Source organism: Akebia trifoliata, chromosome 2 (genome assembly GCF_017979445.1).
Source record: "Akebia trifoliata isolate Shusen 1 chromosome 2, ASM1797944v1, whole genome shotgun sequence".
Classification (NCBI taxonomy): domain Eukaryota; kingdom Viridiplantae; phylum Streptophyta; class Magnoliopsida; order Ranunculales; family Lardizabalaceae; genus Akebia; species Akebia trifoliata.
In genome coordinates this window covers 3,045,223-3,116,734 of record NC_141376.1, presented here as the reverse complement: position 1 = coordinate 3,116,734, position 71,512 = coordinate 3,045,223, and the positions used below count along the sequence as shown (strand labels likewise).

General features: G+C 34.2%; 8 protein-coding genes, 1 long non-coding RNA gene and 3 pseudogenes across 10 annotated transcripts; 7 read left to right on the top strand and 5 right to left on the bottom strand.

Annotated features, from left to right (window-relative positions):
• Nucleotides 1-12,236: 12,236 nt before the first annotated feature.
• LOC147408811 (protein SMALL AUXIN UP-REGULATED RNA 12-like) lies at nucleotides 12,237-12,964 on the bottom strand. The gene has a single exon (XM_086422039.1). The coding sequence runs from the start codon at nucleotides 12,837-12,839 to the stop codon at nucleotides 12,522-12,524; it is 318 nt and encodes a 105-aa protein (XP_086278165.1). The 5' UTR covers nucleotides 12,840-12,964; the 3' UTR covers nucleotides 12,237-12,521.
• Nucleotides 12,965-19,097: 6,133 nt separating this feature from the next.
• On the bottom strand, nucleotides 19,098-20,724 carry LOC147408810 (putative pentatricopeptide repeat-containing protein At1g03510). The gene has a single exon (XM_086422031.1). The coding sequence runs from the start codon at nucleotides 20,573-20,575 to the stop codon at nucleotides 19,148-19,150; it is 1,428 nt and encodes a 475-aa protein (XP_086278157.1). The 5' UTR covers nucleotides 20,576-20,724; the 3' UTR covers nucleotides 19,098-19,147.
• Nucleotides 20,725-23,274: 2,550 nt separating this feature from the next.
• On the top strand, nucleotides 23,275-24,013 carry LOC147408809 (auxin-responsive protein SAUR21-like). The gene has a single exon (XM_086422051.1). It carries the CDS (start codon nucleotides 23,401-23,403, stop codon nucleotides 23,713-23,715), a length of 315 nt encoding a protein of 104 aa, XP_086278177.1. The 5' UTR covers nucleotides 23,275-23,400; the 3' UTR covers nucleotides 23,716-24,013.
• A 959-nt stretch (nucleotides 24,014-24,972) lies between these two features.
• Nucleotides 24,973-25,443, bottom strand: LOC147408808 (auxin-responsive protein SAUR24 pseudogene; annotated as a pseudogene).
• A 1,685-nt stretch (nucleotides 25,444-27,128) lies between these two features.
• Nucleotides 27,129-27,389, top strand: LOC147408807 (auxin-induced protein 15A-like). The gene has a single exon (XM_086417098.1). The coding sequence runs from the start codon at nucleotides 27,129-27,131 to the stop codon at nucleotides 27,387-27,389; it is 261 nt and encodes an 86-aa protein (XP_086273224.1).
• Nucleotides 27,390-31,310: 3,921 nt separating this feature from the next.
• Nucleotides 31,311-32,070, top strand: LOC147408806 (auxin-responsive protein SAUR21 pseudogene; annotated as a pseudogene).
• Nucleotides 32,071-34,646: 2,576 nt separating this feature from the next.
• On the top strand, nucleotides 34,647-35,232 carry LOC147408805 (auxin-responsive protein SAUR22-like). Its single transcript, XM_086422022.1, has one exon. It carries the CDS (start codon nucleotides 34,780-34,782, stop codon nucleotides 35,059-35,061), a length of 282 nt encoding a protein of 93 aa, XP_086278148.1. The 5' UTR covers nucleotides 34,647-34,779; the 3' UTR covers nucleotides 35,062-35,232.
• A 2,039-nt stretch (nucleotides 35,233-37,271) lies between these two features.
• On the bottom strand, nucleotides 37,272-37,941 carry LOC147408804 (auxin-responsive protein SAUR21-like). The gene has a single exon (XM_086421998.1). The coding sequence runs from the start codon at nucleotides 37,840-37,842 to the stop codon at nucleotides 37,528-37,530; it is 315 nt and encodes a 104-aa protein (XP_086278124.1). The 5' UTR covers nucleotides 37,843-37,941; the 3' UTR covers nucleotides 37,272-37,527.
• A 1,856-nt stretch (nucleotides 37,942-39,797) lies between these two features.
• Nucleotides 39,798-40,476, top strand: LOC147408803 (auxin-responsive protein SAUR24 pseudogene; annotated as a pseudogene).
• Nucleotides 40,477-42,579: 2,103 nt separating this feature from the next.
• Nucleotides 42,580-46,084, bottom strand: LOC147408802 (ATP sulfurylase 2-like). Of its 2 annotated transcripts, XM_086421989.1 has the most exons (6): nucleotides 45,385-45,554; nucleotides 44,609-44,693; nucleotides 44,288-44,519; nucleotides 43,939-44,199; nucleotides 43,626-43,712; nucleotides 42,580-42,980 (listed from the first exon to the last, which is right to left on the bottom strand). In XM_086421989.1, the coding sequence occupies exons 1-6, from the start codon at nucleotides 45,410-45,412 to the stop codon at nucleotides 42,843-42,845; spliced, it is 831 nt and encodes a 276-aa protein (XP_086278115.1). In that variant the 5' UTR covers nucleotides 45,413-45,554; the 3' UTR covers nucleotides 42,580-42,842. The 2 variants fall into 2 exon arrangements, with proteins under 2 accessions (XP_086278115.1, XP_086278109.1); XM_086421983.1 differs by having other exon boundaries at nucleotides 44,288-44,693; nucleotides 45,385-46,084.
• Nucleotides 46,085-49,122: 3,038 nt separating this feature from the next.
• Nucleotides 49,123-52,248, top strand: LOC147408801 (uncharacterized). The gene is made up of 2 exons (XR_015171648.1): nucleotides 49,123-51,398; nucleotides 51,783-52,248. It is a non-coding gene; the product is annotated as an uncharacterized LOC147408801 (long non-coding RNA).
• Nucleotides 52,249-64,525: 12,277 nt separating this feature from the next.
• Nucleotides 64,526-67,294, top strand: LOC147408800 (cytokinin riboside 5'-monophosphate phosphoribohydrolase LOG3-like). The gene is made up of 7 exons (XM_086421981.1): nucleotides 64,526-64,829; nucleotides 65,398-65,495; nucleotides 65,626-65,656; nucleotides 65,786-65,885; nucleotides 66,069-66,139; nucleotides 66,240-66,383; nucleotides 66,925-67,294. The coding sequence occupies exons 1-7, from the start codon at nucleotides 64,701-64,703 to the stop codon at nucleotides 67,009-67,011; spliced, it is 660 nt and encodes a 219-aa protein (XP_086278107.1). The 5' UTR covers nucleotides 64,526-64,700; the 3' UTR covers nucleotides 67,012-67,294.
• Nucleotides 67,295-71,512: the final 4,218 nt, after the last annotated feature.

Below are 71,512 nucleotides of genomic sequence, written 5' to 3'. Positions count from 1 at the left end.
CAATGGGTGAAACGCATTTCACTATGCTCCAATGGGTGTTTTTCTTGATTTATGAAGAGTCATCACTCTTCAAAAACCCAAAAAATGGTGTATCTTTTCACCCTATAACCATTAGATTGGATCTAGAGAGATCCAAGCCACCCAATTATAACTATTGAGACAAATGGTCATAATGACTATTTGAAGAGTCACTTTATTTTTATAAAAAGAGATCTGTAGACATACAGTTATATACACAATTTTCTAATCTTTCTCCAGAATATAGAATTCTTAATTAATTTTTCCTATTTCAATTTTTTGATATTTATTCAATTGAATTATCAAGGTATTTTTCTATTTTTGCAAGAAGACAAATTATGATCAAGAGATTGAGTTCGTTGTATCCTGAAAACGTCTCGCTGAAAATTCTTTTGCAAACTGAAGTTTTATTTGAGTTGAGAACGAATAACGTTTTAAATAAAATGATCTCATGCCTCGAATTTAACATCTCTTATTTTGTTATATTTTACTTTTATTGTCAAATTCAATAACTTTCATTTAAATTAATTTTCCAACAAAAGTGTTATTCGAATGTTAGAGAAAAAAATTCTATAAAGTAAGGTTCTCTTGGAGTTGTAAGAATTTCAAAGTAATTTTTGTAATAAAAATACAACAATTACATCCGTCGGGTAAATCTCTCTGAAAAATTAGTTAGTGGGTCCACATGTAGATATCTAACCATCGCAACTTGCAAGATTCCAATTTGATCGAAAGAAGCTTCTTTCGTAAATATTTGTATATTTTTTCATGACAGGCACTGCCCAGTACAGATTTGTACCATTTAAAGAATATGACACTTTTGTCCCTAGTACTGGCACATTCTTCTATGCATTTTAAAACCACAGAAAATATATATATATCATCTTACCCGTAAAAATAGTAAGGATATTTTGGGGAATAGGGAAAGAAAAGATTGTATTTAGTTCGAAAAGGACCCGTATCTTTTTGTATTTTCGAAACAAGGACTACTTTCATGGACGACTAGTCCTCCTCGCTAAGTTGATATTTTTGTCCACTCGTCATTAAATACTTTACGTTTTTCTAGGCCACACGTGATCCACTAAGCTATATCGTATACAAATGGATAATTTAAAGATACCCCCTCCACATTTTCATCAAAATTAGAGATACACGCCTGTATTTTTAAAGTGATTACATGCAACCTTAGATATTGTATGGGAGAGTAGGAGACTAGTGTAAAATGATCAAAATGCCCATATGTTCAACCTCTGGACCCTTATTTTTCAGCATAAAATCTGTCATTTTCAAAGATTTTAACCATCTTATTTTTACTGAGAAAAAAAAAAAAAATCAAGCTCTTCAACCTTTAAGTTGTTTCTTTCCTAAAATATAGGTCACCTTCAAAGCTTTTAACCTAAAGTCTTTGTTTTCGTCCTAAAAAATTCATTATTTTCATGTTTTTTATCTTTTGAATTTTTTTTTTCGTGCAAATCTGTAATTTTCAAAGTTTTAAATCAAAACCCTCTTTTTTTTTTTTAAACTCCATCATCTTAATGTTCTTCAAACGCAAAGAAATTATTTTTAACCGAATCATCATTTTCAACTTCACCTAAACATAAAAAAATCCTTGTTTTCTTACCTAAAATCAGTCATCATCTTCTATTTCCCCTGCAAAATCCTATCTTGTTCTTGAGATTTGTAGATTGGAGTGGGTTTAAGTTTTACTTTGAAGATGAGAGTAAAAAAAAATTATCCATGAGGTTGAATATCAAATCTTTGTGCTTCTCCAAAATTCATATCTTGCTATTGAGGTTGAAGTTGAAGAATAAAAATCGTAAGTTTGAAGGCTAAGAGTCATTTATCCTAATGTTGGTTGGTTTTGGAGAGAAAATCAAGGGATTTTCTACCAAAGGTTGAAGATAAGAATATTTAGGTGATTTAATTCACTTTCTTAGAGAAGACCTAGGCATGGTTTTAAAATTCGTTTTGGTGTCTCATCTCATCCATGAAAGAGACCAAGTCGTCTCGAATGAGATATCCTATTTATTTGAATTGTCTTGGACGGGATTTTTTTTTATTTTAAAAAAAGACTTAGAATTAAAATAAACCATGTCTTTGAGATGAATTGTTAACTCATTTCGTTGGTGGACCATATCGAGACAACTGGGATGAGATTTTAAAACCATAGACCAAGGTGAAAGGAGCATATTATCTATTTGAAAACACAGGGGTATTTCTAATATTAACCAAAATACTAAAGGGCATAGGCATATCTAAACTCTCTTGTACAAATAGGTGTTTTTAAATCGGATTTAAGTAGTAGTCCAAACCTTATCCCACCATAATTTGTAATAAAATTGGTTCATTCAATGAACTATTATTTTTTGTTAGTGTTTTCTTTTTACGAAAAAATGTTATTAGAAAAGAGTTTACATATTTTTTTAATTTTGTATATGTCGATTCAATTAAATTGAACCAACGTCCAACTGGGGTTCGACCAATTTGACAAATATTTGGCCCAGTCGTGGCTCTGGTTTAAAAATGTTGATTTACATTAACTTATATTTGTACTTGAGACTTTAGAGTTGTGCCTCAAAATATATTTTTAAGAAAATGATATTAAAAAGTAGATTTCTTGGCGTTTGATTTTGCATATAAGAAAATTATATGTAAAGTTGAGAGAAGATGTGTTATAATTTTATGTTATAACCCACGTCATGACCCTTTGTGTTCTACTCCAACCCTTTGAATTGGTCGAACCCGTAGTTTGGCCAAGATAGGTTCAGGCCGGATCCAAGTGCCATATAAAATTAATTATAATTTTTTAATCCAACTTGTGAATACATATTGATAAGATTTTAGATGATCTAATTGTGTGCTGGTAATTAAAAAAGAATAAACCATTCTAATATTATCAAAGTCTTTTGAGAGACTTAAAAAAGTTTACTTCTTTTACTAAAAAAATTGAAAAGGTAAAAAGATTCTTTAAGTTAATTTAAAAAAAAATGAAATATCCTATAGGGATTTGTTTATCACTGTGTTTCACACATGCATTGATGTGGTGGCTATAGATGTGTTTCCTTTGAGATACAAGTGAAAAGCATCTATGATTATGTGCAAACCTCCTCATTAGTACAGTGTGAAACGAAATGAAAAACAAAGTCCCCCAAGCATGACCCTAAAAAATATTTTTAAATAGTAAAAAAGTCTAAACATTTAACAAGTAAAAAAAAAAAAAAATTATTTTCTACTTTCTAAAAAATATTTATATCAAAGTTACTTTCGTGATGTTACGAATGTCATAATGTCTTGAAATTTTACGAGGATATGGTCAACCATTCATAATTTGATTGGATCATCTAACTTATCCATCTAGGCACCACAAATAAAAGTAAGAATAGGGTTGGTTCTCTCTATATATTTTAAGAGGGGCGGGCTGAGACAGCTTGTTAAACCCTAGACCCAAACTATATTATATGGGCTCACAAATGATCACCTCGACCCTAATTTGTTGATTCAAGGACACTACTTGAAAATTGAAAATTTTGACAGAAAAAATTGACGGGCCAAGGCTTACGAATTTTAGAAATTGAATTTTGACGGTCTAGGACTGTCAAAATTCTTGATGTCCCCAAATTTGATAGCTTAGAACTGTCGAATTTCTCTCATCTTTCATTAATTTGATAAATTCGACCCAAAAAAAAAAAAGTTGATAATGAAAAATTCGACCTCTTCGTTCGTTGAATTTTATGAAATTTGATGACCCATGACTATTAAATTTGGGCTTTTTTCACATTGTGGGAAAGCCCTTGCCCAGCTATGACCCAAAAATCTCACAAATATTTCATGGTTGAAAATCATGACTTGTTCAAAGGGATAAATCTAAGAATTAAGTGGTTGTATAGATAAAGATATATGTTGTTCACCCACACTAAACTAAATACAAATTTTATCTAATGTTAAAGAATTATTCAAAATATGATAAATTTATCATTTTCTGAATGAAAATGCATATTACACATTTTTTTTCCCACGTGTCCTTTAAATCTTTCAAAGTCTCTAAAACCCTAATTTTAATACTACATGACCAAATTGCTCCTACATAAAAATAAATGCTAACTACCCCATTAAATATGTCGAGTTTTAGTTTGAATTCAAAAACATATTCAACACATATTTATCATTCTTTTGACATCCTCCTTTTTTATATAAATATTTTTTTCATATACAAATTATTCAACTAGTGTTCCAAACAAATTCTTGGAGAAAATTTAAGTTGATAAATTATTATTATTATTATTTGCTTTATGAAAACAGCAATGTATTTAGAAAAAAATTATTGAATCTTTAATTATCTTTAATATTATGAAGATGGTCATACGTCCAATTTCACACATTATTATTTTTACAAAATTAGTTATACATTGTATGGTCATATTCAAAGCAAGGGCAAAAAGGTATATATTATCAAATCGTTTGATTTTTATTTATTTTTGTGTAAAAAGTAAAGAAATACAATTACAAAAGTGGATACATAATTAACCACCTTTTTTATTGGTGTTTGAAACCATTTTCATAAATACTAAAAACATGATTGATTCAGTAATACTTCTCTTATTTTTTTACTTGTTTTGATGGAATTCGGTTGTGGTAGGTTTTTCTAGGTGTTCTGTGGCGAGTAGAGCATCCAATTTCAAAGGTTGAAAATGATGAAAGAGAATATTGAAGCCGACATTTAGTCAGAGATACACCAGTTCCTTTATCTATTTGAACCCAACATGTCTACCCTACAACACAGCCCACCCCCCAACACACGAATGACCGAGCTCGTCTATCACCCGTCTCAAATTAATGAGAGAGAAATTAAAACAATACCAACAAAACAAAGAGACTACATCAAACAATCAAACAAGGTGGTGGAAAATGGAAATAAATGACATCATTCATGCAAAATAATAATAATAATAATAATAATAATTTAACAACTTGTTCCATCTTCATCCAAAGTCTTGAATTTATTTTTCAACCTTTATTTTAAAATTAATTTTCAAAGATGGGTGTGATAAAGATCCTAGAGGTGATGATTTCTTTATCACACTAAAAGATCATTATTGTGGGTTTAAAATATTGAAAATAATCTTTAAAATTATTTAATTAATTGAGATAAGCCTTTGATGATGATGATTCAAATAGTATTATGGGTTGGATTTATTGAATTAAAGGTCCTTGTTTATTTTCGAAGATCAAGTTTTAAATTGAGAAACCATCAATTATATCTATTATATGAGTTATAATCATTTTCTAAAGAAGTGAAACTCTACCACTAATTGTTGCCGATTTACGCATAACATTAATTATTTTTTTTATTATTTAATATATAAATATATCTATTAAAATAAATATATAAAAAAAAAATCTCCCAATCTCATCCTACACAACTCACATTCTCTCTTAAAATGATATTTTTGAAAATGCATTTATCACAATGAAAGCTCTGTTGATTGCCATTGAAAATGATTTTGCCTTCCTTTGTCGGGTCCCACTAACGTGATTGATGGGTATGGAAAGGGTGGAGTGGGGAAAGGACAATGTTCTTTATGACTTTGAAAACAGCTTTACAATATTTTTATCAAAACATATATTTTGACTATTAAAATATTTTTTTAAGAAATAAACAGGTTTTAGTGAAATGGTCAATCAAAGAATTTTTTATTTTGTAAAATTTATTTTGATTAAAAATTAACTTTTTCAAGTACCAAAATGGCAAGCAAAACATACCCATGGATTGTTGCCAAACTGGAACCTTTTTATTTATCGATTAAATTTGGTGGTGTTATTGGATAAGCCTATTTTACTATCAAATACACAATTTTTTAATATTGTGAAACATATTTTGATTAAAATTTGACTTTTTGAAATGTGGAAATGGTGATCCAAATGCCCCATGAAATTAAGCAAACACAAACTTATTTTTTCATTGACTACATTTTAGCGTATTCATTTTATTTTGTAACGGGGATGTGTAGATGTAATTTGATTATGGGAGTCGGATGAGCCAGAAAGTATGGAACCAAGGCGTATGAGTCCCTCCTTTGAGCAAGTGTAACGCCTATACATCACACGCACCGGGTAAGTGAGGGAGTACCCTTACGGGTTGTCCTAAAGAAATATTTTTCATACTGAGTAGCGAATACACAATCTATGATATTGACAATTGTAGACTTTACCAACTAAGTTTATCAATACCCTTAAAAAAAACTTGAAATTATTATCTAACAAATCCTTTAAAAAATAATAATAATGAGATCAATGATTCCAATAAGAATGAATTTCGATTGTAGATCTATCGTATCAACTATTGACAACTATGACACATGAAGGTTTTTTTCTTTTAGTGAAAAAACTTATATAATATAGACTTATAATATTATTATTTCTAAGATAATTTATATAATAAAATAAAATGGAATGATTCATTACTTTTATCTCTTATATATATTTATAAAAAAAAATAATAAAAATTAATCTTGTTAAGAATTTTGAGGATAACCTTAAATTTTATTATCCCCCCACCGTCACGGGCAAACTCTAGTTTTGTAATATGTCATGATGGATTGATTTATTATGCCAAAGAAACAAATCAAATCGTTTATTTTAGTTACCTTGATTTACGTACTTGGGTGTAGAAGTCAGCATCACTTGTAGAAGTTATTTTGTTTGTGATTTTTTATTTTAAAATGCCATATAGAATTGTTAGACACTTAAAGGACCTTAATAACTGTGTACTCACATGGGTACAGGTTTAGTACTGTTATATGCGGTCATTACGGAGCTTAATCGTGTTAACAGCTCTATGATGGAAGACCATTGAAGACTGACACATAAACCACCTACTAATTTACGTTAGTTGACATCATTCCATATAGGACTTATTGGTCGTTGTGAGTACCTATGTGGTACATATTGGCCCACCATCTAATATTTTAGTTTGCTAAAAATATAGGTGGGGACTACACAATCTTAATCCAAGGATGACCCTTTTTAGTTGCTTATTTGAAAGGTTTTGGACGATGCAGACTTAACTCGGTAAGATTTCTGATTGACTCGTGCTACAAATCTCATATGTAGTTGCCAAGTCAGCTTGAAATTCAATTGAGTTGTCGAAAGTTCTTGAGATTTTCGTTATGTTCAAGTGGTATTGAGAACAAATTGATAATCTCATGGAAATATTTGTAGCTTCTCAGGAGTTTGAAAATCTTAGGTGCAAATTATGCTTTATTTCCTTCTTGAATGTTGTGTAGGGCAAATCAATCTATTGATTTTTTGATAAAATGTATTTTAAATCTATCAAATATAATTCAGTAGTAACATATATATTTTATGTTCATTTTAAAGTTGAAAATTGACTATAATCCTGTTTTAATTAAAAGAAATATTCAAGTTGAAGGTTCTAAACAACATAAAACATGACTTTGAATATGAACAGAATGGAACAAATGAACATGATTCATTAAATCAATATCCCAACTTTTGGGATAAGACTTTATTCTTCTTATTATTTGATGAAGGGATTTGCATTACTCGAGATCTCATGATATGTTGTAATATTTCATTAGATTTTAACACAAGATAAGACCCATCAACCTTAAAGTTTACTTATCAACATGGAGACATTTTTCACTTTTCTGACGATATTGTTTTGATTTGCGGAGCCTGATAGTATTAATCACTTTTTTGTGTTTTTGTGTGTGATTTGTGTTTTGTTTTGATTCACTTCTTGGTTTTGATTGTTTCATTTTTTTTTTCAATAGATATTTCTTCTGAACTAGTTGTTTTCATGATTCCTTGATTCTAAATATTTTTATATAATTTTGTTTAAAGAGTCGTGATTTTCTAATTCGAAAATTTTCATTCGATTTGTACTCGATTGACTTGCTAAGGGCACAAAACCATAGATCTTTTATTCGAGATACACAAGGAAATGATCAATGGTTCTGTGCCATTTGCTATATCAATCGAGTGAAAAATTTTGAGTTAAAAAATCATTAGCGTTATTTAAAGAGTCTTGATAATATGACTCACCAGGTGGCATACTCAATCGACTCCTTAATGTGAATAAATTTGGGAATCGTAGATTTGTATGCATCGGGATACATGATTCCCAAATTTATCCACGTTAGGGAGTCGATTGAGTATGCGGGATACATGATTCCCTGGAGATGCACTTTTTATGGGGAGTGTAATTGTGTATCCCGAGACTTATAATCTATGATTCTCGAATTTATCATGTCAGGGAGTCAATTGAGTATGTCACCTAATGAGTCATATTATCACAACTCTTTTTTAAATTAGTATTTGCTTTAAGAGTTAAGACTTGCCTAACTGAGTTCTGAGTCACCGTCTAAAAAAAACTGAGTCTAGACATTGGAATCGAATCAAGTATTTGGGAATTAAAACACTGCTAAATTGAGTGAAGTTGATGTAACATTTGAAACCGTTTGATGGATTGAGAGAAATTCATGGAAGAGTAAAACTGACCAAAGCATGGATCTCCCATAGAATTAACAGAGAAGAAACATTGATGGGACATGGAAGACTAAAAGAAGCAAAAGTAACATGAAATCCAACTGTAATCTACTACGATATTCAAATCTCAATTTAACTCCTCTTTGATGTGAAAGACTATGACATTCTTCATTGATCACTCACTGTTCTACATGTGAGCTTTGTCTCGAATTCTATCAGAGGTGGGTCCCTCTGCTCCCAATTTGTTAGATTTTAGAGATCAAAGCCTATTCAAGTTAGTTAAAAATAATAATAATAATAATTAGGATTCAACATTAAAATAGAAAACTCCCAAGATCTAATACAGTAAGTTGTTCGTTAGATTCAATAATTTGTAGATAGATCTCTGACCCACAAATCCTTATCAAATGATGGTTCCGATCCATATTAGTGCAAATGCTTTTATCATCATCTCGCCCCTTTTTTCTTCATGCCGGGGTCAACAACATGAATCCTATTTCATCATCAATTCTATCACATACCATATCGTTAATTAAGGCATGTATCTTTATTAGTGGTGTAAAGTTATAATTGTATATGTAAGGTAAATCCTAAATTTAGATCAATTTGCAATATATATCTTCATATATGTCCATAAAGTAGTTCGAATACATCACAAAGAGGGATTGACTTTTATTATTTTTGGATTAAATTAAATTTAACTCTATTAGACGTTCTTTGTAGAAATATAAAGTTGAAATGTAATTAATATTAATATACCTAATTCTAATTCCAAACGTAATCTTCTGTAAAATATGATATAATGTATGTGTATGACCCTTATTACAATCATCTAATAAGTGTTGTGGTTTGTGGAGTGAGGTGGTGTAAATCAAGCCACTCCTTCACGTCGATTGAGCTAATTACATTTTCTAGGATATTTATATTTTTCAATTTTGATGAAAGATTGTAATTTGTAATTACGAATTTTCTCTTCATAATAGAATCAATGTGATCTGTGAATGTATTTTAATTTTGAGGAAATCATGTAAAATTTTTATGTGATTGCATCTTGTCTTGTGATTATTTTTCGATTTATTTCTTGATTTGATTGTATCTATTTTTTTAATAATAAGTTTAATCAAGTTTTAGATAATTTTCCTTATAAGTATGCAAAATCTACAAGAATTAGATATTTACATACCACAAAGTGACAGTTGAATTGTATGAGTGGTTGGGAATATAGTAAGACAATAACCCTTACATCTTTTGTACAAATTGCATATTAAAGGAACAATGAGAAAGATACCTTACCTTATTTTTTTAAGAACTGATAAAAGATTCAGTGAAATATGGGTTCAGGTAATGTGCTACTTTTTTTATAAAGTAAAACTTATTTCCTTAAAAAACATTCCTACTCTCGTCTTTGTAAATTAAGCTCTATGGGTTCTTTTTCAGGTTATCTTCTGGCCTAGTTTTTAAAAAAATGGGTCTAGTCATGGTTTATCGTGCCAGACAATCAAGACCCATGAAGAGAGAGAGAGAGAGAGAGAGAGGGGGAGAATGATGGGGAGATTTTTTTCTTTCATTGTGAGGAGGAGATTCTCTATTGGATTTTGGCAGAAATAGCAGTAACAGAAGATATTCTTTTGGGGCTTGGGGGAGTTGGAGAAAGAAACAGTTATTTGAAAGAGCTGTATATGTCAGGTGACTTTGTGGTTGCTAGCAAAAGAGGGTAAGAGTGGCTTTAAAAGAAAAACAAAGGCCCAGCTAACTATAGGCAGCTTTTGTTTCTCAGCTGGTCATGCTTGGGAAAAAGCAGGCCAAGTATTAAATGATACACAACTTGAATAAATATGAGAGAGAGAGAGAGAGAGACCTTGTGGCCCTAACCAAGAGGTGAATAAAAGCTTTGACTGTTACTTCTGTAAAAGAAGAAAATAAATGGCTCTTGTTTAAGTTGAACTTTATTACATAATCTACTACCAGTACAATTACAGATTTCTCATTTTCATGAGTAACTTGATTTTGATACTGAAAGAGTCAGCATTGCATTATATGGTGGGTCCCAGGTCTGTCTTCAACAGTGGGCCCTGCACACAATTGTGACTATTGTACACCGATTGGTCGATCTAAGCCATTGATCTATGGGCACAACACAATCCTTGTTTCACTAGCATTTAATCTAAAAACAAGATCAATGGTCATTAAACAAGCACACACATCCAGGTCCACTGATTGAATGGCTTGACACTAAGAGTCGTTGGACCACATGTACGATTTGACCAAAAGATCAATTTAGAATAATGGAAATCAGCCAAAGGTTCGCTCATTCGTGCAGAAGTGGGCCTCAACTCTGGACCATTTTAATTGATGGTTCATCTCTTCGGTTGGTTTAAACCTAACTTTGTGTTAACAACCTCATTCCATGTATGCCCAGGATCGAAATCTAGATAAAACATGGGTTCCCACTCTTATAAATTTGGATTACAAATATAAAATTATTGAAATCATAATTGATCTTACAATAAGATAAATAAATATTTTTGAATGAAAAAAAATTAAAATATCATGTAATTCCTTACTTACTTGATGGATGATACCAGCAATGAGTTTTTCAAATAAATCAAACTTTTGAAAATAAAATAAAATAGAACATTAGGGTTGACAGTATTTGTTTATTGTTGGGATTGAGAAGAAATTAATAATTTTAATTACGAAATTATAAAACAAACAAAGACCTTCATTCTCTTTATATTATAATTTTAACCCAGTTACTTTCATTTCTAATATTTTAAGGGACAGACAAATTATAAACATGTTTGTTATACAATCAAGTATTTCTTACAAAATTATTGAATCTTAAATGAAAATTATCTAAGAATTGAAAGAAAAGGAACGAAATCATTCAAATAGAGTGCAAATAAAAAATTTTAAGTGAAGGAGTGCATTGGATAGTGGGCAGTGTGCAACTAGATCTCATACTTAAATAGAACGCTTAATGTTCTTTCAAACATGTTACAAGTTCAACAAATCCACCATTGGATCCCTAAGATCAACTACTTCAAACCAAATAAAAAAAAATCAGGTCCATGATGATAGCCCAAAATGACATTCTTAGCCAAAACCCAAGCAATCCAGTAATAATGGTATATATATTTTTATCATAAAAAAAAATTAAATAAGTGTCAATCAACATTTTAACTTTAGGATGGACTGTATAGGATCTTCTCAGTGGGCTCATGGATTGGATTGTTAGACACGCTTACATGTGCCATATGCACGGATAGTTAAAAAGCCTGAATAATTGCTTATAAAGTAAAAGTTTGCAAGATTTTTACGGTCCCACATAAGATCACCACAGATCATGATTAAATATAAAAAAAAATAAGATGAAAAGGAGAGAAAAATACAAATTTCTTATGTTACTCGTCTTTAAATGATCCTGTGGTACATAGGACCACCGAGGCTGATAGGCATAGAATTCAAGATTTCGAATTTCGAATTTCGAGGTGATCCGGATTCTGGACATTTCTATTTTCCATTTTTCCTACATTTTTCTTCTGACAGAAAAAACTCTGCTGGTTGTCTGTTAAGATACCATTTCAACAGTTTTAACTGTTTTTGTTGATTTGATTTGATTCAAAGCTCTTAATCTTACATCAAGGAATCTCTGTATGTGTGCTTAAATTAGTGCGCGAGAGAGAGAGAGAGAGAGAGAGAGAGAGAGAGACCAGCAACCTTGGTTTTCCTTGAATAAAAAAAAAAAATTCTCTCACAGGGTGCAAAGAAGCACCACTGTAAGGAAAATCTCATCAAGCCTAAAATATACAAATCTAACCCAGAAAATCTTTCATGGGTTTTGGATCAAAGTCATTAAACAGAAGAAAACAAAGAAAATGAATTAAAAAAGAGAGAACAAAAACAGAGAAGCAGATATGCAGCTTCTTCTTCATAATCCTCTCCAAACAAGCCCCATCATTCAATCAATCAATCAATCAATCACCCTTTTAATTTTATCTCATGAGCATCGATGTTAGAGATCGAAACACAACTTCTTCACAAGGAATAGTAAGACCCATGTCATGATCAAAGCCGAACTCTTCTTCTGCTCTTTGAAGAAGAGTTTGAAACTCAGGATGAGTTAAGAAGGAAATGGGAACAATAAATCTACTCCTCTTCTCTCCAACATAGACAGGAAAGTGGCCTTTGGGTACGTCAATGGGAAGGCTTTCTTGGTAGTAGTCTTGTTTCTTGCCTAAGCTTGAGCATCTCTTGAGAATTTGCTTAAGGACTGCTGTTTGAGGTAGTTTGTTTGATTTTGTGAGAGCCATTTGTGATGGAGAGATAAGTTATTGTTGTGGTTTAGAAACAAGAAACAAAGGGGAGGTTTAGATCAGAGAGGGAGGTTAAAGAGAGAAAGAATGAGAAGTGAAGGTGGTGAGGAGAAGTGAAAGGGTGGGATGGGTATTTATGGAGGGATTAAGAGGAGAGAGATTGAGAGACAGAGTCATGTGGGTTGTGGGGGCAAAGGACAGGCCACGGGTGTTTTGGGGTCTGTGTGGGTGCAAGGACATGTAGGGAGCCTACCACATTGGGTTCAACCTCATTTGTTGCCCCTCCTAAAGACACCATGGCCTCTCTCTCTCTCTCTCTCTCACTCTCATTTTATTTATTTAAAAATTCCAAGTTTCTAATATTTTATATTTATTTTTGTCTCTATTGGAAACGGGTGTTACGGCTGTTGGATCGGATAAGACCTGAAGAATTAAATCCAAATCCCATAACTATGGATCTGGATCTAGGATTTGATCTTCAATCAGGATCCAATTTGATGGCTAATCATGTCTAGATCCAATAACATGTGAGAAATTATGTAAATTACAATATATATTTTAATTTGCTTAACACATGAAGTTAATTTATATTTCTACATCAAATCCATTAACAACCCTAGTGGGTGAGGTGTGGGGCGGGAGGATCTTTCTCTATAAGTGGGAAATCACCCATTTTTTTCTCCATTTTGGGCTTTGTGCCTCTGTCAAGGTTTGGGATTTGATTTTTCAAGTTTCTAAACACTTGTCTTTTTTCTTTAATAAGATTGAAGACAGACCCAATTTTCTTATATTTTTGGCATTGACTAGAGTATCTTTTGGGTTGTTCTTGGTTCAAATTTCAAGCACGCAAGCCTTACTTTCCTACATTCATCAATTTCCAAGTAACAGTCTCCAAGTTCCACAAAATAAAAATCATTTATCCCATTCGGGCCTGGTCCATGATGAAACATTATCAAACCTAACTACTAGAAATCACCAAACCATGTTGAGTTTAATTTGATGCCTAGATTCTCTAATGGATGGACAAACTATTAATGAGGTAAGTCATGAGTGTACCTCTTACAATTTTTTTATGTGTGGGATTGTTGAAATCATCATAAAAACATCTTTTTTAACATTATTTGATTTATTGTTATATAATTTATATGTGGAATATTAATGTCAAAGACCTCATGAAAAAATTAACATTCTCTATCACATTCTTTTTTAATAAACTCGTGTTAGAGTAACATTGAAATTGACATCGTTTGGGAAATTGGTGTGCACAAAATCATAAATGCTTTTCACTCGTATCTCGATGAAAAACATATATGGTTCCATAGACACATTCACGTCAACAATGTCTCACACCATGTCAATTTCAATGTTACTTTAACATTTTCCTTTCAATAATACTTTCTCATTTTGTTTTTTAGTGAAAAATACAAAGATATACTAGTTTTTTACATACTAAACACATTTATTATGTCCTTAATAAAAGCATTTATCTTTTTATTTTTTATTTTTTATTTTTATGTAACGAGGTGAATCCTATGGTAGCAGGCCAGCTATTGGATCATTGGGACCCAAAGACTAACTATATCCACAAGACTAATCCCCGGACTGCACGCATCATCCTACATTGTCACGTGAAGTCATTAAGTAGCCACCTTAATAGTGGAGGGACTATAGAGATTCGAAGTCACAATCTGGGGAGTACACCCATCGAAGTCACAATCTAGGGAGTACACCCAATCACTTCTTTGCCATCTCGATTAAATCCCGATGGGTAAATGCATTTATCTTATTGATATTGATTGTCAAAGCATTTAATAATTTAAATCAACAGACTAAAATACTCTTATCATTTATTATATAAAAGACAAGTATTTATTTTATTAACAAACATTAATTATGTAAAGATCAATGTACCATTGTCTCTTTTACTAAAAGATAAAAGAGTCTTCTTAATGTGTGTTCTTTAGGCGGGCACACACGTTAAAGTACAATAAATACACTTTGAAAATTGAATTTTGTATAAAAAATGACTTTAAAAAAATTATGTTTTGTAAAATAAAAAATAATATCATTAAAAGTGAATGTGATAGAGAATGCTGACATCCCAATAAGTTATTGGATATTAATATTCCCCAATTTATAAATATTTTATTATGGTATTTCTTTAATTATTTGGGTACACTTCTTTAAAAAAGAAAATTAATAATAATCTTTTCCCTCTATGACTCGCGGACCAATAATAAAACTGTACTGGAGAGTACCAACCTGGTGTAGGTTTGGTGTTTTCTGATTGTTGGGTTTGTGGTTCCATGATTCCACAAGAAATAGTACTTCACAGTGCTTTGCAGAAGTCCATGTGTTAAGTCTCCTGCTTGCAGGTTTTTGATCCAAGTGGCCCCAACTCCCAAACCAAGACTCTGCCCTACATGCATCTTCCTTGTATTTCTTTGAAGTCCTAAGTCTACTACTGTACTTTTATATTCTCTACTAACTAATATCTATTGGATAATCTAGTTTATTCTCTCTCTCCCTCTCCCCTTCATCATCCCATTATTCTTAGGTCTTGTGTTGATATGGCTTAGATCAAACAAAGATAATATCTTAAGAGTTCTCCTTGACCATATGTAGAAACCAAAGACACAATTTACTATAATATCTTAAGAGGTCTCCCAAAAGAATGCTGAGTTTAGGGTGAGATAGGCGATATTAGTGCCTGATTTAGATAAATTAGTGGAAGTTTGTTGAGAGGGACTGGCATTTAACAAGAGAAGTACATCATGGCTACTTATAAATAAGTTTCTGAATAATATACAATCTAGGGTGTCTTACCAAAAGGGTGACAAAGATTCCAAAATTAGTTTGCCATATCAGCATGTTTTAAAAACACATTTACTTAATGAGTAAAAATAACAGCTTATCATCACCAATTTAACATCTGGGGATCTTCAACGTGGTGTCTATCATAGCGAGAATGGATCTTTCCCGACTTTTATAATATTCAGGTCATTAGTTTTGAGTCAAGCCTCCAGCCACAAAGGAAGGAACGAATTCCCGACTTTATGAAGCTCGTCCCATTACGAGAGATAGGTAATATGGGCACAGGACTCGAAGGCTGGAAACCAAGGGTATGCCCATAATCAACAGCACGTAATATTTGTCGGAACAATGGTCATATCATCGAAACTCAAGAAAAAAAGTGATTCATCAGTTATGCAAGGACTGAAAAAGGGTGGGTAGTTCTTTACTTTAAATTTTTTCATGGGATTCCAACTAAATTAGAACGGTCTTTCTATTTTTGCTAGGCAAGCGATTAACGGTCAATAATTAATAAGTGAAACCTGGTTATGAACTCAGATTGTGATATCAACCCCACAAACTTTAACCAACTTAGCAAACTAGCACCCTCAACTAATTATTATCAAGGTTGACATAAGCATCAATGTCTCTTTGGCAAGTAACATGTCAGTGATTTTCAAACATGCAATCCAAGGAAGATCAACATAGTTGCATGGTGTTGGGGCTACGAAATATCCCTCGTATTTAGCATATAAACTATATTCCTGTTTTGACATTGAATTATTTTTTCCAAAAATTGATACCTGTTGTACTTGTATGTTTATTGGAAAAAATAATTCAATTCCATAGTGGGAACATAGATCCCTATATGCATGTTAAATATTTTAAAAATGACTATGGCTTTGAAGTTTTGCAATCTTGCTTGCCCTTTTTTGCACTTTTCCCCTACAATCTACAGAGATTGTTAAGAGTCCTACTAGTGTTGTTGCTAAATAGGGCTGATCTCTACATTAAATGAATTTTCAGGTGGTCCTCCAAAAACCACCACCACCATCAAAGAGGAAAGCAGCAATCAGTCACGATTTCACCTAAATGAGAACAACTGGTATCTCTAACTTGCCTCATGCAAAAGAGTTTATTTTCCCTTTAATAGGTAAGGTGGTTGGTTGGTTCTTCAACTCACAAGTTTATCATTGACTCGGTCGAGTTGGAACTTTGGTACCTGGCGAGTCGAGTCTTGAAAGTGGAATTACATTGGTCATGGGAAGTTCTGCTAAGGAGTTTGGTTAGTGAATGGAGTTGGATGTTGGCCCACTGTTCCCATGGGAAGGCAGTGAGTATAGCTATTTTCCAATGTAGGCTTTATTAACAGGCCAGTGGTCATACATAAAAGGTTTTTTGATACCAAGGGATAGAAATCACGAATCAGGGTAAATTTGTGGGTTATTCACCAATGCACATAAATAAATATAAAAAAAGCATTCATTTATCACTGGGATTGTAAGAGTGCCAAGTGGCGGACGAGCGTCATATTTATCCTTAATTTCTATGAAATCATCACTGGTGGAAAAAGCTGGCGAGAAATGAGATCATGGGTCCTAGAATATTTATTAGGAGACGACATTATCCAATCCTCTTACGCACTAATAAGGACAAATAGAGACATCGAAGTTCAGATGGGATTGATAATGATATCATCTGGAAATAAATAAGTAAAACTTATCAAAGCCATGTGGGTTGCAAGGGAAAGGAATGAATTTGATATTGAGTGCTACATCACGTTATGATAGTTATACCAATTGGTGGTAAGTATCAGTCGTTCGATGAGGATTATCAGGATACTTAGACTCTAGTGAACAAGATCCTTCATCATTACGGACCATAGATAGAACAGTGGGTTTTTCTCAACTCCGAGCCCACATCTATGAAATTAAGAATGTTTGGGAGTTTAGGATAGGGACTCCACACCTGATATGCTAGAAAAACAAGATAAGATGAGAGCGATGCAGCGGAATTACCTTGGCAGGTACCCTGACAGCACATAGGAGACCCCACTGAGAATGAAAGTTATGGATCCATTTCACTATATTCCAGCATAACTGAACATCAGGAGTTATGAGGGTAACTAGAAAGTCCTTGTAACGTATAACATGTAGTGTGGCTACCTCATTTTCAGTCTCCTTTCAACTTCTTGGTTTTCTGTACAAAGCCTTACTTCAGATTGATGTCACCCACACGAAGGGTGGCCCCCTCTGCACGCCAATCCTGTACTCAACCATTCGTGAAGTATATATAATATAGGTGGTAATTAGAGGATAATCTATACCCATGGATCCGTGGTCTTCCTAACTTGATGTGAATGAAGGAGTGACTTCGATGACATTGATGTCGTGCTTATCATCAAGTCCAGCCCAATTTTGTCCTGATTGTAACTGACCCTGTACGTATTGTGCTGTAAACGTGTGAGGTACCCACATTGTACCAAAAGGTTAGAGCTAGTGTGAAAGATGCAGTGCAGGCAACAACGCGTGAAAGTACATTTTGTGCCGTAACCGTGTGAAGTACCCTCATTGTACCAAAAGGTTAGGCAACACCTGATAGGATATGATCATCTGTCCTATACTAATTGTTCATTAGTCTCAGTGCCTTTAAATGACTGCTCAGGAGAATGCAATCCATCCTCAATTATAACTTCAGATGGTATGTCTGTAAATTATTTGGAAACTAATAGCATTTCGTACATCAAAGGAGGTCGAATCCACGACCATTGTGGGGTTATTAAAACTGGGATGCAAACTGAAGCCCAGAATGCTTATCCACTACACCAAGATCCTAATAGATGCCATCCAAGCGAAAATTATTCAATATGTAGTGGGTGATCTGGAATCCATTAACCATATAAAGTCTCAATGTGTTTGGGTCTTTAGCTATAAACAATAAATTCACAAAAGAACACTAAGAACAAGTAACTACAGAGATGAGTTCAAAGTAGGTTTTTATGCAGTTAAGATCCAGAATTTTGTGATAGATTATTTTTTTTAAGATGAAGTTATTTTATATCAAAGGAAATAGAAAATTTTTACCTTTTCTCACTGTCTTCAGTAACTCTACCGTTTTGGTGTGCAACAATATTGTGCCTGACCCACTCCAATCCAACTGATTTCCATCACGTTTTCTGGTAGATTGCAAGTTAGTCTATGTTCAATGCCATCGTAGATGGTCTAACTTTAATTTGTTTTACTGAGATCATTTCTTCTTGTTTTCCCAACTAGTTTTTGGCCATGATACATGGTGCCATGCCAACCCATTATGGGAGAAGAAAATTTCCACGGTGCATGGGGAGATGTTAAAGCTTGAGGTACCGAGCTGGATGGACTTTCAAGAAATCTTCAGGATATTATTCGGGGCAACACTGGTTCAAGCAAAACTCATCGGAAGTAGCAATTAATAGATGCAGACAAGTAAAACTAAATAAAGACATTTGCAAAAAAAAAAAATTCTGTACAATTAATTTAATTTGCAACTTCTATCCAACTACGTCCCACATTTTTCTTCAAACCTCTTTCCTTCATTAACTCCCTCAATTCCTCAATCTCATCCCACATACCAATCCCAGCATACAAATTTGACAACAAAATATAAATCCCTACATTATGAGGATCCAATTCGAGGGCCCTTTGAGCGGCCAACTTACCCATCTTGACATTCCCACGTTCTGTACAAGCACTAAGTAAAGCCCCCCACATAGAAACACTGCTACTACTACTAACTCCAAAGGGTATCTCATTCACTAACTTCCATGCCTTCTCCAATTCACCTGCCCTACAAAGCAAATCAACCACACAACTATAATGCTCCGGGTCAGGGTCTAACCCAAAGTCATGAACCATGGACTCAAAATATTGAAGACCCAGGCTCACATTGCCAGTGTAACCACACGCTGAGATGACCGCTATAAACACCACCCTATCGGGTCTTGTCCCTTCCATCAACATCTCTTTGTACAATCCAATCACCTCATTAAACCTTCCATTTCGACCATACGCCCCAAGCATAGAAGTCCACAAAACAACATCTCTCTTTCTCACTACCACTCGTTTGAGTCCCACCAAATCAAACACATTTCGGGCTTTCGTAATAAGACCACATTTTCCGTACATCTCAATCAATGAACTCTGAAGGAACACGTCGCCTTCCACATTAGTAATCTTACGAATCAAAGCTGCATGCACTTGCTTACCCAATTCAACTGCCGATAAACCTGCACATACACGAAGTATTGCGGATAATGTGAACCTATCGTAATCCAGTCCTAGCATGTGCATTGTCCGAGCCAAATTTAAACCTTCAGTCCACATCTTAGCTTCGGCAAAACCCGAAAGGAGTGCATTAGCGCAAACTGTATTCTTCAGCGGAATTTCATCAAACGCTTTCGATGCATCAATGATTGATAATGATTTAGCATATAAATCAATAAGTGCACAGCCCACATAGACACTCGATGACCAACCAGATTTTGCCACGTGGGCATGTATCTGTTTACCAAATTTAACAGTTTTGGTAGATGATGAGGACGTTAAAGAGCTACAAAGTGCGTATGTGTCTAAAGGAACACCGCGTATGTGCATGGAGGAGATGGTTTGGAGGGAGAGATAAGGGAAGCCATGACGACAGAAATTGGAGACAATGACATTGAAGGGTAAAGGGTTGGTGGGGTCCATGGATTTGAAGAAATTGGTTAAGGTTTGAAGGTTGTTGTGAAGGCATGTGGCGTAGGTTAAGATGAGGTTGGTGTGAAGGTTAAGGGAGGTGAAGAAAAGGCCCGTTCTAAGTAGGTGACAGTGGAGGGTTGTGGTGGCTCTGAGGTTTTTGGTTTGGAAACAGTGATGTAAGAGATGGGAGAGAGAATGGAGGGTTTGTGAGGAGTGTTGGATTGACATCAAAGGAAGAACTAATATGTTCTAATTTTTATAATGTGGAAGGGCTAATTTGGTCATTTTGAAAGATTTGTTAGTTTTGACCGTTATGAGAGTTGCTATGTGGGATAATGGCTATTGGTGAGGTTGATTAGCACTAGACTTCACTGACCACTAACGAGCTTATCTATGTAAGCTAGAACAAAAAGTTCTGGAAAATAATTTCCCTTAAAAAATTCAATTTTTATTGAAGTTGCTATGTTACATTATGGTGTAACTAGATCGTCAGTATCAACTCAATCAAAAGAATCTCAAAAATGGATGAAAAAATAATTTCTCTCAAAAAAATTTAACTGCTTGACGTAATCAATAATCAATAATCAATAAATTTTCCCTCATATTCAATTTCTTGCCCAAAAGTGGTGCACAAAATGTTTTCCCATCCATGAATATACCTTTCTTTGCTTAGAATTGCAAGGCCATTGTGTCATGGCCGTGTTTTTTTTAAGCGAGATTGTGCGATGCTTGGGGTGATAGCTAGCAAGCAAACCTGTTAAATAGTTCACACACACAAAACGTAGTTAGTAATACACGAGAATAAAGGTAACACGATGCAAAGTCCGGAAGTAAATTTGTTGATATAGTATGCAATTACATAGAGTAACATGTTACGAATGCAAATAAGGTGTGTTACAAGTAACTGGTAATCTAGTACATGTGAGACGCTACGTAGTATGGGCGAGGACTCAAGGTCATTGTGAGTGTAGGCCGGGAATTAGGTATAAAGACGCCCTTTCTACCAAAAGTACGCTAAGTCTTTCCTAAATTTTCTGAATGAAACATTAAAAGTAAAGATCAGTCATACTCCTTTATTACTAAAATGCCACTAAACTAACAAATATGTCTTGGCATGGGACTAACATGCCTTCATATGCGAGCCTTACATGAATTTACATAGGTGTTCCCAGGTGACTCCGAGGCGAGCTACACCTAACTCTGGGTGTCGTAGTGCATGGCCTTCACACATCGGCTGTAGGATCAAACCCAAACTCTTTTTTAACCCGACTTAAGTTTAAAATGATGATTCAAGTATGATATTGGAACCACAAATCGCTTTTTCTACATCTTTCCAACATAAATTGTGAATTGGCATTTTGGATCTTTCAGTCCTGTTGGAAGAGACCGTTGGAGAATTTTTTTTTAACATGTATCATCATAGGAAAATGGATACCCATGGCTTCTAGGAAATATTATCCTCTCCTCTAATTCTTCCAATTGCCTGAGATGTAGAATTTGGAGTTGAGGTAATTCTTTTGCACCGAAAATATTCCCTTCCTATATATGCCGACCGGTTTAACCTCAAAAACATTTTAGTTTGGCAGATTCTGAATTGTGTCCATTAGTTCAGCCCATCCGAACCCTTGTGAGGGCAGGCTAGGATTAGAGATTGTTATTTTTATTTGGCCCAGCTGGACACAAGCATCACACAGGCTGGGCGTAAGTGAGAATTATGAGGCTTCCTTTAGCATTGGGCTGTTTACAACATGGCCCGGCCCATTGCCAGCCTTAGGTGTGTTGATGAAAACTGGTTTGGTTCGTCTATATCGATGAGTGGCGACAACGATAAATGATACTCTAAAATGGAAAACAATACATGAATCATAATGTGTTATGTAATCAAGCATTTCCACTTTTTTCGTGCCTGAACTACCACACCATCCTGTACTAACAGCATCACACCACCAGTTTTTTTATTTTTTAACATTGTTAGAGCCCCTTAGTACAACAGTGTCCAAGTTGCCATCCCTGCGGATAATATCCATCCATGAGATTATGTGAATTAAAGACGCATTGCTCTTGTATAGCATGGATGTTATGCATTTCTAGATTTCAATTTTAGATACGTGGACTAAAGCATTACCGGACCATGCAAATCTTCTTATATTTTTTGTTTTCTCTCTTTTATTTTCATGGCCTTTATGTTTTGATCTAGGATTTCAAACTACATTACACTAAATTCTGTGGGTTCGCATTTTGTCGACGAAGGTGATGTAAGCATCATGTTCTCAATGACCTTGCCATGTACAAATGTATCTATGTCTCCGACTTGGGAAATGGTGGAATGGAATTGTAAGACTACCAATGGGTTTTCATGGAACCCAAACCCTTTGTTAAATGGGACTAGAATGCTTAGGTGCTAAACAATGGTTGTGTCAAGTGAGGAGGATGTTCGATGTGAATGCTTATAACTCTCCAAAACATAGACAGAGAAGCCCATAGTGATGTCAATAGTGGCTTGACCAGCTGGGTCTAATATTTCTTTGTTTTTACAAATAGAAAAATTGTAAATAATCGTGTCACGTTAGACTCATACATGCATTTATAATTCTGTCTCCATTTTTCTTTCATAATTTTAGATGTAGGCCCAAGCTCATGTCACGTTCACGTTCAATTTTTTTGTACGACCAACATCACCACATGTACCCGTTTACTGTTGTGTAATATAGCCATCTGTTTGAAGCTCTGGAATTTATTTTAAAAATGATTTCATACGAACAAGTGATGCTGCTGCAACATGAATTGATGGATGGATAAGAACACTACATAGACAGAAAGAGAGAGGGGTTGAACTATATGAGCAAAGCCATGTGATGGTTCATGAGGTAGGTCCCTCAACTTAGCTAATTGCAACATAACATTATCTCACTCTATATATATACATATACACCAGAGCAGTTCAAACTCCAAGTCTTCACTCACATCTTCCAAAGCTTTCTTTTCTTCCTCTATCAAAAGCCCATTTAGATTCTCTCTTTTTGGTTTTCGTTCCCTTTATAAAAAGAATAGTCATGGGTATCCGATTGCCTTCCGTGGTTCTTCATGTCAAGCAGCTTCTCAAACTACAGTCTCTTCTTACTAGAAATCAATTATCTCCAGTGGCCACCACTGCAGGTGTCCCAAAAGGACACTTAGCAGTTTATGTTGGAGAGACCGACAAGAAGCGATTCGTTGTTCCAGTCTCCTACTTGAACGATCCTTCATTTCAAGATTTATTAAGTCGGGCAGAGGAAGAGTTCGGGTTCAATCATCCAATGGGTGGTCTTACAATTCCATGCAAAGAAGCAGCCTTCATCGATCTTACTTCTCATTTGAACGCCTTGTGAAAGGGATGGCAGAACAAAGAAATTACCAAACAAACATGAAGTGACCCCTGACTTTTAATCACTTTTGATCGCCATTTTTTTAGAGTTTAAGACGGGAGCTAACCATTAAATGTAATTTCTCCAATTTTGAGAAGAGGGTTGTTTTCCTCGCCTGTAAATTTTTTATTTTATTTTCTGTAAATGAGTGGGCAGAGTAAATGAAATGTCTCTCCCATTGAAAACATAATTTAATAGAAACTCTTTTCTTCCAATCTTTAAATTGTATAATCTTGACCATCTCTAAATTTCTCCCATATTAGACTTAGGCTTTGTCTTTGATGAGCATGAGTCTTCCAAACAAAACGTTGCTTCTTATATTAATGGTGGGGAACTATAAAGAGAAAAGATGTAAAAAGTCAATCCTAATCACTTCTTTCTTTGATATTAATTTTTCTACTCTTTTTACTGTCCAATCTGGATAGTATGAGAGGTAAAGTTCACGATATATGATCCTTGGTTCAATTTTACAGTTATTATAGGTAGAATTATTGCATCTAATGCTAGATGTGAAAGACCAAATATATTGAATATCAGCAAGGCAATAAGTTGAGTTCATCAGATACGAAGGCAATTTGCCTAACCATAATTTGAAGAGTTTGGGTTTGATCATCCAATGGGTGGTCTTACAATTCCTTGCAAATCCTTCTCATTGTTATGCCTCATGAAGGCATTCCTGACTTTTTATATCTTTTGATATCCATTTTTTAGAGTTTAAGATAAGATGGGTGCTTAACCATTAAATCTAATATCACCAATTTTGAGAAGACTCATGTAAAATTTTTAATTCATGTTCTGTGGATTATCTAATCAATTAGTGGAAATATTTTCTCAATGAGGATTTAGTAAGGTATGATGTGCTTGAAATCTAAATCTACAATGTGACGGAGAGAGTAACAATGTAAGACGAGCGTAATGGTGGTTAGTTGGACTTAACTGTATACTTTCTTCTATAGCAACTAGATCAAGAGATTTGAAATGTTAAACAGGGGCTCTATGTATTCAAGTTCATTTTAACATTTTGTTTTTGATCAGAAGAGCAGTTTTGAAGTAGCGTTTGATTGATTAAATCTTAATTACTTCTCTAAATCCAATAAATGGGTAGTTTGATCCCCCACCACCACTCCACAAGAATACATAAAATGCCAGTGAAGAATACAAGGAAATAAAATTGAATTAAATTGGAATCTAAAGGAGGGAAAATATATTTATTACATTCACTCCTTACTGTACAAAATTGGAGAGATTGACTTAAATTAGTCTCCTTAGCCTTCAACTCTTTCTTGGGTGGTCATATTTTGTTAGCAAGTCATTTTCCAGTATTCTCTATTCATCTATGAAGAACAACCCAAACGAGATGTAAGATCAATGAATGAGTCTTCTTTACATGGGATTGTGAGACCACCCATTGGATGATCAAACCCAAACTCCTCTTCAGCCTGACTTAGTAAATTTTGGAAGGAAGGATGGTTCAAGTATGATATTGGAACCATGAATCGCTTCTTTTGTGCCTCTCCTACGTAAACTGTGAAGTGGCCTTTTGGGACTTCTGTTCCTGTTATAAGTGACCATCGGAGAATTCGCTTAGCATGGACCATCACAGGCAAACGGAAACCCATGGCTTCTATGAAACGTTAACCGTGGCAGAACAAAAATGGTTTCTCAAGAACTCTTTCAGGTTCTTATAATTTAAGATGATAGCTCTAACAACTTTAAGTGTGGGAGTAATCTAAGTTTGTGTATATATAGAAATGGAGAGAGAAGAAATATCTGTAAGGTTTATCCCCTCAAATGGAAAGACTGATGAAGAATCAATTGCAAACGGGCTTCTTAAGGGACATACCTCATGAGGGATCACATGGTTTTGTCTCCCAGTTCATGACTAGCCATTTAGATTGAAATGATCACAATGTTCTCATTTGTTGCAACATGTTATGCCCTACCACGCTGAGAATACAGACTATAAATTAAAGATATGTCAGTGGCACCAGAGGCTTATTCTTCTGGGTGAAAAAAGCAGAATAACATTCATGCCATGTTTTTCCTATTTAAAGGAGAGTTCAACTAATTTTCTTAGTCTCTTACACTTAAATGATCCAGAAACCTTTTGGGGACATAGGCACCCTATGGAAGCCAATTGATTTGCATTTAGAATACCCATGTCTACAACCGTGATAACTAGCCACAAAGGCCCCTTTTTTTTCACATTGTTACAATCTTCTTATGTTTCGTGTGTTCTTTCTTTTAGTTTATTTTTATGGGTAAGCTGGACTTGAACCCATGGCCTCGAAGTTGTTTTGCAATGTGTCAAATCAACTAAGCTATGGGTCTATGCCCATGGTGATCGTAATGTTGGGTGCATATAAGCTTCATGTTCTCAATAACCTGCAATGCAGAAATGTTATCTTTATCTCTGACTTGGGAAATGGTGGAGAACCTGAAACCTTTCTCGGCTGATACTAGAATTCTTAGGCTCCAAAACAATGCTTGCATCGAGTAAGGAGGCTGTTCAATGTAAACTGCCTATAGTTCTCCAAAACATAGAAGAGCAGCCCATGTATAGATGTTTATAGTGACAGCTAACCAGTTTCTAGTCAATTAAGACTCCAATGCAATCAATGATTGAACTCAAATCAGCAGCTTTTCTTTGTAATATATATAAGGGACAAAGTACCCAGACTCTCAAAATCAAATGAAGATGAAGAGAATACAATTTCTGATAACAGTGAGAGCATGGGGCATTAACGTTTTTACAGACCCAATCCAACACAGCTCTCAGGTTTGAGTAAACTCCACCTGATCAGATGGGTCTAATATTTCCTTGTTTTTACAGATAGCAAAATTAGTGAGAGGGTGGGTCTAATATATGTTTTTGCAAATCATGTCATGTTAGACTCATACATGCATTTATAATTTTTTCTCCATTTTTTTTCTTTCATAATTTTAGATGTAGGCCCAAGCTCATACCATGGTCACGTTCAATTTTTTGTACACCCAACACCATCACATGTACCTGTTTTTTGTTGTGTAAGGTAGCCATCTATTTGAAGCTCTAGAATTTATTTTAAAAAATGATTTTAAAGGAACAAGTGGTGCTGTTGCAACATGAATTGATGGATGGATAAGAACACTACATAGAGAGAAAGTTTGGATGAACTATACGAGCAAAATCATGTGATGGTTCATGAGGTAGGTCCCTCAGCTTAGCTAATTGCAACATAACATTACCTCACTCTCTATATATATACATATACACCAGACCTGTTCAAACTCCAAGTCTTCACCCACACCCTCCAAAGCTTTCTTTTCTTCCTCTATCAAAAGCCCATTTAGATTCTCTCTTTTTGGTTTTCGTTCTCTTTATAAAAAGAATAATCATGGGTATCCGATTGCCTTCCGTGGTTCTTCATGCCAAGCAGCTTCTCAAACTACAGTCTCTTCTTACCAGAAATTACGTCGGAGAGACCAGAAAGAAGCGGTTTGTTGTTCCAGTATCCTACTTGAACCATCCTTCATTCCAAGACTTATTAAGTTGGGCTGAGGAAGAGTTCGGATTCAATCATCCAACAGGTGGTCTTACAATTCCATGCAAAGAAGCAGCCTTCATCGATCTTACTTCTCATTTGAATGCCTTGTGAAAAGGGTGGAAGAACAAAGAAAGTGACAACAAACGAATTAACAAGCAAATATGAAGGCACCCCAGATTTTTTTTCTCTCTTTTGATCACCATTTTTTTGAGAGTTTAAGACGGGTGGCTAACCATTAAATCTAATATTTGCAATTTTGAGAAGAGGATTGTTCTCCTCCCATGTACAATGTTTATTTTACTTTCTGTAAACTAGTGGGCAGAGTAAAGGAAATGTCTCTCCCATTGAAAACATAATTTAATAGAAACTCTTTCTTTCCATCTTTTACATTGTATAATCTTGACCAACTCTACTGTTTGATATGATGAGCATGAGTCTCCTCTAAAATTCTCCCATTTTAGATTTTGATTTTGTCTTTGATGAGCATGAGTCTTATAAACAAAATCTTTCTTATTATATTAATGGTGGGAGACTATAAGGAGAGAAGAACATCTGGTGACTTTAAAAGAGGATCATAGTGTTGGCAGACCAAATAAAATTTCATTGGTTAGAATATAAATGTGTACATGGATCTTTTACTCATCAATGTGCACCATTTAATTAGGGGGCGGACTCTTCCTAATAACTAATAACTTCTTTCTTGGATGTTAAGTTTTTAATTTTTTCTTATATGCTCAATTGGATAATATGATATGTAAAGTTCATGATATAAGATCCTTGGCTCAATTTAAAGTTATTATTGTAGAATTATTGCTTCTAATAGCAATGGTGAGAGCAGATACATTGATTGCCAGGGATATCTTGGCATCTTCAGATGATACTAACCAAAAACTGCATTTCTTTTCTTCATTACAGTTTTTAGATGCCCAATTTGAATGTCAACAAGGCAATAAGTCAAATTCATGAGATAATTTAAAGAGTTTGGGTTTAGTTATCCTATGGTGGTCATAAAATTCCTTACAAATAAGCAGCCTTCATTGATCTTTCTTCTCATTTGATATCCTCATGAAAGGAGTGGAAGAACAAAGAAAGCAGCAAGAAAGGATTGACCGAGCATTAGTCCATCTATAATATTTCTTCCATATTAGACTTTGGCTGCCTTTGATAAGCATTAGTCTATCCAACAAAATGTGGTTTCTTATCTTAATGGTTGGATATAACAAAATAAAAATAAAAAAATAGAAAAATTAATCAAAGAAAAGAAATAAAAGAGATCGAAGATGCAAAGAGATTTACATGGTTCCCTTAAGATTGAGGTATGTCCATGGATCCACACCGATGGAACAGAAGAGCAGTTTTCAAGTAGTGTTTGATTCATTAAGTCTTAATCAATAGTCAATTGGGGATTTTTCCTTAATTCCCCAATCTAATAAATGGGTAGTTTAATTCCCCTACACCCCCACCAGGAAAAAAAATGAAAAATGCCACTGAAGAATATGAGGAAATATAGGAGAATTAAATTAGAATCTGAAGGAGGGAAAATACATTCAATATTTACATATGATTGGTCACTCCCCACTCTACAAAATTGGAGAGACTGACTTAAATCTGACCCCTTTGCCTACAAGTCATCCTTGGGTGGTCAGATTATGTTAGAAAACCATTTTGTAGCATTCTTTGTTCCTCTATGAAGAAAAACTCAAATGAGAAGTGAGATTGATGAATGAGTCTTCTTTATATGGGATTGTGAGACCACCCATTGGATGATCAAACCCAAACTCCTCTTCAGCCAGCCTTAGTGAATCTTGGAAGGAAGGATGGTTTAAGTATGATATCAGAACCACGAATTGCTTCTTTTGCGTCTCTCCAACATAAACTTTGAAGTGGCCTTTTGGGACTTCTGTTCCTGTTAGAAGTGAACGTCAGAGAATTCGCTTAGCATGGACCATCGCAGGCAAATGAAAACCCATGGCTTCTATGAATTATTAAATGTGTCAGAACAAAAACGTGTCTCAAGAACTCTTTCGGGGTCTTATAATATAAGGTAAGAACTGTAACAACTTGACGTGTGGTAGTAGTCTTCCAAGTATGTGTATACATAGAAATGGAGAGAGAAGAAATATCTGCAAGGCTAATCCTCTCAAATGGAAAGAGTGGTGAAGAAGCGATTGTAAAAGGACTTCTTAAATACCTCATGAGGGATCACATGGTTTTGTCTTCCAACTCATGCCTAGTGGTTTAGATTGAAATAATCGTAGTGTTCTCATTTGTTGCAACATGTTGTGCCCCACTACCATGAGAACACAACCTTACTTAGCCAAAAAAAAGAATCATGAGAACACAGCCTATACATTGCTTACTTGAAGTTTTTGGTAGTTACCGCCTTTATTGGTTTGAACACAACTAACTGGTAATTCAGACTAAAGACATGTCAGTAGCACCCACGGCTTATTCTTTTGTGTGAAAAAAAAAACACAAAATAATGTTCATGCCTTTTTTCTTGTTTAAAGGGGAGTTGAACTAGTTTTCTTAGCCTCTCACACTTGAAAGGTCAAGCAGCCTTTTGGTGACACTGGTGCCCAATGGAAGCCAATTGGCTAGCAGTCAGAATACCCATGTTTACGATAACCACCTTTATTTATCAACCACATCTTCCATCCCTAGCAGCATCACAACTACCGATTTTTTTTTTTTTTTTTTTCAAATCGTGATAGCCCATCAGTACTGCAATGCCAAAATTTCCACCACCGACTGACAACCTGCATCCATGAGATTTTTAATTTAGGAAACTCAGTATAATTATTTTTCTTATTCGTGTAGCCACAAGGGAGGATGTTATATGTTCGTATTGGGAGAATTCATGAGCTGTAATTTATTTCTCAAACATAGTAACTCCCTTTCATGTCATTGTGGACTTAGGCACTGCTGAATGATTAAAATCTTATTATGTTGTGTGTTTGCTCTTTTATTTTTCTAGCTTTCATGTTTTGATATAGGATTTCAATGTTTATTTATTTATTTTTAGGTGGTAGGCAAGCGAGCTTAGTTGTCAGTAGTTAGTAGGTGAATGTGTGTTTGGAATTCAGGTGGTGGTAACAACATTCGCAGTCTTTAACCAACTTAGCAAGCTGGCACCTTCAGCGTTATTTCAAGCTACATTCACTAAGTTCTGAGGGTTTACGTTTTGTCAACAATGATGACCTTAATGTTGGGTGCATACAAGCATCGTGTTCTCAATGACGTGCAGTGTAGAAATGTATCTTTGTCTCCGACTTGGGAAATGGTTGAATGGAAAAAAAAAAAAAAAAGACTAACGAAGATTGGTCAAGGAACCCAATGGCTGCGCAAGATGTGAACTGCTTATAGAGCTCCAAAACACAGACAGAGCAGCTTATGAAGATGTCAATAGTGGCAGCCAAACAATTTCTGGTCAATGAAGACTCTAATGTAATCCATGATTGAACCCGGATCAGCAGTTTTTCTTTGTAATAACGTTAAGTGGCTAAGTATCCAGACTCTAAAAATCAAATGAAGGCGATAATGTTGTTATGGGCCCAATCCAATTCAGTTTGAGTTAGCTACAACTGACTGGCTGGGTCTAATGTTTCCTTGTTTACACAAATAGCAAAATTATGAATAAACCTGCCACATTAACATGATACATGCATTTATTATTCTGTCCCCATTTTTTTTCTTAAATTTTCGACGTAGGCCCGAGCTCATATCATCTTTGCATTCATTTTGTTAGTACACCTAACACCATCACATGAAGCTGTTTTCTGTTTGTGTAAGGTAGCCATCTGTTTTAAAGCTGTGGTGTTTATTTGAAAATGAAATGGAATGCACAAGTGGTGCTGCTGCACCATGAATTAGTGGATGGATGAAAACTCAATGTAGAGAGAGAAGCTATGTTTGTTGAATTTCATGACAAAGCCATGTGATGCTTTATGAGGTAGGTCCCTCACCACATAATATTTCCTCACTTTATATATATTCATATACACTAAAACCTTCCTTCCAACCCCAAGTCTTCATTCACATTATACAAAGTGCTAAAGCTTTCTTTTCTTGTTCTTTCAAAGCCCATTTAGATCTCTTTCTGGTTTTTTGTTCTCTCAACTTCAAGAATAGTCATGGGTATCCGTTTGCCTTCCATGGCTCTTCAAGCCAAGCAAATTCTTAAACTACATTCTCTTCTTACCAAAAATCAATTATCTTCAGTGGCAACCACATCAAATGTCCCGAAAGGACATTTAGCAGTTTATGTTGGAGAGATTGAAAAGAAGCGATTCGTTGTTCCAGTATCCTTCTTGAACCATCCTTCATTCCAAGACTTATTACGTCGAGCTGAGGAAGAGTTTGGTTTCAATCATCCAATGGGTGGTCTTACAATTCCATGTAAAGAATCCACCTTCATCGATCTTACTTCTAAGTTGAATGCCTCGTAAAATGGTGGAAAAACAAAGAAAGCAGCAAAAGGGAGTGACTAAGAAAACATGAAGACACCCCTGGCATTCTCTCTCTTTTGATCACCAGAAATTTTGTAGTTTAAGGCAGGGTTGACTAAACATTAAATCCAAAATCTCCAATTTTGAGAAGAGGATTGTTCTCAACTCATGTAAAATATTTCTTTTTCTTTTATTAAAATGAGTGGGCAGAGAAAAAAAAGGCTCTCCCACAGAAAACATCACTTGATGGAAAATCTGTCTTTCCATCTTTTAAATTGTAGTATCTTAAATAATTCTGATTCTTTGCCTGATGAGTGATGAGCATGTTGTCTACTTCAAAACTCTCCCATTTCGACGACAACACGTCTTTCTGACAAAATTTTGCTTCTCATCTTTGGATTGGCCGCTATCAAAAGATTGTACAACCCTGTTAATCCTAATCACTTAATTTGTGAACTTTGTTCAATTACAATCATTAAGCACTAGACTAAGATCTAATCCATGAGATCTTTAAATGATTATTTGGAATCAAATGCAGGGGATTATCCCACACAAAAAATTAAGTACTTCTTGGTGTATTCCTCAGCATATGTGTGGAACTTGAACTAGTTTAGAGGGTTATGACCGAATTTGATCACACTATGCAATGTCTGAAATGATTTTAGTAATCGTTAAATGAGTTTGATAAAGTATTTGACACACTTTTATATGTCCAACCATTAGGTGTTGGTGTTGATCAAGTTTTATTGAGATTTCACTGCATTTGACCACCATATTAAGCAGTTTGAATGTTTGATGTCACCAATAAAACATTTAACATAAAGATTAAAAAATTTGGCCAAATTTTACAGGTGCAACATTTATGTGAAAATTGGTTTAGAGGTTAGACTAAATACAGTAGGCATATCTTTATTTGGTCATGAAAGGCACATATAGTGGGTAATGTGATGGATAAGGAAATAGTGAGTGATGACAAAGAGAGAGAGGGAGGGAGGGAGTGAGCTGGCATGTTTGGCCATTGACCCACCTAACACTGCTGGTCTGATAACATTCTGAGAAATTAAGGGTGGAAAAGGTTCATTTTTTGTGTTCTACAAGAAGAGTCCTGACTTCAAGTGGAATTGGTGGGGGCATTAGTGCTAACAAATAACACAATGAGACCACTCCCCACACAACTTTGACAATGAGTTAGAAGGCAAGGTCATGTGATCATACCCGAAACATGTCGTTTGGGATGAAAGGTTTTTCACCTATATGGTTTAATTTATGTTTCTCTACAAAAAGTTTTTTTTTTTTTTCCTTTGTTACAGTTTTTAGCTGCATAATTTGAAGGTTAACAAGTTGATAAGTCAAGGACTTGAGGTACATAAATAAGGATACATTCTTCCCCCTGTTGTGTAAGTATTCTGTTGGCGGTACTCTGAGTTGTGGGGGTAAAGGGGGCTAGGAAGCAGAGCCACTGGACCAAATTTTTTAGGGTTACAAAAAAAGGAAATAATGTAATATTTTCTTAAGGGTTTACTAATTTTGGGGGGGTGATAAACACGTTTTAGCAACTCCCAATTTTATAAATAGGGATCTTTAGAGATGTAAAATGATGAAAGAAAATAATGATTGTTCTTGATCTGATCTGTGAATGTAGGCACACTGTCGAACCACATAAAATCCTTGTGTTCTTGTGTATTATTTTTGTTCTCTTTGTTGCTTCGTTTTTCACACTCTCATAGGGAGCTACTTTTTTTTTTCCTTTCTCCATTTCTCTATAGGAGTTCTCATTCCATGATATTCCCTCATTTTCTCTTCGAGATAGTGCAATCGTCTCTAACAACTGTTTACTCAACTACTTAGGCAAGGGAGTCGAAGCCACATCATTTGCACATGTTATTAATCTAGTCTTATCCTCACATTAACAACATTGGAACAAAAATATTTCTCAAGATTTAAACCTCAAAAAGGTTGCTAATGAAGCCAAAGGACATATAGAGCTTTTTGAAAGACTTCAAACAAAGATCGAGTTGAACAAGTCCCAAGTTTGATGAAAGCTCCTAGCATAAGAAGCTACATTAAGCGCTCATAGATCATACAGTCCTAAACATAATAAAAAAAGGCATCATGTATTTAGAGTAGTATGTTGAAGTTGTGGCTGTTACTGTTTTATCTTTAAAATGACTTCACATACACATGTGGTGGGTCTCCCTAATGTGTGTCAAGGATAGATGAAGTGTATTGGAATAGTAAGGCCATGAAGCTTATCAATAGGGGTGTGCCACGTTTTTTATTTATTTATTGAAACCTAATCTAAACCATGAATTATAGGAGTCATTTGGACCAATGTGACAATTCACTCGACTTCAATTCATGCAATACATGGAATTTTCTTCAACTTTGGATTTTGCAACATGTCTACAACATTTTGAAATAAGGACATTTCACTCATCCACGATTCCGTGCACACCTCCACGCCAGCTCAGTGTCGATGCGCAATCACTCGAGGATCACTCTTTTAATATCTACAGAATGATAAATTTTGTAAATATGAGAATTTTGAATAATTTTTTTTTTGGCAGAGATGTCTCAAATTTCCTTCTAAACGTGGAAGGGTGGGCCTAAAAAACACACAAAGATAAAGAAACAGAAGGACACCGTACGTTCTTATTAGCTGTAACCTGTAAATAAATGGGACCCACCACCTTCAAATCATTGATATTGCCATGATCATCAACACACCTTAAAAAAAACAAAGAGATGGACACCGTACAAGTTGTTAGGCTGTAAGTAGGTCACTCTCTCCATAATGTGGTGGGTCCCCCCACCTCCTTAACATTAATATTATCGACACCCCCCCTATGTACACCAAAAATAATAATAAATCATACTTTTCCACTTAAGATACCTCTCACTATATAATCACCAGCACATTCTCTAAGAGAATCCATTACCCATTTCTCACTCACATTCACTTATTCACATATTTTCTTGTTCTTATTCTTGTTCTAGTTCTTATTCTTGTTCTTGTTTTGGTTCTTCTACAAATTAAGATTCGATTTTTAAAAATGGGTATCCGTTTGCCACAGATGGTTGTAAATGCCAAGCAAATTACTCTATATCGACGTGGTCGAATAGGATCTGTTCCGAAAGGTCACTTTGCCATTTATGTTGGAGAGAGGGAGAAGAAGCGATTTGTGGTTCCTATATCATATTTGAACCAACCTTCGTTCCAAGACTTGTTACGTAAGGCTGAGGATGAGTTTGGGTTCGATCATCCAATGGGTCGACTCACAATTCCTTGTAGAGAAGATGAGTTCATTAGTCTCACTTCTCATTTGAATTGCTAGCTCTCCTTTTAACTGTTTTATCTCTTTTTTATTAACTTTCTTGGGATAAGGAGATTGACCCATACTAACTATATAATCTCTCCTGTAATTCTTCTTCTTCTTCTAATGTAAATGAATGGGAGATTCAAAGTGGAAATCCCAGTGAAAACACCATTTAATACAAATTCTTAGTTTTGAATAATTTACAAGTGATTGTTATTTATTTTTTTAAATTTTCTGATCTCCAACTGAACATTAGGAATGGTTACTGGCTACCTCTGTTGGTGGACCAGGCTAGGGAGCCCATTTCATCACTCATTTGGGCTGGGCCCTTTCACCCTAATATGGATTTTCTTTCTAAATCCCCCCCACCCCCCCAACCCAATTTTAGGAGTAATTTCATTATCTGGTTTGTAAAAATTTCTTTTTCATAAGATTTTAAATACCCCTTAGTATGTAAAACTCTCTTATCTTACTTGAGTTTTTCAACAACTATTGCGATCACACTCCAACGATTTGAAAGACAAATGACAAACAATGATCAACATTCTCGACATATATGAAGATTCAAGTATTTATGAAAAAAAATTAAAAATATATTTCTCATTTTCAAAGAAAAACTGCACTGTGACCTAGTTCAATTTTGACCAAGTAACGTAACCTCAAGCATGCTACTTTTTTGCATTTTAAAATGAAATTAAACTGCATTTTGGAATTTAAAATGAAAATTTTAATACTTAATTTTTTGGATTTTTGAAGTGTCAAGATCGCTATTTCTAAAAATGCCATAACTTTTAATCCATACAAATATGCTTATTGGGTAGAAATTTGTAAACTACTCAAGAGCCACATATAATAATAGTCAAATAAATATAAATAAGATCAAAAGTTAAGGAGAAGAAATGAGTTATTGAGTGTGTATGCATCTTTATTTGGTTTGTTATGTATAATTTCATTAATTGCAATACTATAAGAAAAAGTTGACTTGACAATAGAAGTTCTCCATTTTAATAAGAAAGGTTATTTGGCCATTAATTCTCTATTATGAAGATTTCTAGAGAAGAACAAATTTTATAATCAAATATAAAAGTAAGAATTTCTATTGAAATTGTAGATTCCATGGCTCACTAAGCAAATGTCTTAAGTACGGTAGGTCTTCCCCTCGTACTCTAAAACCTTCAACTTCAATAATAGTTCTTCTAACTGGAGTTGTAATCAACTCTTTTAGTTTAAAACTTAACTAATCAATCATGCAAAAGAACAGCCAAACCTTAAAATTTACTAGAGCAATATAAATTCTGCTCTTGAATTACTTCAATGAGGAACAAGTTAGTTTGTCTCAAAATCCCCAAATGTTTCAAAAGAAAACCAATTAAGTAAATAAATTTAGATGATAGTAAATGCTCATCAGATAATTTAGACTAAATAAACAAGAATTTCTAGAGTTAGTTTTTTTTTTATTTTTTTTATGGGGGTGATTCCAGACCCGTAGGCTTGACTAGTGTGGGGCGAGACAACTGGCCTCTTAGAGTACTATATCTTGCCCAAATCCTCCGGGTACATGCAATACCCTTACAAACCACATATATTAGATAAGTAGGGATAAATCCTTGTGGGTGGCCAACAAAGAGGTTTGAACTCAAAACCTCTCCCTTTTTAGAGAGATGCCTTGGTCACTGCACCCAACACTCATTGGTCTATTAAGTTAGTGTTACCACACTTTGCCACTCATTTACAAAAAAGAAATTAAGAAAAATAAATGAAAAATTAAATGGCTGACAGACCTCTTCTCAAAATTGGAAAGGTTGGTTTGAATGGGTCAGTCATCATTTCTAAAAACGATTGCAAGTTTAATTAAAAGAGATCGAAAGCTACTTGCACTTCTCTCACTTGGATCATTAAGCGAATTGAAGCAAGTGTTCTACCCGGCTCATGAGAAGAGAAAAATGTCCTATTTGCATGATATGCTGCTTTCCACAGACTTATGTTATCTTTTTTTTTTTTTTTTTCCATTTAAAAGAAAATTGCCCATAAATGCCACCTCTTCTCATGGCTCTTATGAGTCAAACTCAGTCAACATTGTAGTTTAGCTAACTACCTCATTACTTGATGAACTTAGACTTACAACCTTGTTGACATTCAAATTGGGGAACTCATTAACTTTAGTAAAGAAAGGAAATATAATTAGTGAGAAAGCAATAAATCACTATACTTAAGTCAAGATTGTACTATTTAAAAGAAGGAAAAAAGAATAGACTTCCCATTAGATGAAGTTTTCAGTAGGAGATTCTCTCTTTTACTCTCTGCCCACTCATTTACAGGAAGAAAAAAAAAAGTTTACATGGGTTGAGAAGAATCTTCTCAAAATTGGAGACGTTAAATTCAATGGTTAGTCACCCTTGTCTTAAACACTCAAAAAAAGAGAGAAAAATCCAAGGGTGTCAAAATGTTTTTGTGGTCACTGCTTTCTTTGTTCTTCCACCACCTTCACAAGGCATTTAAACGAGAAGTAAGATCAATGAAGGCAGATTCTTTGCACGGAATTGTAAGACCACCCATTGGATGATTGAATCCGAACTCTTCCTCAGCCCGACTTAATAAGTCTTGGAACGAAGGATGGTTCAAGTAGGATACTGGAACGACAAACCGCTTCTTGTCGGTCTCTCCAACGTAAACTGCAAAGTGGCCTTTTGGGACATCTACTGTGGTTGACACTGAAGATAATTGGTTTCTAGTAAGAAAAGACTGCAGTTTGAGAATCTGCTTGGCTTGAAGAGCCATGGAAGGAAAATGAATGCCCATGACTATTCTTGTAGTGAAGAGAATTGCAACGACGACAACAACAAAGAGGGGATCTCAAAAACTTGATGTGAGTGAAGCTTGGAGTTGCAAGGCTGGTGCAGAATACAAGTGTATATATAGAAAAAAAATGAGTAAGTTTTGAGGGACCTACCTCATTAATGAGTCACATGGCTTTGCTCATGTAATTCAACAAGCTCTTTCTCTCTTTGTTGCTCTTATCCATCCACCAATTCATGGTGAATCAGCACTACTTTTGCCTTAGAAGTCATTTTCAAATGAACACAAAATCTTCAAAACAGATGACTGCCAAACACGATAGTAAACAAAGGGCAGCATATACATGTGACAGTGTTGGAGTGCAAACAAATAGAACGTGACGATGATTTAAGCTGGGCCTAAAAAAAAAAATTAGATGAAAAGAAGATCAAAAAGCTGGATATAGATGGAGTAATAAATGCATGTCTCGATCTAACGTGGCATGATTAGTTATGAGTTTGCTCATTAGTACAAGCTATTATGGTTTAATGTAACATCGAAACATCAAACCCAGCGAGTTGTGAACTGCATAAGATAAGATCGAATAATATTTCAAAAACAAGTCAAAGAGACTGAAGTAAGAGAATTTGAAGTGTAGAAAATTGAGCACGAGAAACAGTGATAACAATCAAAAATCGCAAATCAACAATAAAGAGGGAACATGCAGAAAATTTATGTGATTTGGCAAGATAGCCTATGTCTGTGGGCAATGAAGAGAACTTTCACTATTTCCAATCTCTCAATCTCACTTCCTCTCAGTAAAACTTAAGATCTCCCTCATAGAAACCATAGAACAAGTTTTCTCTGAATTTATAGTTTGTACAAAGAGGATTTTTCCCCTAAGACAAAAGTTATGAAATCATGAATAAATCACCCTAAAAGTTATGAAGCTTGACCCATGGAGTTGCTCCTAGTGTACACTGTACAGTCCATTCTACCCATATACTACCACTAACAAAATACAAGGCACAAACATTACATAGAGGATACTGAATGCTTACTCATCATATAAGCATTATAACTAGTCTAGATTATATAAAGGCTAGAATTTCTGTTATTATGGTGTATTGACTGTGAGAGAACCTTTTCTTTCTACATTACCATCCGACTTACAAAAAATAAAGAATGGGTTTGCAGGATAAACAAACCCTATTCTCAATAATGGATAGGTTGGTTCGAATGAGTCAGTCAACATTATTGAAAGCTGTTCTTTGTCCTCGCATGAACCATCCAAAAGTCAAGTGCGATCAATGAATGCATCTCCACAGCATGGAATTGTTAGACCCTCCATTGGCATAAAGCCCAACTTGAATGGGTGTTTTAAGGTTGAAAACTAGAATGGTACAACATCCGTGCTGCACAAGTCCAATGCACCTTTAAAACAAAAAATTTAAATTATCTCATGGATACAGATAGTCAAGGATGACAACTTGGGATAGCTGTACTAAGGGACTTATCAAAGTGTGAACAAAAAATAAATCTTGGTGGTTGTGATGCTACAAGGAAAGGATGGTGTGGTAGACAAGGGATGAATAAGGCGGTTATCATTGTAATAAACATGAGTATTCTGACTCGAACTAATTGGATTCAATGGGGCGCCAATGTCCCAGAAGGTCATCTTGACCATTCAAGTGTGTGAAACCCAGCAAATTAGTGCAACTGTCCTTTAAATAGGAAAAAATAACATGAAATCTTAGATTTGTTTTCTCACCAAGAAGAATAGTCCATAGGTGTCACTGACACAACTTTAATTTGAAGGGCCAGTTAGTTGTGTTCAAAAATGCAAATCAGCAAGCAAGTAACTATCTAAAATTTCAAGTAGGCCCTCTCTAGGTCATATTCTTAGGGTGGTGGGACATCAAATGTTGCAACAAATGAGAACACTGATAATTTCAATCTAAATAGTAAGATATGAGTTGGGAGAAAAAACCATGTGATCCCTCATGAAGTAGAGCCCATTTGTTGCGAATACTTCTTCACCACTCTTTTAATTTGAGAGGATTGGCCTTACAGATATTTGTTTCTCTCTTCATCTCTATATAAACATGCTTAGATTTCTACCACACTTCAAGTTGTTTGAGCTCTCACTGTGGTCTGTCAAACCCTTCACAATTCTTGATTAATCAATCTTTTCTGTCGAGGATAACACTTCATTGAAGCCAAGGGTATCCATTTGCCTCCGATGCTACTTGCTAAACGAATTCTGCGACGGTCACTTCTAACAGGAACAACAGTCCCAAAAGGCCATTTCACAGTTTATGTTGGAGAAACGCAGAAGAAGCGATATGTGGTTCCAATATCATACTTGAACCATATGTCCTTCCAAGACTTACTAGATCAGGCTGAAGAAGAGTTTGGGTTTAATCATCCAATGGGTGGTCTCACAATTCCATGCAAAGAAGAAGTGTTTGTTGATCTCACTTCTCAATTGAGTTGCTCTTGACTGATGAAAAAATGCAACAAAATATCTCGCTCGGCAAATGGGACAACCCATTTAAGCCAATCTCTCCAATTTTGTGGAGTGGGGAGTGGTCAATCTGATGTAAATATTTCACCTTGTAAGGGAATATAAGAAATGAAAGTTTTTTCCCTCCTTTAGATTCTAATTCAGTTCTCTTTTATTTTATCTTATTCTTTGATGGCATCATGTGTGTGTGTGTGAGTGCTTTTGGCATCAAAAGCATTTAGGCACTTGGATTCTGAATTTCTACAAAAACTACAAGCTCAAGCTACCCATACTCACATTTGGCTTCTCTTTCACAGGAAGTTAGCAGGACAAAAAGTATGAGATTTTGAAATGAAGATATCCCTACTTTATAGTTAATGACAAAATGCCTTGGGCTATCTCTAGTTTTCTCTCTCATCTTGTCATCACACTTCACACAATCTTGAGAACAAACTTGCTTTCTAGTCAATTTCACCAAACGCCCCACAGCTTTTGGAAGCAATTCTAATCCCAAAAATTCACTTTGTGAACAATGTCATTATACATCTGTGATAATCACAATCTCATTGAAGTGATACCATAGAAGGACTTCAGTTGAAAGCAGAGTTATGCTAACTGACTGAACAATACATGATAACAGCTCCTTAATGTAGAAACAAAATGTTCCAACTGTTTGTGGAAATTATAGTTCTCATTGAAACACACAGATCCCCTCATTATTTTTTTTTTTTTTTTTTTTGACAAGTATAATATATTGATGAAAGAGGGCAAAAAAACAAGGAGACCGAGAAAGCCTCACAAAGAGCACCAAAGGAAAGAAGACTACAGCATTAGTAATTACATAGAGTGCCATCTAAAAACAAAATCTTCAAAAGTAGTTCTTGAAAATTCTATGCTCTGTTTTGACCAAAGGTATAAAAAACCCAAGATCTCCAAGAAAATTGTATGAAAGGTACTACTCTTGTTGTTGAACACGCTGTTGTTTCTCTCGTTCCAGACCCCCCAAGCAATAGCCGGAGGAAGCATATTCCATAGGATCTGTTTTTTGTTGTGGAAAGCATTACTGTTCCACTCTACTGGCACCGAGGAAAACTTACGAGCGAGCTAGTATACTGTGAAGTCTAACCAACCTTGTCATTGACTTACATAGCAAGTCTTGTAATAGTCAAAAAGAACAAATTTTTTAAATCACCATAAAACAAATCTGCATAGTACTTCTTCCTTTGATGTCAACCCAACAAGCAATGATCCAACACCCTTCACTCTTCTCACAAACCATCCATTCTCTTACATCACTGTTTTTTAACCCAAAACCTCAGACTTACCATGACCCTCCACATTCACCTACTTAGATCAGGCTTTTTCTTCACCTCCCTTAACTTTTATACAAACCACGTCTAAACCATGTGCCTTCACAACCACCTTATAATCTTAAACAACTTCTAAAAAGCATGGCCGACATGAGGACGATTGCATCCACCCAATTAATTGCAAGGAATGGCAATTTCTGAACTGAATAGCCTCTGCTTTTCTGTTCCAGCTGAGCTCCAGAGAAGGGTAAGCTTAACATAGGACAGGCATAATAGATTGTCCTTTGTGTACACCAGCTACCAAAGAAAAGTGAGATTTTATTTTCTTGGCAAGTAAGTGGAAAAAAAACATCTTGTCAAAGAATGGAATCCTTGATCCTTGAATGGTAAAAGAACAACATTATGAAAGAAGAGCATTTTTGTGGATAATCATGGACAATGCTTCATATGCGAAAACTATCATGAACAAAGTTGGAATTAATCCGATAATCAAAAGAAAAATTGAGGAGATGACTCAAACCATTTCGTTAGGGGCTTGACATAAAATCATTCTGAGGATATAGAATCTCTGGCATTAAGTCTAGATGTAGAGACTGCTACAACCAAAGCATGGTTTGAAACTTAAGCATCTCGATTGCCCAACTAGAAGATGCAGAGTGAGAGAAAAGTTCAGATACATAGATTGAGAATAGTTATTAATGAAGATGACAGCTTGGTAAGTTCGTGAATTCTGTGACTGGTAATACAACAGACCTGGGTTCAGTATCCCGCATTCGTCTGCTTGGCTATCAGAAAATAATTTAGTTATTAGCGAAAAGCAAACAAGATCAGGAAAGAAATAGTTAAGGTGGATTAGGCTGTTTGAAAAGCAAAGCATGTAAAATTGAAATTTGTGTACGATGAAGAAGACCGAACACAGGAAGCAATTTTTTACCACCACATCTATTTGTCAACACAATACAACATGAATGATCTTTCTTGTATTATTGAATCTCTTTCACAATATCGGCAAATACATCATATAAAATAACATATGCATATAAGACATCACCTCTTGAAAACCCGATCTTTAAGAACCATAAAACAAAATATATTAGTACATTCTTAATTCCTCGATTTTAATGTTGGCTTACAGAACCTACTCAGAACAGGCTCCACTGGATCCCATCTCAATCTGATTCTAGTTACTCTGGTTTGAAATGTTTATTTTAAGGAGACAAAACAGCTGTCTGTTGACCAGTCTCTTCGGTTTGCATGCTCTCATAATATTTGACCAGGACTTCCCACCCCCCAGGGCACATAAAACCATCAGGAGGGTTCTCACCGCTTCTTGCATAAGTTCGCATCTGTAGCATTAAAAACCAAACAAATAAGATGCAAAAAAGTTTTCAAGAGAAATAACATGATTTTCTTTTTCTTCTTTGAAACAATAAATAAAAACTTCTTTAAAATCCATGAGATTCCTTGGGAAAAAACAAAATCTTGCTAAAAAAATAAGAAACACGGTATCCAAAAACAAAATCATGTATTTGTGCAAAGAAAGAGATATTAGAGATCCCCAACAGCATAGTAATCCTCTGGAAGGATACAGGTTGGACCTGTTGGATGGTTCCCACCAAGATCTACACTAAAAATCCACTCAATTGGATGACCCTAACCACGTGACCCATCAATTTTTTTTTCTAGACCATTTGTTCTATTGTTTGCTTATCATCAAAAACTAAGACAGATCATGAAACTATGATCGTCTGATCTGCCAGTTTTTTACATATGGGATTTCCTATGTGGAACTCGTTGAATGGTTGGCCACATCTTCTGCATGTGCACCATGTGCACAACAACAATGGCTATGCTAAAGACAGACCCCTTGCTAAACACATTACCGGGTCTTAGATAATAGCAACTGTAGAAATCATCTTTAAGGATTGTCAAACAATTGTAACAAGTTTGAAAAAGGTAGAGATGGAAATATCGAAAAATATCATTCCTACCTTGGTACCAGAGATGAAGAGAAAATCTTTAGCACGTGAAGGATCAAAAAATGCCATCTTCTTTTCCGAAGTGTCATACGCTGCCACCTGTGAGGAAAAATAGAAATCAAAATGTTTAAATGGTATTTTCATACAGATATCTTCATAATATAAAATTCTTATGTTATCATAACTAACAAGAGAATGAAACAAAATGAAAATGGAAAAGGAGATGAGAGATCGAAAGTTACATATAAAGAAAGAAACACAAATGGTAGAAAGCAGTAAAGTTCTAAATTTGAAGCTGGAGAGCAATATGTTGTAATAGACATACCCTGAAAGGCAAAATGTTAAGCTTCTCCAAGCCTGGAGCCATGCTTAAAACCTTTTTTCCATGATCGGGATCATATAAGTCCCTCTTCTCTGTTGGGTGACTCATACCAGCAGGATCACGACCTACGATATAGAAATTAGCCCCTGCATTTATCCGTGCCTTGGCATGCCACTGCACTTCAGTTGGACCCGCATAGTGCATAGGTGATGGGAATATAGCCACGATAGTAGTCTCAGGGTCAAGAACACCATCTTCTAGAACCTACAAAGAAAAGGGAACTTTCAAGAAAAATTACACGCGAGATAAAATTATTTACAATTGTGAAATGGTAGGTATCAATGGCAATAACCTTGCTATGTTGTTCCATCCGAACATCCAACGGCACATCATCAGCCTTTACAAAACCACCTAAAGGATGAAGTAATAAAATTGGGTTCTTATAACCCATTTCTAAAAGTCGTCTACGTGTATCATTCATTAATAATGCATGCCCATTATGGACAGGGTTCCTTAGCTGAAAAGCAAACACTGCATCGGCTTGTCGCCTATCAAATTCCATCCTTAGTTCTCGGGGAGAGAGCCTGTAGTGATCAAGACCGTCATTATATTTGATAGGTTCTAACACTTCGAGATCACCACCAATGAGCCAATTTCCTGCTGGAGAAATTACCTCCTCAACATAAGGTAATCCCGGAGCTGTTGTTCCCCATGTTCTACCAATTCTTTCTTCTTTGTTGTGCTTATATATTTGAACACTGAATCAGAAGAAAAAACGGTAACCACGTTATAAAGTTAAAATCAAAGGGGGTAAGGCAAAGAAGGAAACTCCAAAAAATCTACTCTCAAAGTCAAATGTTTGCAAGCCAGTATCAATATTCCACATAACCATCTTCAGACTATGAACAATGTACCAAAGTGATAGCTCGGACCAAGTTATTGTGAAGTTTTAAGTTACTCGTTGCATGGTTATAAATAAGCATCATTAGGCTGTCGATTCATGTCATGTAGACTTGACTATGTAATTGGTAGAGCACAAATTGAGAAGCATACAAGGACTTATTATTAAGAAACAAAAAAACAGTTCACTTACGAACCACAGACAAGTAATAAACAGCACGAACAAACTCATGGGAGACGACATTTTAGTTGTGGATCAAATTCACTTCAAATAGTATCAGGGGGGTATGTAAACTTGAGAATTGCAATTAATGGGTAATCTAATTTCTCAAAAAGCACCAATATTTCAATTCATTTCTACTTCAATTAATCATGAAGAATGTAGCAAATCCAATCTAAAGACATCTCCCATACAAATTAAACCATTTAACGGATCAAAAAAAGATCCCCCAATCATTGATACAACTACTAAGCAACAAATAAAGAACCCATTCACAGTTTTTCTTAACCAAACTTATTATAAAAATAAAAAATAAAAATAAAACTTACTTTCGAAGAATAGCGATGAGATCTCCATTTGGTCGAATCAATCCGACATCTGGAGATGACCCGATTCCCTCCTTAACCCTATCATCAATGGCCAAAACAATCGGAAGAGACATATTCACAATTGTCCCATTTGTCAACCTAAGACAATTAAAATGCAAACTCTGCAAATATTCTTCTTCCCTCATAAACCCTCTCAAGGGACTAGCCCACCCTTCACTAATTACATGAACCCATTGAAGATCAATGTCACTAAGCTTCACTTTCGGCATCCTCTCGGCTTCACCCCTCTTTAAAACGCGTTCGCTCTCTGGTACAACAAGATCAACCAAAGCTCCCCCATCTGGTTCGATCAAAGAGCTTTTGATCACAGAAGATGAACCAATCTTCACAGACATTGAAGGAGAAGAAACAAATTTGATTAGAAGGTTGAAATGGTAGATGGGTTTGGTTCGAATTCTGGTGTTTTGGTTTCTTTTATTAAAGATGATTTTGGTGGTTTGAAGGTTGAGATTAAGGTGGGTAGAAGTAGAGTTTGCTCTAATTGTTAGAGCCATTTGTGAGAACTTTTGATGCTCAAAGATCCACTAAATTTGGAGAAACTTAATAAATTCCTCCAAAGTTGGAGGAGAATTAATAGAGAAGAATGAGTGACCACACGTTAGTTCTGTGGGTGATTTATTTGGCGCCATTAAAACGCTAGTCAGAGTTTAAAAGTTACTGTTTTTTTCTCGTGAGATAATGATGTCACGTGTGTGGAGGTGGGGACCGTGGATGAATGACTAAAGGAATCAAAATAGAATCTGGACTGAATATAGGATGGATACGGTAGTGCCGTCGTAGAAGAAATGGGTCGCTCAAATGAATGATTCGCTGGATTTTATTGACTTGCAAATTAGAAACCCAGAAGAAATTTCTTTCCAAAACGTGTGGGCAGCCCTTGATGTGTATTGAATGAATAGGAAAGGGTAGTAGGATTCAAGTCAGCAGATCTAGTTTATCCCATTGATATAGGTTGTAGATTCTAAGACCCCATTTCAAATATGTACCTGTTGGAGCAACTTCGACACAAATAGGCATATTTGCTAATCATTTTTGATAGGCATTTTATTGTGAAGAGTCATTTTGTCTATTCAAGTGGAAGTGGATCCCTTATAGCATGGTTCATGTAGCATTTTGTAGCACATTTTCTACTATTGAAAGAATGTCACATCAACCATGCAATTAAATCTCAAACTTAAAATATTGAGAGTTCAGTAACCATTCATTTGTAAAGACATGAATCTGGAGAGAGAAAAAAAAGGAGTATATTTTTTATTTATTTTTTTAAAATCAAATTTAAGCCATAATCACAAGAGGGCTGAGGTGTTAATTTTTGTTTCTGGTATGGTTCTCTCTTCTCTATTGAAAGTGTGCTACGGGAACTTGTGCTATATAGGAACCGCTTCCATTCAAGGGATCTTCACTCCAGTCGTATTAATCAAAATGACTCTTTACAAATTCAACTACAATGAAATATTTCACATTTATCATCATTTTTTATCACCAATAGGTAGAGAGAGAAACTCACTCTTTTCTTCTGCTTCTCCAACTTTCTCTCTCCAAAATATATCAAAGTGGAGAGTCCCAATCTAAGTACGTTGAAAAGATTGAATCCTTTTTTTATAATAAAACACAACAATGAACTCCACTCTCTTTATTATTAAAAAAATTGGGATTTAATCCCTCCACGAAACTTAAGATTGCTTTTAACTTTATTATCTTTTCTTTATTACCAATTTTTCATTAAGAGTTGTGATCCAAAACAATGTATTGTTCCTACAACAACATAATGTATCTATGTGATATACTTTTATTGGACTTTAAACACAGGCTACATGCTAAGGAGAAAGATTTGATTAAGAAACCTAAGTATTTTAAACTCCAACCAAAATGTGCCATATAGATACTAGGGTTGCAACTTAGTCCGGTTCAAACCAAGAACCGAACCAAATAAACCGATAGCTTTAGGATGGTTCAGTTTGGAACAAGTTGCAATTCAGTTCTCGGATTAAACTTGTATAGAACCAAACCCCTATGTAATAAATATATATATGTATATAATAATTATTACAAATTATTTTAGGAGTTACGACATAGTTTAGTCATTTTTTATGAATAAACTAATGACTTTTTATAGATAGATTTGTGATTTATTGTATGAAATTTTATGTTTGTTTTTTCATTAAAAAAATATTATTTACAATTTATAGAATATTGGCATTCCGTAGAATCGGATCGAACCAAACCGTTTTAATTTGATTTGGTTTGGTTTGGTTCCAATCAAATTTGGTTCGATTTTGGTTCTTATTTAGTGGAACCGACTTATGTTGGTTCGATTCCACTTTGACCTCAAACCGAACCAAGTTGCACCCCTAATAGATACCGTACCTACATTATCAATTCAAGAATATGAAGGGTGTTTCAAATAAATAATTTGTACAAAGTTTTCTGAAAATGTAGGGTTTGAAGATAGTTTTCAAATTTTAAGGGGAAATATGTAAATAATTCATATCTTCTATTTTAAGAAAGCTCTTTCACGCAAAGGCCTATCAACGGATAGTCGAAAATTCAAATTCGTATTTAAAATTTCATATATCGAATTCAGATTTATTCTAAGTATTCAAACAGATTTCGTATACCAATTCGGATGTTGATACATTTGAGTCGTTCATATCCAATCCGTTACCCATGCAAAATACTTATATTTTACTTTCAATTTATATTATAAAATAAAAGTGGAAGACAACTTTTTTATATTATATATATATATATAAACAAAAAGTGTGAGACAACTTTTCATATTATATATTATATATAAATAAAAGTCTAACAGCTAGACAGTTGTTTTCCTGTTCATCATAATGCATCTTTTCAGTCTTGTACGTTGCTCAACGAGTCCCACTTTGAAGCGGACAGTCCACTTTTAATTTTGAAGAAACCATCCACATTATCAAACACGTGGTGTTTTGCATTTATCTCATAACCAATATTTCCATGAAAATTTGAAAAACCTCTTAAAAATGCCACATGTGGGTTGCTTCAAAATTTTTAAGGAGGTTGCCCACTTCAAAGTTTTTTTCTTATTCACCCTTCACCTCATCTCCCCATTTCTTCTTCATCTTCCCTTGGAAACAATGTCGGATGAGAAATATGAGGCAGTATAGAAAAGATAGAAATTTTAAGAATTTGATTGTCATCGAGACTATGTTTTCTATATGGATATAGAGGTGGAACTGTACTTAGAGATGTTAAGATATTGTCACCTTCACCTTCGATTTATTCCTCCATTATTGAAATAGATAGAATCTAAAAGAAGATGATGAAAATTTGTAGATATCTTTTAACATGTTGAAAATTAATTGATTTGAGAAAAAAATAAGAGTTATTAATTGAGGTTGAAGATAAGAAATTTTTTATACGATTCGAAGATGAAAATCTAGGGTTGAAGATGAATGTGCTTATATTTGATTAAAAATCAAGAGTTTTACAATCATCTATTATCTTCTGTAAGTTAAAAACCTTTTTTTTTTTTAATAAAAAAAATTAATTTATTAATTTTCATGATTTATTGGGTTTGAAAAATAAAAATAAAAAATCAAAGATTTTTTTATCCGAATTCGAATTGAATAATATTGGATATTCGATTTGTTAATTGGATTCAAATTCGGAGTTTAATTTTCAATATCCATCGGATTTCGAATTAGAATTCGGATGTTGATTTTTATTTCGGATTTGAATTCGGATATAGGCAGATTCGATTCGGTTCGTATCCATTGATAGCCCTACTCACACACACTCTCGCTCGTGCGCGCGAAGCTTGCTTCGATAGATCGGCCATGGGAGATCGAGCGTTCTATAGATGGTAAGCAGAGAGGTATCCAATGGTGGTGGTAGACGCCATCAAAGAAGAACCAGGGGAGATCGATGTAACTTCGATTCAAGTTGACACCAGTAATTCTAACTCTAACAAAATCGAATTTGACATCTTTATCTCAACATGAACGGCATCGTTCATCTTTGTTTCCATCCGGAAGACCGGGTACGACTCCCACCTCTTCCTTCTCTTTATGTTCGAATTCTCTTTCCAACAATAGTTATTAGTTGTCTTTAATTTGTCGTAAATTTTATTTATCTTCGTGGTTTAGGTTTTCATTGTTGTAAATTGTCGGAACTTTAAGAATAACTGTTAATTTCGATTAGAAATTGAGAAACAAGCTTAAAAGGAAAACCTTGAAAAAAAAAATTGAAATTGGTGTTGTGTACTTGAACACCCTTGTGAAGCTCACTTAGTAATTTGATCAAACACCTTATATGCTACACCTTCCAAGACCTTGTTTGATAATGACAATGAGGGGTTACCCAACTAATAGTAGCAAATGTAAAGAAGATAAACAACCACTCAAAGAGAAGAGTAAGAACACAATACCCACAACATGAGATTTTACATGATCCACCCAAAGGCTACGTCCATGGAGGTATGAGCGTTGGAGCTCGATTTCACTATGAAGAAAATGGGGCAAATCGATACAAAAACTCATTTTATCACTTAGATTCACCTCCTTCTAGATCTCAATGCTTACTGGTGCAGTGTTCTAGCAGCCACAAAGCTTATAGGTGGCTTAGTTTGGCCCTATATGATGCCTTGGTTGGATTGACCCATCTCTAGGTGTGCATTTTCTCTAGTGTGCTCGCATGGGTTGGAACAAAACTCTAGAAAAAATAATTCACCTAATTGCATTTCAGGAAATTTTGTTCTAAGTTGCCATGCTTATCGTTTTTTTTTCCCCTCGTTGTTTGGCACTTCATTGATTTTGAAGATGGTTTATAAAAATTGTCTTGTTTAATCATAAACTGACTTCCTTAGTAACCAAGAAAATACTGAAAAACTTTATTTTTAGTGTCTGTATTGCTGCTATGGTCCAACATATTTCAGCTGGTTTCTTTTGTTTACATTTGATAAGCGTGGACCATTTGTATGTAGCTATGTTACCCAATTCGTTGTTGCTAGTCCGAACCACAAACCGGTACAAAGTGAACCAATTCATGGTACGGTTCATATTGGGTTCATAAAATTAAGCGAACCACAAACTCACCGAATTTTGGTTGGATTTGGCTAACCAAATAATTTTTTAATTGGTTTGGTTAACCAAAGCAATTTTTAACATTGTAATTGTACTTATAACTTGTATACTTGAACTATATATATGCAAAAGTGAACCAAACTAGCAAACCGATCTAGGAAACCAAAGCAAACCAAGAAACGAATTATCTCTACCTACCCCAATGAACCGGGTTCATTCTAGAGGGGCAAACCATGAACCCCAAACCCGAATTCGAACTGAGCGAACCAACAAACCAGGTAACATAGGTATGTAGCATACATATTGATTATTTGAAAAAAATTGTAGATGGTGTGGCTCCGAGGGCTAAAATGAACCAGCATCAATCTAAGCGTTTCAGAGCAGCCAAAGATGACCCCCCACCCCCTTTTTCCTGGCCCGGCATTTTTTTGGAACTTTCATAATTTACTTCTTTTAGAGTGTATTTAGCAATGATTAATGAAAGATTGTTCCTTTTGTATGCTTATCAATTTAATCCTATCTGATACAAATGCTCCTGGTGAGTAGCAACACAAAATTATGTCAATACATTAGTGTTCAAAGAAATCTTCTTGTTTATGAACCAAATACACCTTTTCGCCTGTATGGTTTGGTATGAACTTACCTTCTATAGTTCTATATACATGTGGAGGATCTACTTTTCCCTTTCAGAAACAAAGAGCATCTCTTTCTTTTCTGATTTGGTGAGGGAATACCCTTGATGCATTTTCTTATTTCTAATTGTCTTGGACTATTTGCTTTTTGTACCTATCAGGAAAGAAAAAACTACTTGCTTTTTGTATTATGTACTCCAGGATGCAGATTTAATCATGTTGGCATTGGCTACTCATGGAGTGCATTTCTCAATCCTGAGAGGTTGGTATGCTCCCATTCTCTATAGAGTTCTGATGGTGTGAGAATCTGAATTTTAGTTTGAAGCATTCAAGGTTGACGGTGGTGATGCGTTATTTTAGATTTTAGAAGAATATGAGAAATACACTACCAATCAAAAGAAATAAAATAAAAAGGGAAAAATATTCCTCCTAGGAATTTTCTCTTTTATGTTAGATTTCCAATTGGAAAGATGTCATTTTAACAGATAAAACCTATTTTTATATCTTGTTCTTTTTTGCTGCAAAATATTTATGTTAGATTTCCTTTTCTTTTTTTTCCCTTTCAAGAGTGTTTTTATCAATGTTGATAGCTCATAGCTGCATCCCTAATGATACTTTTTAGCTTTATACATATATATATATAAAGGTAAAAGTAATTGTATTAATGAAAACAAAAGAGAGGTCGAGAATCGAGATGACCATCCCAAATACAATACAACACCACAAAGACAACAAGACAACATTCAGATGGGTCATTTAGCAGCAAACTGCGAAGGAAAGGCAAAGAGTATCCAAAGAGTTTGATGAGAATGGCTTCCATTCATGTTTCGGGGCTTCATCTAGGTGTGAATTTCACTTTTCTAGTTTCTGATCAGGCTTATTATTGCCCAATCAATTCTTTGTCAGAGGAGGAAATGATCCCCTTGAGTGAATACATATTTTTCCTTCTATTGGTTTACAAACTCTTGATCAACATGAGCACGAGTACCTCTCTGATTCATGTGAGGAAAGATCCTATCAACAGAGCTCAATGCAATTATGGTTGATAGGTTTACAGGGAAGTCTCTCATACATGTTTGAAGTTAATTAACCATCATAACTATTATGGTGCACCTTCTCTTCTTATACAAGTGCCAGATATCACAATCAGGAACATTGTAGACCTCTTCCACCAAGAGCCGACTATCATGGTCATAAAACAGGTTCGCATGTACCACAACTGTTTGAAATCAATCAGATCATGGTCATGGGCAATGATATACTTCATCACCTGTCCATCATCCATACCCAAGATCATCTCATCTTCGGTATGAAAGTAGCAATTTGGCTTGCAAAGCACCCGTGGGACATCCCATACAGGGTTACCCACCAGTTTCATTTCAGAATGAGAGAAGGCAGAGTAGAAGTGGTTCAATACCAAATTTTGTATTCCACAAATGTCCCCACGATTACATTTAAATTTAATATGATTAGGATCATTTTGTTCAATAACCAAGAAACTTACAGTGCCCAAATCATGTTAGTTTTCAAAATTATTATAAAAAACAAAAACATTTTTTTACTAGAATAATGATTTTCTAACTAGAAAGTCTTTTACTCGATCACGCACACAGAACCATAGATCTATTTTCTCAGTATACACAACTGGAAATCCCATAAAAGATGTGCAGTTGTGTATCATGAGGAAACAGATCAATGGTCCCGTATCTGTGCCACATCATCTGGGTGAATATTTTTTAGTTAGGAAATCAGCACTCTTTTTACCATGTAATATTAAAAGAACCCTTTAATCAATCTTTGAAATTACAGATAAGCATTTTTTTTATACATGTGCGTTTTTGCACGTGCTACCTTCTTGTTCTATTTAATGAAATTAAATATTTGATTGGGGGTGCAACAATGCTAGAGGGGATTCTCTGAACTCCCTGGTGAAGAAACTTGTGTTCAACGCCTTCGTCCACTACCTATGGTTAGAGAGATGCAGATGGCTATTCCAAAATAGTTACCTTCCTTTATATCTCTTGGAAAAGCAGGATAGTTCGAGATGTCCACCTCAGAGCTCATAGCTTGGAGGGTTGTATTGTAGACTCACCTTCCAATAGAGCCTTTATGGACTCCTGGGTGCTCAACCCAAAATTTACTCTTAGTAGCCTAATGAAATGCTCGTGGGCTAAGCTTTCAGTAGGAAGTTATGTGCTAAATATGAATGGCTCTTTCAGAGGTAATGATGGGGGAGAAGGTGCAATCATCAGGAACAACAATGGAGACACGGTGGGGGTTCTTGCAGTTAACACTAGAGGGAAATCAATCATTAACCATGAGTTACAAGTTATTCAAAAAGGTCTGAATATGACATTGAGTCTTAACATAAGACACGTCACAGTTAGAGCAAATTCCAAAGTGGCAGTTGACATCATCAATGGGGAAAACATGGTGCCATGGACCAAGAAAGAACTCTCAAGGCTATTAAAACAATAGTGCAACAATTTGACATTGTTAATTTCTCTTTTTGCTACAGGGAAAGTAATCAAGTTGCAGATTTTTTAACCTCCTACCTCATCTCTCTTTACAGTTCGATGTTAGATCCATTGGACCTTCCTAGGGAACACAAAGAAATTATATGTAAGGATGTCAATGGGCACGTGTATGTAAGAATGTAGTTTGTCTCCTTCTGATTGGGGGTTTGCCTAACCAACCCCTCCTAATCCCACAACGTCTTTAAAATCATCAAAACCAACCCTCCTTGATTTATTAATCCATATATATTGCGATTAGAAGAAGAAGACAAAAATGAGTGCAATTTTTTTTCAATTATTTTTAGAGTGTAATCATTCAGATGGAGTGCAAAGGGGAATTATTAAGTGATGGAGTGCAATTGGTAATGGGTGGTGTGCAATTAGTTGGTTCTTTTTTCTTTTCTTTTTTTTTTTGTTGAGAAAAGGTTATACAAATGGGATCAATAAAAAACTTAGAGTTAGGTCCTCATTTGGTCCATGTGGATTGACACTTTGGCCCAAATGAGCTTTGGGATTAGTGGTAGGAGTGCAACCTAGGTGGGTTGAAAGGTAAACCCAGGCTCAAGTCGAGCTTGATCTTTTAAAATCAGGTTGAGCTCGGGTTAACCCGAGTTAGGGGATTTTGGGCAATTTCGTCGGATTGCACTCATTGAATAACCTTAATTTTGGTTTGATTAGTAAATAAAATAGCATTCAACCTTCAATTAATCTATTATTGAGAAAATATTTAGACAAAATATATTAAACCAAAGTTCACATTGATAATATCCAATTGTCCACAAGCCATAATAACAAAATGAAATGAAAAATAGAGTTGTTATTGCCACACCAACTATTACTAATGACACAACAATTCCTATGTAAATCATTAAAAAATAGCAATTTTGGTGTGGCGTCAATAAAAATTTGTGTGGCAATAGAAACTCTCATAAAAAAATCTATAATTAAAATAAAAATATTTATATATCAATATATAACATCATGTTCGGGTTGAGTTAGTGATTGCTCGAACCCTCGATCCGAGCTCAACCCAACTTAAGGTCTGGTTGAGATATTCTAACCCAATCTCAACTCATCTTCTATATAACTTAACCTAGGCTTGCCCATCAATCAGGTTGAGCCCGGATTGAATTCGGACTAACCCACCCAACGTTTTTTTTTTTTGTTTTTTTAAGATTATCGGGACGCCACCCAAGTTGAAGCCCTAGTTAGTGGTATATAAATTAAAAAATTGAGCTGTTAGATCAAAGAAAATATAAAAAATATATCGAAGTTAGATCACTCAAGTCGTTCTCACCGTCACCACTAAAAATCATATTTTATAGGTTTATTTATGAGAGTAGATCAGAATGCGACTGAGGGTTTTGAGATCCAATAATTCAGATCAACATAGCTGGATTTGCTTCCACGAGTGAAGACAAATGCTGAAGCATATTATACGATTCAAAAAGGAATCTAAAATGGGCTTCAAAAACGAGCATTTTTCTAAAGTTGGCTGGAATTTACCAAACCAAACTTCTTAGAATTCATCTAGTGTGAACAGGGCTTACAATTCGAATTTTAACTTCATCTCCCTCTCTCGAATTTTGGTGATCTCTCATATGTTCGGGATAAGGTTTTGATGATGATTATCACGTTGGTGTCATCCTTTGATCAAATATTATTCTTGGCCTAGGATTGATCCATTGATTGGATGCTTCCAATTGATGCATTTGGTAGACCACACATCTATGGAGCTTAACCCCATGGCTCCGATTAATATTTTTAGTTTGAGAACGCATGGATGATGGAGCCAGTAGCCTCTTTATTATTATTATTTTTGTAAAAGCAAATTCAGGTCTTATCTCAAGTTACTCAGCTTTGTTGTTTTGAATAGTGCTCCTAGCTCCTCTACGATGGCACTGGTGTGATATCTGCTAATTACTCTTTGACGATCAAATTAGAATTGTAGAAAAGATTAACCCATATTAGTTCGAATCGAGAGGGGGTCTAAAAGATCCTCAACTCTTGGTTCCCCTTAGAATATATAGGACCTCACCAGGATCAAGATTTTCTCTTTATTTGGGATTTGATTATGGGAGATCCCATGATCACATGGATCCTAAACTGAATTGGAATTTCTCTTATCGTGTCCTTGGATCCTTGGGATCTCTGCTAGAATAGGGAGTTTGGTATGCTCGGCATAGGATTGCGCGGATATACTGATTTACTCTACCTTTCCATCAAGGTAAATTTGTTGTCTCTGCTCTTCTATTGGGCAAGATTGGATTATTGACATGTTCCAAATACCACTTGCTTTCAACATCTGCTTATCTGCTCTTTAGTTCGTGTCTTCATCAAGACACGTGTAGGATCTTGATTGAGTATCGATTCTATCCTCTACAATTATTATTATTATTATTATTATTATTATATTAAGGGGTTGTCTTGACCCGTAGGTCCGACTGGTCAAGGTGAGGCAATTGGCCTCTCAGTGTACCATATCTCACCTAAATTCCTCTAAGTACATGCATTATCCTACAAATCACACATATCAGATAAGAGGAGATAAATCTCTCTAAATAGTTAATGAGAAGGATTTAACTCAAGACCTCTCCTTTTTTAGAGGACAGCCCAAGCCACTTAACCAATAATCATCAATTGCAGTTGGCCTTGAATTAGCACTTCAGGAGTCAATTTGGCATTCCCACAATCAAAGGGCTACCGATCATAGATGGGATGAGGCAAATTGATTGACAAAATATCAACCATCACCTTAAAAAAAGTACTAAGCACGGACTGAAAAGATTGGCATGTGAGGTACATGCATTTAGAAAGACCAGCCTTTGTCAAGTGTCTTATTCAACAAATGTAATAATAGAAGAATGAATGAAAAAATTCATACAATCATGTTTCTCATGAAAATATCCTTCTATCAATCTCCCATTCGTCAATATGAAAACATGTTTGCCCCATCTTTCAACATGGCGATTTTCACACTGGATCATTAATCATTTTTCTCAAAATTAGTCGAGAATACAATATGAGGGATATAACATATGAATAATGATTTTCTAACACCCCCTCGACATACGTTCCATAGATTTCTTTGGCATATACAACTGCACATATTTATGAAGATGCACACTTGTGTATCCCAATGAAAAATCTACGATTCTAAACCATGCCTCGTCAGGGAGCTAATGTGAAAGAGGGGGGCGTTAGAAAATCACGACTCACGATATGAAGAGTATTCTTTTCTAGACATTGTTTATAAGCGCACGTGCGGATCTTTAAAAAAGCTTTGCTGTCTAAATTGTTCAAAAGCGCGTTTTGTTTGGTGGATTAGTCAAAAGAGAGAGAGAGAGAGAGAGAGAGGAGAAGTGGATAAGTGTGAGGGCAGCGGAGTCACAGCTTAGTGTGGTCGGGTGGTTGGAAAAACAAAAATGAGGGGACGTTTTTCTTTTTGGTTTCTACAACTAAATTTCATTCTCATTTCATCTTAATTTCATTTATCAGCAATAGTTGCAATCACATTTAAGATATTAGTTAAAGAGGTAGTTGCCGAGTCCTTTCTGAGATTGAATCTTGTTCACATTGTCTGTCTGGTTGAAGAGTCAGTTACAATGTTACACGTGTGAGTCGATAGTTAGTTACTTTCGGACAACTGTCACTTCGTTTCGTATGGTCGTTGTCAAGAGTCAAAAAGGAATCCTTTGAACTTGATAACTCCAAATCAAGAACTAAGAATGTTTATTGCTAATATTATGTTTTAAGATACATATGATACATATAATACAACATTTTCAAAATTATTAATTTTAGCTTAAGATAGATATATCTGATTATTTCTCGGCATGTTTGTGAATAACCATCTTAGGGACCCATTAAGATTAATGTCTCCTTCACATTTTGTTTAATTTTCAGATATTTGATTTGTTTGAAGAATTTATTTTTATTGATATTAATTATTGAGGAATTATAATCCAAAAATAATTATCTATAATACGAGTTACCAAGTTAAGGGTATTTGTAGGGTCGATTGTGATTCTATTTGGGAAATAATCCACATATAGGACAAAGGCGGCGTTGGATCCGCCCTCTAGAAAAATCCTACAATTCATTGTTTCGTAAGGTTTCGAACACTTGACCTACCGTTATTGAGGAGCTTATCATGGCTTGGCTTGCCACTAGGCCAACCTCAAATCCCTTAGGGTTAGAGTATATATATAAAGGGATTAATTTATATTAGATTGTATGCATTAATTAATTAATTTTCCTTGAATTAAAATTCGAATCATACTTATGAACGTGGGATTGTTAAGTCTACATCGGATACCTTATCAAGCTTTACGATGGCGACTGAAAGCTTTTAGGTGTATGGAGCATCAAATTCCCACGTTAACTAACTTAGGATTAGTATGTATGGAAAGAAAGGAAAGGAGTTGGTGAATGCGACTAACAGGCCATGAGGTAAGCTATGACATACTCTCCAACTTTATTAATTCATGTAAAAGTATTTATCCTTAATTTCGATTGATTAATTAATTATGATTTTGAATGTCATATTAACGGGGATGACTTGCTATTAGTGGTGAATAAGTCGAGGTGTCATGCTCCCTTCTTGGCTAATTCTAGTTCACAAACCTTAAAAACAAATTACTTGTCTCATCAAAGTCGTCACAATATTATTGGTGAACAAGATGACACGAAACATCAACATTGAAAATCGTTATTTATAATGATTTATGTTTCATTTTAACCTTTTTCGTATCCAATTACAATTTACCCTCTATTTTTTCTAATAGGATTGGAATCCGTAGACTCGTGACAATAAAATCATATATTCACATACAATCTTAGAGATGTGTGATGTATTCTCTGAATACATCTTTTATTTTGATAATTATATTTTTTTATTTACATGGTCAAGATTATATCTGAGTAAATGGATTTCAACTCATTTTAGTAATATTCTTTTTATCAATTTTAATACATAAGCATAAATCCTTTAATCATGTCTCTGGATTCAAAATCCATTGATTTGACAAAAGTGATTCATAAAATAAATTAGGAGTGATGATGTCTCGTAATCCTCAGATATGTTTTAAACTCCAATCAAGATGTGTCACGTAGACCATTCCTATTTTATGGGAACGGGACATCGTGGATCTGATTCTTAAAAAAAAAATGAAATTGCAATATTATAACAAAAAATTCAAAGGTAAAAATAAATGTTGATATGGCGAAGATTTCGTATTTAATTAATGATCAGGATTTTGTATTATTTTATGAGTCGCTTTTGCTGAATTAATAAATCCCAACCCTTGCCTTGTGATTTTATACTGAGTTGTGTCGTGTCATCTAACGTAATAAATTAAATGATAAATTTTGTTATTTAAAATTTCAAATAAAGTAAATCTCCATTAAAAATACCTTCTCTCGTTGTAACGATCAATAAAAATATGTAACATATATCCATATTATATATATATAATTATCGAATCGGATTTATTAATTAGCATTATCTACTTTATATTTTTTACAATATATATTATATAACACTATTAAATAGGCCAATTGTTGGAGATTGGGGTAACACAAGTCACTAAGTGGTGCTTAGCCAACCTTGATAACTTGTCAACTATGAGTATGGGGTCTACCAAAGTTTCAATCAAACCCTCACAGTCATGTGGTCCATGTCTACATGTCACACTTCATGCAAACTCACATGACCATCGACCCTATAGTCATCAAGTGGTCCATGATGTGACTGCTTCATGGTCCATCCATCATTTCATGCCACGTGTCCCTCACAACAGGTAACGGTCATACAATTCGGCTGAGAAACAATGGCATTAGAGATCAGATTGACTAATAAACCCTAAAAGCCATGGATGGAATGGGACTCATAAAAGTCTTACAAATTCCAACATACTCCTCATTAGCCATCCATCAATCCAACAAGAAGAATCTCACCTTATAGAATCCAAATAAATATTCTCTTTTTATTTCTACCTTCCAAAGCAAGAAAGAGATCTAAGCCTAATAACTTAGAGATGTGTCCTACCTTTGACAATACTATATTTTGATAATTAAATTAATTTTTAATCTTTATTTTGGGTCTTTTTCTTTTTTTAAAAACAAACAACCAAGTGTCTTAAACACCCCCTTTTTATGTAAAATTTTTCTCAAGAAATCCATTCAAACCTTCTCACTAATACAATATGGGTAGATAGTGATGAAGCTTGTGTGTTAGACTTTAGACCACACAAATACCCATTTCAGAAGCTAATGTAGGGCTCAATACTTAAAGGGTGATTTTAAAACATACAGCTATACAAAATAAAACCCTCATTGAATTTTCTGTATATGTTAGAGTCCTCTCCAGGAAAACGGTCATATTCAGATCAACATCATTCAATAAATAGGTCGATCAACGATAGTTTTCGTCAATTTTATCACAAAAATTATCATTTTTTTAATAAAAATTTGAGAGAAAAAATCATCTCTAAAGAAGTCATTGAATCAACAAATATTAGAACATCAAAGAAAATCACCAACTTCTTATTTTCAAAATAAAAATTCCTATATTCAAATTTTTTTCAAATTAATCGAATTGATCCTCACCGAATAATTGTTAAATCTAAGCTTCGTCACTATGCCCCTTTGGAGGATTTTGATCTTCTTCTTTTTTCAAATAAAGAAAGATTAATTAAAATGGGAACGTAACACGAGGCAAGACGAACGAGATAGAGAAAGAAGAGTTGAAAAGTTTGGATAAGACTCTTGAACAAAAAGTGTTAATGAGTGAAACATATATAAAATAATATTAGTGTTGATGGGGGATTAAATAAAAGAAAAGACAAGTTCCTTTTGAATTTTTAACAGAGGAAAATTTGGTGGGATGTCGGTCAGTTCAGCTTTTGTACAAAATTCAACTTCAAATGATTCGACCAATTTAAACGTATGTTACTGTTAATTACTTTCAATTTCTCGAATACCGACTACCGACATGAGAAGTGGTCCATGCATCCTGTAACTGTATTAACTTCTAAATATTTAGAGGGAATAAAGGCCTCAAATATTCTATAGCTTGGTAACATGGGTGGATAATAAGAAAGTATTTGGTAATACGTAACGTACAAGAAAAGTGCTTAGAAGTTATTTTGGGTCAGATATGATGGAGTGATATTTTATTCACAGCCCAACAATTGATTGACATATGGCATAGATGACATAAATAATAAAGGGAAAATTTCTCATTCGTACCCCGTAAATCCTCTGCCCATGAATTTTAATCTTGTGATTTCAAATTTTAAAAAGGGTTGTGGGGGCTCTCATGGATTATCATATTGGAAATTGAACACTACAGTCTTTTAGATTACATTAAAAAAAATTCATGATAAATTTTTATTTTTTTAAATAAAATTTTTCGAATTTAATTCAAGGTGTTGAAAATGGAGGGCTACCGAGTATCCAAATTTAAAATTAATATTCAACGGTGAAAAATATTTATTTAAAAAAAAAAATGAAATTTCATCCATTGCAATATTATGCTATTGGATCATGTTTTTGAATATCACGAGGTGATCTAATCAAGAAATTTTGCTTTGTCACAATGAGTAAGAGAAATAAATTTTGTCTCTTATTACCTCATCATTTGTGCCATATGTCAAATGAGTGTTGGGTTGTAAGCAAAAAATTACTCGATATCAATGCCATCAAATTATTATAGATAGTAAAATGGAACCACATATCCAAATTTAGTCAAACAATAAAGTCTTGATCTTTCACATCCAATGAGATGACTCAATATTAATTATACCTACAAACTCCTTAAAAACTCATTGACCAAAGAACCAAGTATGAGCATGGCCCTACACCCATGTTAATAAACTAAGTCCATCCATGCCTTTCTTATTCTCTCTAGGTTTTGTAAGGGAGTTTAAATGAAAAAAAATTGAAGTTAGAAGGGTATCATTAAAAATCTTTGAGGTAAGACAATAAAGTGGATTAAAGGAGTAAAAGAAGAAAGAAGTAAAGTTAGAAGGATATTATTAAAAATGGGTAAAAAAGAAAAATATAGTAAAATTTGAGAGATTTTATTGGAAAAATGGGTAAAGGAAAGGCAATAAAGTGGGTAGTGTGGACTTCACTCCATTATACCTGAAGTAGGACATTTATCCCCTACAAAACTAAAGCAGAGTAGGAACAATTGTGTTCTATTATATAGTTGAGAGTCATCAATCCATAAAATTATCATAATTGGAATGTTATCCAATGCACTTGAACTCCAAATCTATGGAGAAGAACATTCATTGGAAAATTTTATTTGAAAAAATTAAAACATATCTTCTCGTATGATTAAGTAGAGAACTCAAATAGAAGAAAAATCACACCAAACCTTTTCTAGAAAATCAAGCATCACCCGAACAAACTTGGAGTCTCAAGAAAATTAATCATTTCGATGATCCAAAATTTGTTGTCGACAATCACAATTCATCTCATGATTTATATAATTTGTCATTCAAGATCATCTAGAGCTATGCTTTCTTTCAGCATTTCTTCATTTCATTTTTATATATGTAATACATATAGTTATTTGCCTTCCTATCTTGCAAAGAATAATTAATGCATCAAACCACTTTTATTGAAGTCTTCTCGCTTTTGTTGATGTTAAATGGAACAAATTAGATGATCAAGTTCATACAATCAAAATTTGGGGCGGATTTATAGTGGAGGCAATAGGGGCACTTGCTCCCACAAGAATTTTCAAACTTTGTAAGAATTTGTGAGCTATTGGGACAAATAACAATTGATAGATAAAAATCACATCGAGAAGACCCAAAAATAGTCTTCCTTGTTGATGGTTCAAAAAATTGTGGTCAATTTTCTATGATCGAATGGTGAATGGGTCCACATGTTATGCATGTCCACAAATTTGACGACACTTGTACTTCAAAACAAAATCGATACAGTAGAATTTTTCTTTCTTTGAAATCAGTGGTTAGAAAAGAAAAAAAAATGATAAACAAAATGTGTTGGTAGACAAGTGAAAATTATGAGAAAACCAAATATAAAATGATGTATAATTGGAGCTTCCCTAACATAAGCAATTGGGAGAAGTAATGAAAATTCTATCTTTAGAATTCAAACAAGTTTAGATTCAAATAATAGTTTGTAGATATTGCATCTATTGTAAAGAATTTAATTGTGCAAAATACAAATATCAATTTCATTGCCTAAATTATAGAAATTAATTTTGATTTTAATTTAATCCAACATCTTGAGGTAAACCTTGAGGGATTGGCTCAATGGCAATTTTGAATCCAATAAACGATAAGAACCTTTAGATTGTGCGTTTGACACCCAACATGAGTAGTGACTCCTCTAGGCCACCCATGAGGGTGTACCCTTTCATTTACTTGGTGTTTGTGATGTGCGGGTGTTGCATGTGTTGGGGGAGGGGCCTTGTTTGAGGCCCTCACTCACCCGGCCCCACTAGTCAAACGTAAGTTCTGGTAACTTTGTTAATAAATAAAAGGCATCATGAGGTGATTTAGTTCAACCGATTTGTTCAAATCCAAATAAATAGAGAAATTTGATAGATTTCTATTAGAAAATAGAAGAATATCTTGAAAACGAATTTAGTGAAAAATATATCATTGTAAAAAAAAAAAGCCCATTAATGAGAGAAATCACAAGGAAAAATTTATGTATCCCAACCAAAGTCAAGGGAAACAAAATGTGTGTCAGAAAAAAATGAAAAATCTAGAGCACTATAGAGGAAAGGACCACTCCATTAATGACGGAATCAAGGACAAATGTGTATCCCAACAAATGCTAAGAGAAACAAAATGTGTGACAAAAAAATCTAAGACATCATAAAGGAAAGGGAAAAAATATATATATATATATCTTTTATATATTCTTTGCTCATACATAATTTTCGAGTGGGTGGGTGGTGTACTAAATTGGAGAAATTCAGGTTTTTAAAATATTTGACATATAATTAAGGGAAATTTGATAATTAAATCTTTATATTGAAAGTGGTATCTATTGTACTTTTATACTCTTTGAAGTAAAAAAATGGAATATAAATTAATGGAAGGAGAGGTGGTAAATAAATTCTATTATAATATAAAATCTTCTATTCGTAAAATGTTTTCGAAAATGTGTACTTCACAATGGTTTGAGTTTAGGGCTTGCCATGCTTTGATACTTGTTTGGATTGTAAAGCAGAAAAACAAATTAATAGAATCATTAAGCCAAACATGATTATTCGCACTCTGTAACACGTCGTATGAGTGAGAGTTAATTGGATTCTTAAGCATGTTACATCATCATTAAAATCCAATTCTCCATCCTATAACCATGTCTTACTATGTTTCTAGATTTATTATCTCAAACCTTATTATTTGGGTTCATGGGCCCAAACGATGATTAATGGGTCATTGCGATTGAAAGAGTTTTCAATTGTGTGGAATCATTTTTGTGAGATAGCTAGTAGTTGATGTTGTCAGTGCAGTATCAACAATCTCTTTTTGGGATCCATAAGAGGAAATTATATATATATATATTTTTTTAAAGAGTCATTTGCGTAATATATTTTTAAATGGGTAAATCAATCATTTGTTCTTGGGAATCTGATAGTAATCGTCTCGTACATACTAAATTATACTACTCCTAGAAGCAAGGGATCAGTATTTTTATATCGTGTGTACACATTATATTATTAGTATTATGTAATAAAATTATAAAAGACAAAGGTCAATTCTAATTCTCGTGATACGATAAATTGCAATATCGATTCCAACTTTTCATGAGTATTGATTGGATTGATTTTGATTTGATTTAAAAGGCCGCCATGACACAACAACTCTCTCATTTTATTTTGAGTAGTTTTGGGTTGTAAGTTGTAACCTCCAACTTCGAAGGGAGTGGTGGACTTGGACGCGCACGCACGCACGCACGTACGTCAGACTCTTGTCTTTCGTCTCTCGTCTCTCGTCTCTCTTTCTCATTCATTCTTGAGGAAATTATTTGGTGCTGTAGCCTTCCCTGTTATGGAAAACCAACAGCAACGACACCCGTTGATTCGATCCAGGTTCAAACGTGTCTGTGTTTTCTGTGGTAGCAGTCCAGGCAAGAAACCTACTTACCAGGTCGCAGCAATTCAGTTAGGGAAGGAACTGGTATTGTCTTCTCTCTCTCTCTCTCTCTCTCTCTCTCTCTCTCTCTCTTTATTGTTGGTTTTTGCTAATAAGTTCTGTTTTTGAATTTCTGTTTCTTTGATTGTGGTTTAAGAAACTTGATGAAGGGTTTCTTTTATGTTTTAATTGAATTGAGTTGCTAATAAGAACTTGATTCTGTTTATATATGTAAGAAAATTAAGAATAAAAGATACCCATATGTTCAGTTACTTTTCTTCTTTTTTTCTCTCTCCTCTGTTTGTTAGTTCTTGTGTTTAAATAAGCTTTTTTTTTTCTTCTGTTTTTTGTTTAATTAATTGATGTTCTAAGCAAAACCCAAGTTCCATATCAATGGTTTGATTTGGAAAGCTAAGATCTTTATATTATTAATGAACAAAACCCAATTCAGATTTCAGAAGTCCTATAACTTTATGAGAAAAAAAAAATTGATAATTTTCCTTGATTTCAGAAACCACAAGCAACATTAATTTTGCTGTTTGTACATAATTGTTACTCTGGTGTTTTTATTTATTTTAAAAAGATCAGAATAATTAATTAAATAAACATGCAGGTTGAGAAGAACATCGACCTTGTTTATGGAGGAGGGAGTGTTGGTTTGATGGGTCTTGTCTCCCAAGCTGTTTATGATGGTGGCCGCCACGTCTTAGGGTAATGAAATTCCCTAGTTTTTTTCCCCTTAAGTCAAATCTCGTCTTTCTTTATAATTAAAAGGAAAATAATCTCCTTCTCTCTCATTTTCTAAAAAAAAAAACATCTATTTCATCTGTTGTTATTGCAGAGTGATCCCCAAGACTCTCATGCCTAGAGAGGTAATGACATTTGTTTGGGTTTTATAGTAAATAAACAAAATTTTAAAATTATCTTTCATCAAATATTTGTGTTAAATGCACTTAATTTAAATAAATAAATAAATAAACTTAAAATTGGAGTTCCTTCAGATCACTGGAGAGACAGTAGGAGAAGTAAGAGCTGTGTCGGGTATGCATCAAAGAAAAGCCGAAATGGCTCGCCAAGCTGACGCTTTCATTGCTTTACCAGGTAATTTTAAAAAGAATCAATTTTTATTTTGTTTCATGGGCTATATATATTATTGTTTTTTATAAATATTTTTAAAATATATCTAGAATCTAGATTAGTAATTTTAGAATCATACATGCCTTTTTTAGTAATTTTTTCTTTTTTATTTAAATATTAAAGTTAAGTACTATTATGAAAAAGTAGGTGGCTATGGGACCCTAGAAGAACTCCTTGAAGTAATCACCTGGGCTCAATTGGGGATTCATGATAAACCGGTAAGTTTAATTAATTAATATTTTTAATATTATTTAATAAAAACTAATGTTATATATTTTTAATAAAAAAATATTTATTTTATTAATATATTTGATACAGGTGGGCTTATTGAACGTTGATGGGTACTACAACTCACTATTGTCTTTCATAGACCAAGCCGTAGAAGAAGGTTTCATTTCACCTGCTGCCCGTCACATTATTGTATCTGCCCAAACTGCCCATGAACTCATGTGCAAACTCGAGGTATAAATTAACCCAAGTAATATTATATTTGGCAACTTGTAAATTTATTATAATACGACACGTGGCAGACAAAGGGATTCAGATCCCACTCCCACATAAAAATCAAAACTAAACCATCTAATTCAATAACCTTGATCCAATCTAATAAAGGGTTTGATTCGATAATTTATTGGATTGATTCTTGATCAACTATGTCCTTCTTTGATAGGACCTGATCTGATAACTTGTCGGGAAGTATATAAATTATATTTTATACTTTATTTAAATATAAGAAGTTTATTTAGATTTCATATGTGGAATCGAATTTGATTTGGTAAAAGTCAAATTTAATGCTTACAAGATTGATTTTGAATCCTTATTAGATTGATTGAAAGAATAAGAAAATATAAAAAGAGTTGGACTAATAACAAATCTCTACGTTTGCTCTAACGGTAGATGAGTCTTAGTAAATATTTTGGTTCTTTTTATACAAGAATTGAAAAGGGTAAAATTGTCATTCACTTATTTTAATTTTTAATTTTTAATTTTTAATTTTTAACAGGAATACGTGCCCAAGCACAGTGAAGTAGCAACCAAATTAATATGGGAGACGGAGCATCAGATAGGATACTCAAATATTGCACCTTGACCATTTATTGTACAAAATATCCCCACAACCACCTGGATTAACGACGAGAATATGTGTATGTCGTCTGACAGACAGCATTATAGATCTGACATCTACACACCACAAACCATCATTTGAATACCTCATGCTGCAATTTCTTTTTTTCTTCTTTTGGTGTAATCTGTAAATTTGAGATTTCAGAACAATCATTAATTCCTGCTTTTGTCTTTGATTTTTGTCAGTCTGTAAATAAGTTTTATTTTCTTTTTAAGTTTAATTGAAAAAGTTGAGAATTGTGCATTAATCCCTCTCCTTCTTCCTCTTATGTATTACACGTGTTAAGCTGTGATCCATCCGTTAACAAGTAATTAATTTTGAGGAGGGAAATTTATATATGATCACATGGAGAATGATTCATTCATTTAGTCAAAGTTATTTTGTTCATCTAATTAAAAAAATCATGGATGTTATTGAAAACAAATTTCAATAAGTACGGGGAGTCTGCAAGTTGTGATTTCAATATCTAGTATGAGTAATATTTCCTCGAAGTCAACCGCGAGAGTGCACCCTCACTTACCTAGTGCATGTGATGTGTGAGCGTTGCACGTGCCCAAAGCAACCCATATGTCTTAGCTCTTCTAATCCTCATAATTAGATATAAGTTCAGACACTCTCGTTATAATATATATAAGGTGACATTCGGAAGTTTTAAAGAGAGTCAAACATTTTTTCAATGTATGGGTTAATAGTTTTGGATTTGGCTGATTTTTTGTGAGGATGATCTCTATTATGAGGAGATTATTCTAACAAAAAATTCATAGAGATCATCCTCACAAAAAATCAGCCTATTATGAAATTCATAACCCAACAAAAGTGGTTTACAAAAATTGAACGATTCACAATTCTTCAACTTGTAAACTAAGGTTAGAAGTTTCGGAATGAGCTGATTTTTTGTAAGGGTGATTTCTTCACCATAAAAATCATTCTCACAAAAAATCAGTACATTCCAAAACTTCTAACCCCTATTTTGAAAAATGTTTGATTTTCTTTACGGCCTCCTAATGCTTCACGTATATATATAGATTAAAAAAAATACCATTTTGATTAATTAAAGATCTTATTCTATAATAATAGTGGTACATATCATTACATCTCATGCATATTGTTATATATAACTTATGAGCCGTTTGACACTTATTTTCATACTATACTAATATGATAGTGTGTATAGAATGATAGATTTTTTTTACTTGTTCCTTGGGAAAATCATTTATGATTCTGTACATGTTGACACATCAGTACGATGTTAAGCATAGTGTTGTACGAAGTCAATTTAGAATTTTGCATAATATATCTCTATCATCTTCCCATAATTTCATGTCTTTTTGAAGCGAACACAACCAATTAATGATATGGAATAGAGCCGCTCTACACTAACTTCGTTAGACACTATATAGTGTTGACTTAGCAGTGTACAAAATATCATATATATTTTTTTCTCAAGATATAAGGAATAGATCTATGATTTTTTGTGCGCTATCCTGTCAATCAATATTCAAAGTAGTGCTCAATAAAGTTAATTCAATATTTACCTAAGAAATATTGGTTCTTAATATCAATAATTGAGTTCTTAATTAATGGTCGAAATCTTCCAACCATGCTTGATGTTAGTTATTAAGTCCATCATTGAAACATTTCAAATGCCAATGACTTACAAGGTTAGACCCATCATAATCTCTCGAATAAGATTGTAAAGTATAATTTGATAATATAAAACATATAGAGAGGAAGACACGAGAGTCCTGCAACGTTGGTCTGATTTTAATTTTTTTTTTTTCTTCATCAAATAAGATTCATTTTTTTACTGGAAAACAGTGCTTAACTTCTCATTATTATTATTTTTAACTCCTCGTTATTCAATATAACTTAAATAATTGTTATAAAGAGCATTGTCCTAAGCCGTACCAAGTCAGTTCGTAGGTGGAGCCCAAATTGTACCACAAAAAAGTGATAATTAGGTGTGAATGGTCTACCATCCACATTTTATCATCATTATATTGGATGAAAGAAGATGAGGATAAGGGCTTGGGGAGACATTGTTCTTAGGGACATGTGGCCACGTGGGTTTAGAATGTGAACCCTAAAAGAAGGGACACAGATTTTTTTTCTTTTTGGAACATTTTCTTTTAAGAATGATGATTTTTTTTAGTTTCATTCACTTCGGACCTTCCATTTCAAGATAGACATCAACCCAAAAAAAAAAAAAAGTTATTTTGCTCTATCTCATACATTTCTCTTTCCATCTCTCTTTAGAATTTATTTATTTATTTATTTTTTAAGAGTTGATGTGACACACTATTATGGGAAGAAAGATTCCATTTTAATTAGAGACCAACTAGTCTCACTAAGAATAGTGAGGGAAAAAATAAATAAATAAATAAAATCTTTCTAAACCTCATCCACCATAAAATAAAATAAAAAAAAGACTTCGAGATTTGTAAAATAATTTTTTGATAATTAATTATAAATCTAAAGGTCTTGTTCATAGAAGACGGATGAAAGGCCTTTTTTTCCTCACCATCTTAGTTAGGAAAAGAGTTTTCTCTTTTGGATTATGGGGTGGGGGGGATTAGGGTCAATAATTGGATTGGATCCATATCAAACCATGGTCCAATGGGTTGGGATCCTTATCAGAACCCAAATCCTTGAGCCAAAATTTTAAAATTATGGGATCGGAATGGATCATTGATAGAGCTATTAACAATTAAGGAAAAACAACCCTACCTTTTCTCCCATTATCTTTTATCATAAAAGGGCCCAACATTGGAATTCTCACTTACCTCTTTTTATTTAAGTTGCCATTCTGCTTTGGCAATATCATGCATGTTATGCAAAAAAATAAAAATAAAATATTCTAATTGAGAGAAAGATCAACTAGTGGGTGACGTCTTGGTGTGAAGCAAGAATATTATACACGGCCCTTGGTGCTTGGTGGAATTAAGAATAGAAAGGTCAGCTTGTTCAACGGAAGGAAAAAAAAGTGATTTTTTTTTTTTTTTTTAAAAAGAAAATAAATGAAATTTTCAGGTGTAAATTGTGTATCTTCTCTAGAAAATAAATTTCCTTCCAAAGCAATTTTTCTCAAAAGCAGAGCAGCGGACTTTTCCCACCATATCCTTGGGTTAAGGATTTTCCAACTTCCCAATATTAGCAGATAAAACACATTAAAAAGATTTTAGACATAAATGAATGAAGAAACAAGATTGGATCCACGTCTCCCAAAATATCAAGATAAAGGCTTTAATCATGCCGAATGATAATTCAGGATAACCTGTTGAATGTAGCCAATTAAAATCAAATCGATTTGACACAAAAAGGACGTAACCAAAAACAGTCATCAACAAATAAGTCATGGTCCATTTTCTATCATTGACTGTAAAAAAATATATAGAAAGAAAGACATCCACTATTGAGGGAATCAAGGACAAATGTATCTATCCTAAGTTCCAACCATAGTGACAAAGTCGGAATTCATAAATAGTCGGAAAAGTCAGAAAATTAAATAAACAAAAACAACTTTTTTAAGTGTTAAAACAACACTTGAAAAAAAAGTCTAAAAATAAAAGAAATCTGAGATTTTTTTAACAATTGCAGTCAATCGTGATTTTTTTAAAAAAACTTGGAGATCTTTTGAGAGAGTATTTGAAAAAAATCACGATTTAATTGAAAAAATTGGCGATTTTTGTCATTTTGGTTCTATCTTCTAACCAAAGTTAGAGAAACAAATATGTAAAACATTACAGAGGAAAAGGGAAAAGAAAAAGTCATCTTCATATTCACTTTTCATACATAAATTTTATTAATGGGTTTTTTTTTTCTTCTAAATAGGACAAGCTCAAAGCCAAAATTACCTTACCGTACGGGTCTTTAAAATAACAAACATATATTGGGGGTGGGGGGGGGGGGGGGGGGGCGGAATGTACCATATTCGATAGTTAAATATTTTTATTAGAAAGTGTACATGTTGTACTTTCATTTAGGTGAGTTACGTTTATATCCTTTGCTTGACCATTTCATTTGAAGTTGAAAAAAAAAAATGATATACTAACGATTTAAATAAATATGCAAGCACAATAATGCCTATTGAGGGCATATTTTATATGTTAAATGTTTTAAAAATGCATATGGCACGATAATTTTAGATGGTAAGGAGGATTAAATAAATCGATCAAAACATTTAACAAAACATAAATCTTCATAATCTCTAGCTCCAGGTATCGATGTATGTAAAATCCATAGTTTGTCGAGAAAGCTTGTTGGATTCCTAGGGACTAGGGGTGTCAATAGGTAACCCACCATTTAACCGAAACCGAATGGGAATTATATATAGGACAGCTTTGGATCCCTTCTATTTGAATCGATTAAAGTAGGTAGCCTGAAATCAAACTGATGGGGAACCTTGAACCGAGAGACAGAACCATCACAAAAGACGTGTGGAATCAGACTGTTCTGTACCCATCCT

Excerpts from the sequence above, each read along its gene's own strand:
- LOC147408811 (XM_086422039.1), bottom strand. The coding sequence starts at position 12,839 with ATGGCTCTCACAAAATCAAACAAACTACCTCAAACAGCAGTCCTTAAG.
- LOC147408810 (XM_086422031.1), bottom strand. The coding sequence starts at position 20,575 with ATGTCAATCCAACACTCCTCACAAACCCTCCATTCTCTCTCCCATCTC.
- LOC147408809 (XM_086422051.1), top strand. The coding sequence starts at position 23,401 with ATGGGTATCCGATTGCCTTCCGTGGTTCTTCATGTCAAGCAGCTTCTC.
- LOC147408807 (XM_086417098.1), top strand. The coding sequence starts at position 27,129 with ATGGGTATCCGATTGCCTTCCGTGGTTCTTCATGCCAAGCAGCTTCTC.
- LOC147408805 (XM_086422022.1), top strand. The coding sequence starts at position 34,780 with ATGGGTATCCGTTTGCCACAGATGGTTGTAAATGCCAAGCAAATTACT.
- LOC147408804 (XM_086421998.1), bottom strand. The coding sequence starts at position 37,842 with ATGGGCATTCATTTTCCTTCCATGGCTCTTCAAGCCAAGCAGATTCTC.
- LOC147408802 (XM_086421983.1), bottom strand. The coding sequence starts at position 45,938 with ATGGCTCTAACAATTAGAGCAAACTCTACTTCTACCCACCTTAATCTC. Across the intron at positions 44,200-44,287 it reads GGATGGAACAACATAGCAAG|GTTCTAGAAGATGGTGTTCT; the intron begins GTTATTGCCATT and ends TTTTCTTTGTAG. Across the intron at positions 42,981-43,625 it reads TCTTCATCTCTGGTACCAAG|ATGCGAACTTATGCAAGAAG; the intron begins GTAGGAATGATA and ends TTAATGCTACAG.
- LOC147408800 (XM_086421981.1), top strand. The coding sequence starts at position 64,701 with ATGGAAAACCAACAGCAACGACACCCGTTGATTCGATCCAGGTTCAAA. Across the intron at positions 65,657-65,785 it reads AGACTCTCATGCCTAGAGAG|ATCACTGGAGAGACAGTAGG; the intron begins GTAATGACATTT and ends GAGTTCCTTCAG. Across the intron at positions 66,384-66,924 it reads AACTCATGTGCAAACTCGAG|GAATACGTGCCCAAGCACAG; the intron begins GTATAAATTAAC and ends AATTTTTAACAG.